Source organism: Lithobates pipiens, unplaced genomic scaffold (genome assembly GCF_037356315.1).
Source record: "Lithobates pipiens isolate NorthernLeopardFrog02 unplaced genomic scaffold, aLitPip1_a1.2 Scaffold_10, whole genome shotgun sequence".
Taxonomy (NCBI): Eukaryota; Metazoa; Chordata; class Amphibia; order Anura; family Ranidae; genus Lithobates; species Lithobates pipiens.
Window position 1 is genome coordinate 78,818,388 of NW_027507686.1, and position 72,089 is coordinate 78,890,476.

The 72,089-nt window shown below is 44.1% G+C and overlaps 1 protein-coding gene across 1 annotated transcript; it reads left to right on the forward strand.

The window, feature by feature from the left end:
- Nucleotides 1–24,700: 24,700 nt before the first annotated feature.
- Nucleotides 24,701–37,116, forward strand: FOSL1 (FOS like 1, AP-1 transcription factor subunit). Its single transcript, XM_077456043.1, has 4 exons — nt 24,701–24,903; nt 33,596–33,790; nt 34,914–35,021; nt 36,162–37,116. The coding sequence occupies exons 1-4, from the start codon at nt 24,748–24,750 to the stop codon at nt 36,600–36,602; spliced, it is 900 nt and encodes a 299-aa protein (XP_077312169.1). The 5' UTR covers nt 24,701–24,747; the 3' UTR covers nt 36,603–37,116.
- The last annotated feature ends 34,973 nt before the right edge of the window (nt 37,117–72,089 follow it).

Here is a 72,089-nt window from a genome sequence, read left to right on the forward strand (position 1 = left end):
TAAAGGGGTGAGGGGCCTTTCTCCTCTGATTATCATTCTGGGGGGCAAGCTTCTATTGACCATCAATGTAAAGGGGTGAGGGGCCTTTCTCCTCTGATTATCATTCTGGGGGGCAAGCTTCTATTGACCATCAATGTAAAGGGGTGAGGGGCCTTTCACCTCTGATTATCATTCTAGGGGGCACACTTCTCTTGACCATCAATGTAAAAGGGTAGGGGGCCTTTCTCCTCTGATCATCATTCTAGGAGGCATACGTCTATTGACCATCAATGTAAAGGAGTGGGGGGTCTTTCTCCTCTGATTATCATTCTAGGGGGCACATTTATATTGACCATCAATGTAAAGGGGTGAGGGGCCTTTCACCTCTGATTATCATTCTAGGGGGCACACTTCTCTTGACCATCAATGTAAAGGAGCGGGGGGCCTTTCTCCTCTGATCATCATTCTGGGGGACACACTTCTATTGACCATCAATGTAAAGGGGTTAGGGACCTTTCTCCTCTGATCATCATTCTAGGGGACTAGGGGGCACACTTCTATTGACCATCAGTGTAAAGGGGTGGGGGCCTTTCTCCTCTGATTATCATTCTAGGGGGCACACTTCTATTGACCATCAATGTAAAGAGGTTGGGGGGCCTTTCTCCTCTGATTATCATTCTAGGGGGCACACTTCTATTGACCATCAATGTAAAGGAGCGGGGGGGGGGGCTTTCTCCTCTGATCATCATTCTAGGGGGCACACTTCTATTGGCCATCAATGTAAAGGGGTGGGGGGCCTTTCTCCTCTGATTATCATTCTAGGGGGCACGGGTCTATTGACCATCAATGTAAAGGGGTGGGGGGCCTTTCTCCTCTGATTATCATTCTAGGGGGCACACTTCTTCTGATCCCCAATGAAAGAGGGGGAGGGGGATGACTCCTCTAACCTTCACTTTGGGGCACACTTCTCTTGAGGAGGAATGTAAAGGGGACCTTTCTCCTCTCTCATTCTAGGGGACACTTTCTACTGATCCCCAATATAAAGGGTGGGGGGTCCACCAATGTGAGGGGGCATCACACTTGTCATTGTCTTCTTCTCTTGTTATTATTATTATGTTTCATTATAGATGGAAGGGGATTGTTAGAAATGATCCTCTATGGGTGTCACATTCACCACATACGCCTTGTATATGACGGTCTGCTCATGCAATGTACTGCCATATGTTCCTATAATAAAGGTTAAGAGGGATTCCCTGATACTTGATATTGATTTGCAGGGGTCCTCCACAATAGTCTGTAGCTCTATTCTGCATTCAAAGCATTACTTGCCATTTCTGGCTCTGACGTCATTTCATGGGAACAGACGTCACTCTAATTCTCTATAATTGTATACATAACGCCACGTGATCTCTCCTCTCCACCCCGAGTTTCTCTTTCAGTCCACAGAGCAGCCGCCGCCGCCCCCTCCCGTACCGGAGAGCCGAATGAGGTGACAGAGAGCTGACTCATCATTTACGGGAAACAAGATAGACGCACGTGACGGTGACACAGCACAAGCAGCTGGGAGCGGCGGGGCTCCGTGTGAGGAAAAGCACGGAGGGGAGGGCGGGGCCTGGGGGGGTGCAGAGTGGGAAAAGGGGCGGGGCCGTTCAGGCAGCGCTCTCCCAGCTCCGGGCAGGGAAGACTTTGCTGGAAGAGGGAAGACTTTCCGGGAAAACACCGACTCTATTGTCGTTCCATAAAGACGGCATTGACCTCGTGCTGCTGGACCGTGCTCGGTTAACTCTTTATACACCGGGCACTAGCGACCCCACTAGATAACATGAGAGGAGTTTACTAAAACTGGGAGAGCTGTGCCCAGTAAGCGGTCATCTTGTATCCTCAGCTGTCCCTGTAATGTATATGTGTGACGGCACAGCAGGGGATACATAGTCTGGGTATGAAAGAGACACAAGGCCATCTAATTCAACCTATAAAAGGAAAAAATATACAATCCAATGTACACAATCCCAGTGAGGCTGGTGCTCAAACATTTTGGGGAGCGCAAACAAACTGAAAAATTCAGAAAAAAACCCCATCAATTGCAGCCTTACTTTACTATCAATCGCAGCCATTGTGCCCATCAATCGCTGCCACTGTGCCATCAATTGTTGCCACTGTGCCATCAATCGCAGCCACTGCCATCAATCGCAGCCACTGTGTCATCAATTACAGCCACTGTGCACATCAATTGTCGCCACTGTGCCCATCAAATGTCGCCACTGCTTTCAATCACAGCCACTGTGCCCATAAATTGCCACCACTGTGCCATCAAATGCAGTCACTGTGCCCCATAAAATGCAGCCAATGTGCCCATCAATTGCAACCATTGTGCCATCAAACGCAGCCACTGTGCCCATCAATTGGCTCCACTGTGCCATCAATCGCAGCCACTGTGCCCATGAATTGCCGCCACTGTGCCTTCAAATGCAGCCACTGTGCCCATCAATTGCCACCACTGTACCATCAAACATAGCCACTGTGCCCCATAAAATACAGCCAATATGCCCCATAAAATGCAGCCACTGTGCCCATCAATTGCCGTCACTGTGCCCATCAATTGCCGCCACTTTCCCTATCAATTGCTCCCACTGCACTCCATCAAATGCAGCCACTGTGCCATATCAAATGCTGCCAGTGTGCCCCCCACCAGCCCACGTCTGCACTTTTTTGTGTTGGTGGGACAGCTTCTCGATGTCTTCTCCCATTCTCTCTTCCTGACATCTGCTATGATTGGACACCTGGCATCCAATCACAGCGCCTGTCGTTTCAGCCAATCAGGTGACGGGGAACAGAGCTGAGCACCTGGCGGAGAGGTGGTTTAGTGTAAGTAAAGTAAATGTTCATTTGCTTCTCTAACACATCTGAGTGACCTGCGAGCGCTCGCAGGTAACCTTTTTTGACGCCTATTAGAGCCTATGGCTCTAATCAGGTGCTTCAAAACCACCCCCCGTCACTGTAATTCAGACGCCCTGCTCCCGAAAATGTGAGTAGGGGGTGGCAGCGGTGGCCATAGATAGATTCATGAATTGCAAGAATCTATCTATTGGTGCTAGAGTGGGGTGGTAGGAGAGAGGGGGCGGCGCCCGTGCACCCTTATGGACACACCGCCACTGTACAATCCTATACCCAAACTTGATCCAGAAGAAAGCCAAGTATGATCCAGTTTGCTCCAGCAGGGGAAAAAATTCCTTCATGATTCCCCCCCAGTAACTGCCACCCCTGCAATAATTCCCACAAACCCATCAGTAGACCCAGGACAAGCATGATGGATGCTGCTTCATTGGAGCATAGGTAACATATCAGGGGTTTTAGACCTCTGATGTGTCATTAGAGAGAACCTGTCACAAAAAATGTTTCACATAGGGGACTTTTTGTCACCGGCTTTTGTCAGAGGGACATCAGGATCTTACACAGAGAGCCTCAGTTGCTTCATCTGTGCCCACCAGTGCCACCTGCCAGTGCAACTTATCAGTACCCACCAGGGCCACCTACCAGTGCCCACTGTGCCAACTACCAGTGCCACCTACCTTTGCTCACCAGTGCCACCTATTAATGCCTACCAGTGCTGCCAATCAATGCCCATCAGTGCCTCGTCGTCAGTGCAAACGATCAGCGCTACCTATCAGTGTCACCTACCAGTGCCATCCATCAGTACCAACCATCAGTGCCACCTATCAGTTCCCATCATTGCCGCCTCATCAGTGCTTATCAGTGCCACCTATCAGTGCCCATTAGTGCTACCTTATCAATGCAGACTATCAGTGCCCATCAGTATCCATTAGTACAGCCTCATCAGTGCACATCAATGAAGGAGAAAAATTACCTGTTTTCAAAATGTTATAACAAACCATGAAATAGTAATTTTCTGTCTTTTTTCTTTCTTTTTTTTAAACAAAAAATAAAAAACCAAGCAGTGATTAAATACCACCAAAAGAAAGCTCTATTTTTGTGAAAATTATAAAAATTTAATTTGGGTACAGTGTTGCATGACCGCGCAATTGTCATTCACAGTGTGACAGCGCTTAAAGCTGAAAATTGGCCTGGGCAGGAAGGGGGATTAAGTGCCCTGTAGGCAAGTGGTTAAGTTTTGACATGTTGGGTCACTATTTAAAAAAGAAAGTGGTATATTATTGCAATTGTGTGCCCTAAAATGAAGTTCAGTATATTTTATATGGAAACTGTGGATTTCCTAAAGTGTTGCTCTAATATCATGTGACCTAAAGAAATTGGAACTTACCCAATTTATTCTCTAGGGTGTTTGCTTTCAGAAAATATACAGTGTTTTGGGGATTTTGCATAATCTTCAGGCCTAAAATGATTTTTTTAAACATGTAAACAAAAAACACAAAAGGGTCTCTAGCAGCGAAAGGGTTAATGCCCAAAGGCCTCACATATACGTCCACGGGTGGCAGAGCTTTCTGTGCTGAGAGCACAGTGACTGAGCTGTCACAGACAACTGATCGGTAGGCAGGGGGATCGACTCCTGATCATGTGACAGACAATCACAGTGGTCATGCAATCAGCGAATCCTTTCTGGTCTCCATGTAAAAACCCTGTTAAAGGGACACCAAGGTTGGGCTTGACGGGGTTAAGTTAAACTTTGAAAATGAAAGCTTGAAGATGAATGGTTGCCAGATTCTTTCTGCTCTGGTATTAGTAAATTCCCCTCATTGTGTATGGAGCAGCAGGGATGGTGCCGTCTTTCCGCGAAATTAGGGGAGTGTTACCACCGGAAGCTGGTCTATGGTGGATGGTGTGACTTGTCTTCATAGTGATGTAGAATTGTTGGATTGTGTGATGATTGCGTACGCAGGGTCTTGTTCTAACACGTGCTGTCATGCGTCGCTTGCCGTGAAGCATCGGTTACCTCCTAGAACCTGACTACACACATGAACCTAAGAAGGGCTGTTGTGTAATCAGATTAGCTATGAAGGGGAACAGAATTGGTTATGCAATCGTTTAGGGCCCTGTTTGTTCACAAGCAATTTAATTGCAGATCCCTGTAACTGAGAATATTTCTGGTCATAAGAGGGTAACTGATAGCCACTGGTGTATCTACTATTGTAAATGGTTATGCTACTGATATGTCTGTGCTCTAGGAGCTTACAATCTGAGGTCCCTATCTAACATACACAATAGCATCAATTAACCTACCAACATATTTTTGGTGTGCAGGAGGAAACCCACACAAACAAGAACATGCAAACTCCATGCAGAGATTGTTCTGACTGGGGTAGAAACCGGGGACCCCAGTGCTGTAAGCTACAAGTGCTAACTGCTAAGCTACTGTGCTGCCCAATATTTAGAGCTCTGGTGCTCTGGTGCCCTGTGGTACTTACTATGTGACACTCAGCTTTAGGTGTAAGATGGTGGCAAGGATATGCAAGTGGGAAGGACGTGTCCCTAATCCAGACCACTACTGAGCTCTAAAACAGAGCAGCACCTGTCCTCCTCCTGGGCTCATTCTCCCACAGTACACAAACTGAATGTAGCTGAAATATTATCCGTGTTGTAAAAGATAAATATTTTTTGTCTGTGCAGGGCCTCTCCAAACTTTTCACTTCGAGGGCAGCATGATATATTTTACAAAAATAAATCAAGTTTATAAATTAATAAATAACATTTAAACGAATGGATAAGCTTTACTTATGATTCAGAGTCCCCTATTACATCAAGGCCACATCAAAGCACCCCTTAAATCAGAGCCCCCCCTTACATCGGGGTCCCCATCAGCGCCCCCCTTACATCAGAGCCCTATCAGCATCCCCCTTACATCAGAGTCCCCTCTTACATCGGGGCCACATTATAGCACCGTTTAAATCAGAGTCCCCCTTTACATCAAGGTTCTATCAGCATCCCCTTTACATCAGGGTCCCATCAGCATCCCCCCTTATGTTAGGGTCCCATCAGTGTCCCCCCTTACATCAGGGCCCTGCCAAATTCCCCTCCTACATCAGGGCCACATCACAGCACCCTTTAAATCAGAGTCCCCGCTTACATCAGGGTCCCATCAGCATCCTCCCTTACATCAGGTTCCCACCAGCATCCGGATGACGTCTGAGTGACGAAACACGTAGGGCGTGGCCAGACGACGTACACCTCTAGCACAAACCCGGAAGCTGAGCGGGACTTTTAAACCTGCCTAAAGCTGTAACACAACCGCAATAGCATTACCTACGTTTGTAAGTAGTTTTAACCTATCTTTTCAAATAAATATGAACTTTTAAAACTTTATCACGCTATGGATATACCTTTCTTTTGACATACACAACGTGGTACACTACACTCACGGAAAAACTAGAGACCCCCAGCATTGTATCTGAAGCAAGCCAGAGAGCGACACAATAGCTGATATTGTGAAGGTCGATCCACCCCGGATGGGGTATTTTTTCCGGTGAGAGCATATTATAGACGTAACCACTGAACACGGGAAATATTATTGGAATCATCACCCCCCCTCCTCTTCCCTCACGCATGGAAGACTCCGCCACTCACTAGAGACTATTCACAATATAAATGTACCGTATATACTCGAGTATAAGCCGAGATTTTCAGCCTCTTTTTTGAGGCTGAAAGTGCCCCCCTCGGCTTATACTCGAGTCATCGCTGTCTGCCTGCTCGATCAGCGTGTCGAGCAGACAGACAGCGGCCATTCTATAATTCAAAAGCCGCGCCTCCGGCTCCGCCTTCGCCTGTGATAGGCGGAACACTGAATTTCCCAGCAGCCTGTGTTCCGCCTATCACGGACATCGTCTCATCCTCGTACTACGGACGAGGATGAGACGATGTCCGTGATAGGCGGAACACAGGCTGCTGGGAAATTGTGTTCCGCCTATCACAGACAGGGAGGCGCGGCATTTGAACAGGGGAATGGGCGCCGACGAAGAGCGGTGATCCTGGGACGGGACCGGACGGAGGCTCGGCTCGGGACGGGACGGGACCGGACGGAGTCTCGGGACGGGACGGGACCGGACGGAGGCTCGGGACGGGACCGGACGGAGGCTCGGGACGGGACGGGACCGGACGGAGGCTCGGGACGGGACGGGACCGGACGGAGGCTCGGGACCGGACGGAGGCTCGGGACACAGGTAGGCTGGACACACAAGGCCACACACACACACACACACACACACACACACACACACACGGATGGACACACACACACACAGGGATGGATGGATGGATGGACACACACACAGGGATGGATGGACACACACACACACAGGGATGGATGGATGGATGGACACACACACAGGGATGGATGGATGGATGGACACACACACACACAGGGATGGATGGACACACACACACACAGGGATGGATGGATGGATGGACACACACACAGGGATGGACAGGCATATCTCACCCTCGGCTTATACACGAGTCAATAGGTTTCCCAGTTTTTTGGGGGTAAATTGGGGGCCTCGGCTTATACTCGGGTCGGCCTATACTCGAGTATATACGGTATATGGTTCACTGTGGATATTAATCTTATTACTGTTTTTGGTCTGCACTGCATTATTGCTTTGGTCTGCACTGCACACGTTTATTTTATTTTATTTACAGTGTACTAGCTATCACGTTAATCTAGTTTGATTATACTCCGCATGACACTGTTTTCAAAATACTTGATAGGCTAAGCACAGTCACTATATTTAAAGGCAAGACCAAGCCATCACTTCTCGTTCTAATTTTTATTTTAATTTTTATTATTTTTTATCTTTCTATTCACATTTTTTTCCCTATTAATTTCTCTACGAATGACAGTATATAGATTGTGGCACATGTAATTTATTTGCACTTGCACTTTATTTATTTAATAATAATAACATATTGGTAGAACTATTTATGGTAATATTTGCTACTTAGTGGTTTTCATTGTTTTTACTATATTCACTTTTTTCATTTAATTGCCAGCACGCTGGAAATTATATACCATAGAATTCTAACGTACAGATTTCCAGCAGGAAAGGGTATAGCGCCAGGTCTATTCCTCTACACCCCCTTTTTAGTATCTTTCTACCTGTCAAGGTGGAAATAAATAGAGGCTGCTCTTACCTAATTTCCCATATTATATATTTTATACATTTTTATACATTTTTTATAATCTATACATTTCCTACAGCATAATCCAATACCTCTTAAATTAAGCGGTCCATAGCGCAATCTAACCCCCCTTCCCACCAGCATCCCCCCTTACATCAGGGTCCCATCAGCATCCCTCCTTACATCAGGGCCCCATCAGAGCACTCCTTCAATCAGAGTCCTCCCTTACATCAGGGCCCCATCAGCATCCCCCCTTACATCAAAATACCATCAGAGTCCCCTCTAACATCAGGGCCACATTATAGCACCCTTTAAATCAGAGTTCCCCCTTACATCAGGGTCCCATCAGCGTCCCCCTTTACATCAGGGTCCCATCAGCATCCCCCTTTACATCAGGGTCCCATCAGCGTCCCCCTTACATCAGAGTCCCATCAGCGTCCCCCTTACATCAGAGTCCCATCAGCGCCCCCCTTACTTTAGGGTCTCATCAGTGTCCCCCCTTACATCAGGGCCCCATCAAAGTACCCTCCTACATCAGGGCCACATCACAGATCCCTTTAAATCAGAGACCCCCCCACCTTACATCAGGGTCCCATTAGCATCTGACTAGAAACCAAACAGCTGGAAAGAAAATGACAAGGATTTTACCATATTTATTCATATGATATCAGCAAATCACAAATATGCAAAGTCATTTCAACTGCCAAGATTGTTGCTGTTTTGCACAGTCAAATCATAGATTCAAGGAATGATAACTCTGACCTGCGAATGTTTTTGATATGTTGACACTGGTAAGTACAAAGGTTTTTATTTTGAGTGATCTGATCACTGATTGGTTAGCGGCCTCCCCACCTTAATCTCATAACAGTGATAGTTAATACAGGGAAATTAAGCCCCCGCGCACAGGATCACTAATATCCATGTTTTTTAGCATGAAGAATCCGCAAACATACCTATGACAGTCCTCTTAGTCCCTGTACACACGGTCAGAGATTTCGACAACCAAATCCGTCGGATTTTGTCCGTCGGATCTTGTCCGAAACTGTTGCATACACATGGTCGGACTAAGTTGTCGAAAAATCCGATCATTCAGAACGTGATGACGTAATTTCGTTACGATGGGACTACGTTCAGGCTAGTAGCCAATAGCTTTGATGTAGGAATTTGATCTGAGCATGCGTGGCACCTGGTCCGATCAAAATTCTCTACACATGATCAGAGTATGTCCGTTAGAACCAGTTGGTCGGGAAATATTTCCAACATGTTGGAAAATTGGGTCCGACGGAATCAGTCCGATGCATACCACACACAGTCGGATTATCCGACAACACGGTCCGACAGGACACATTCCGACGGATTCTCCGACCGTGTGTACAAGGGCTTAGAGGTGTGGTCCCCAGGCGTGGACTTTCATAGGCATGTTTGTGGACTCTTCACACCAATAAAGAAGGACGTCAGTGATCCAGTTTGGTACGTGGTGGCTTCTTTTCCCAGCATTGGTTCTGTGAGCATGGAAGGTTCTTTCAGCCCCCTGCGCCCAGAATCTGAGTGGTGGTAGGGAGGAGAGGCTTAATAACAAACATGTTATACTTACCTGCTCTGTACAATGATATTGCACAGAATAGCCCTGAACCTCCTCTTATGTGGCCCCCCTGCTGGCACTCTCTGTGTGCCCCCATAGGAAGTTGCTTCCTTTGGGGGTGCACCTGCAGGCTTGCTCCCGAGCTGGGCTGTGTGTCTATAAACACACAGCCCGACTCGGCTCTGCTCACAGCATTGTATTGACAGCAGCAGGGACCAATGACAATACATTTCCAGTGGAACATTTTCTTACCGTAAAGTGGTAGTAAACTCTTTTCTACAACTTGTACCTACATTCAAGCCTATAGCAAGGCTTACCTGTAGGTACTATAAATATCTCCTAAATCTGTGACATTACTGGCGCATGCGTTCTGAAGGTCTGGCATACAGTGCCAGACCTTCAGAGCCCATGCCATAAACGGCAGCTCTGACACGCATGCGCAGAAATGACGTCAATGTACCCTCCGGCCACTCATGTAGCTGGAGGACTCGAACCTGGAAGGAAGACTGGGGGAGGATGTCAGCCCTCAGTGACAGCGTGGCGCTAGAAGTCTTTTTCTACCATAAGTCTCATAATGTGCTAGCATGCAGGGCCGTCTGATTGCTACTGTATTAAAATGTAATAATAATAATAATACTAACACATTATGACATTGCCTTGCAGGGGATTTTTTTTTTTGATTCCATTAACTGTGGTTTACCACCTCTTTAATGCAGGGAATGCATTAGGTTAACAAATGTTCTGCCTTTAAAACCGCTTTATTAATCTAATCTAGCAACATATAAAACAATATTTATAGATATTTTCCCTTACCCATCTGCTTCTCATACTTTCAATGAGTATAACTACCCCAGAGTTTCTGGTACTGGTGCTAACATGGCAACAAAAGTATCACTAAAGCCTCATACACACGATCGGACTTTAAACAAAATATCCCATGAATTTCTGTACGAAGGGCATTGGACGTGAACTTAAGCATACACACGATCAGACTGTCTGCCAACTTTCACCAAATCACGTTTTTACTGCTCTTTACCGCCACCTTTGATCAACTTCTGTATTGTTGTCTGATCTTTTGCATTGGTTCTGAGCATGCGTGTTTGTAAAGTCTGATGGTTTTCTGTACACGCGATCAGACTTTGCTCCATCGGACTTATGTTGTCGAAAAGTTTGTCTGTTCGCACAGCCAACATTTGTCCGATGAAAACCGAAAAAGTTTGTCCGATGGAGCGTTCACACGGTTGGATGCTGCCTTAAAACAGCTCATTTGCATGTTTGTTGTCAAAAAGTCTGATCGTGTCTATGGGCCTTTAGACATGTGGTTGTCACTGCTACACCTAGGAAAAAGCAATCTACAATTGGATGCCATTTTAGAGGTGTTTGACAGGCAGCGAGAAGGTGCTGTGTCACCTCCTCACTGTCTGTTTTAACCCTCTAAATGCTGGACCACTGAACCACAACCCTATATATTGCATGTGGTTGTAGGGTCCTGCCTTTGCAACTTAAAGTAGAACTAAAAGCAAAACATTTTTATTTTTATTTTGGGTAGATTAAAGGACAGTTATAACCCTTCCCACTTTTCTTGCCATCTGTGTCCCATTGGGAAGATTTCCCTTCACTTCTTGTCCAATAGCCAAAACATGAAGTAAGAGGAAATCCCTCCAAAGTGAGGGAAACCCTGGTTATCACCAGAACTAGTGTACCCATTGGAATATTTCCCATCTATTCCTATTTTGGGGACAACTCAAAATTTGGGGGGGAGGGGGGGGGTTCGCTTTCAGAAATAACTGTTAACATGACCAATAAAGAGGGTGATTCTCCCTAAAGGGGAGCACAGACAGCAATAAAAACTGACAGGTGTTCCAATCCCTCTCCGCGCTATCCCCCCTTCTTCCTTGGGGGGGGGGGGGGGTAGTAAAAACACAGCTCAACTGCAAGAGTAAATGAGTCCTAAGAGTCTACTTTTTTTCTAATGGTCTCAGTCCTTCCCTGGCTGAACAAACAAGATGTCGATTCGGTGCTAGCAGTCTGCAGAGTTTCAGCCTGCTGAGAGTACCTTCCATTAGGCAGAGTGGCAGCTGCACCAGAGAGGAGTCACCAGTAGTAGTACCATGAGTGTGACATGGGCCTAAGGCTGGCTGGGCAGGCTGAATATACCAAGTTGATTGATCGATCAACTTGGGTATAACCAGTCTGCCAGATTCTATTGCGATTATTGCTAGTGGCTGCTTTAGCCCCTAGCGAGAATCACTGTCTTCTGATTATTGCTAGTGGCTATAGCAGCCGCTAGCGATAATCACCTCATTCTCCCGGTGGGGATGGCTTCCACCGCCCCCTGCAAAATGGGTTTGCAGGAAAGAAATTTGTTCCGTGTATGGCCGGCCTAATTCAGAATCCAGATGGCATTTAATGCAAGCCTATTCAATGCACCTTGGTCCCCAAGAATAATGATCTAATTGTGGTTAACTATATACTGTACATAGCCATTATCAAAGGAGCCCCTGGTACTGAAGGGAGGTTTAGTGCTAGGGCATGATAACCCATACAAATATATATATCAAATCATGCAGGAATTTATGCAACAAAGCTCATGGTAAATACTCATGTAGATGGGCGTTGCTTTCCTGCTTTTGAAATGCATGTCAAACACAGGTCAGTAGATACCACTTGACTTAAAGTGGAAGTCCATGCTAAAACTAAAATCCCTGCATCTATAGACACCCACAATCTAACACTAACCTATCTAACCCTGTAAAGAAAAAATTAGTCTACTGTACATACCTTTTCTGAAGCTCATCCAACCCTTTCTCATGCTGAGCTTTCAGCCACGGCTTCGCTGTGGAGGCGGGTGCAGAGGACACATCCGACAACGGAAGCCCCATAGTAACTATATGGGTGACATCACTCCCCATTCATTTCACAGCTATTGTCGGTCCTGTCCTCTGCAGAGCTTCCACCGCATGCTAATTTTTTCTTTACATGGTTAGATAGGTTAGTGCTAGATCGTGGGTGTCTATAGATACAGGGTTTTTAGTTTTAGCATGGCCTTCCACTTTAAACAATAGTGTCAATAATGGCGCGTACACAACGTCGGACTATCCGGCGGACAAACTGCTGGACTTTGCAGTGGAGGTCCGCCGGACTTTCCGAACGAGCGGATCTGCCCACACATGACCGGACTTTTCCTGGAGGATGCTGGGACTGTGGCATCATAAGGGGGCGGGGTACCCCCGCCCCTTGTCCCTATATAAGTCGCCACACAACGCGTCCCTGTCATTGCGGCCAGAGAGAGCGTTGAGTCAACATCTCAAGGAAGAAGAGAAAGCGGCAGCAGCGACAGAAGACTGGGCCACCGCTAGTAAAAGAGCTGGAAGAAGAAAGCGGAGGCCTGGCAAGAAGAACCGAAGAGGGGGACAAGACCCCCGAAGTCAGAAGAAGGCGACAGAAGACCGGGCCACCGCTAGTAAAAGAGCTATAAAAAGATAGCAGAGGCCCGGCAAGAAGAACCAAAGAGGGGGACAAGACCCCTGAAGTCAGAAGCAGACCCCCAGATGGCGGCGGCGACGACGAAGTAGAAAGCCGGTCTCCTCCGCTAGTAAAAGTGCTAGCAAAAGAGCAGAAGATACCGTGGAGTCCAGCGAGAAGACCCCCCAAGACGGAAGACCACCAGAGCTGTCCAATAAATTATTTTAAAAACATGTGTTGTGTTTTTTTCTTTACACTTTTTTTCACCAGGTGAATGGGTAGGGGTACATGGTTCCTGGATTCCGATAAGCCCCCTGCCCGCAGACCCTGACAACCAATGGCCAGGGTTGTCGGAAAGAGGCCCTTGTCCTCATCAACATGGGGACAAGGTACTTTGGGGTGGGGGGGCTGCAGGGCCCCCCTTCTCCAAAGCACTCCCCCCATGTTGAGGCCATGTGGCCTGGTATGGCTCAGGAGGGCGGCCGCTCGCTCGTCCCCATGCCCTTTCCTGACCGGCCGGGCTGCATGCTCGGATAAGGGTCTGATATGGACTTTGGGGGGGGGGGCCCCCACGCTGTTTTTTCGGCATAGGAGGTGGCGACATTGACTTCCTTTGCTAGTCCCATCTACCTTGAGCCACGTTCAAAATGAATGGACTTTTCTCTGTGTGTAGGCAAGTCCGTTCATTTCAAAAGTCTGGCGGACTAGCACACAGATGGCCGGATCAGTCCGGCGGACAATTTTGAGTCAAAACTTCATTCTAAGTCGGCCGGACTTTTGGAAAGAAAAAGTCAGCCGAAGCCCACACTCGGGCGGATTGTCCGGCGGATAGTCTGATCGTGTGTACGTGGCATAACAAATCAGAGGCTGCTTTTCACCTGCTTTCTTCAAACCCAGCATATCCTATTGAAGTCCCATTGGAACACATGCATTTGATCAGCACTGCATTCAAATGGATAAGGCTATGTTTGATAAGCAGGTCGTCTACATGAACACTGAAATGCTGTAATGGAAATAATGAAACAGTGATTCCAACAGCTGACTACAGAAAACAAATCCACTTTCCTTCGCCTTCCCATTATGTTATCTTGTCCTGATTTACATGACCTTTGCATTGGGAAAGTGATGCTCTGGGACAAAGGTTGATTTCTTACAGAAATACTGACTGTTCACTTAGCAAAGTGAATTTTCACTGAGCTTAGTAAATAAGGTGACATTTTATTCACTTCAACCAATCGTGTGCTAGCAATAATCCTGTGTTGTTTAATCCTTGCACATGATTGGATATTGAAAGTGAATACAAGTTTGCCTTATTTACTTACATTCACTCAGCTGTGAACATTGGCTTTAATAAGTGAACAGCCTTTACTCTTTTAGGGCCCATTTACATTTGTGTGGTGCATTAAAGCAGAACTAAACTCTGGAATATACAGTACTCACCTCCACTTTCAAGAGATGTGCTGGTTACACCCCTAGCCTGTAACTATCATCTTCTCCCCGAGTGTCGGGTTTTCACCCTCTTGACTGACAGTCGTCCTGCATATGTGCATGGGAGTCTGTCATTCCGGCACTGCAAGAGTGTGTGGGGAATGCAGACTGAGCTGCGCATGCGCAGCTCAGTATACATTCAATAGAAAACTGTGAGAAGGCAGGTAGGTGTGTATTATTGCAGAGGAGACTTAGCAAAAAAGATATGCCTGCTGGCAGCTTTTTACAAGTTAGATCCACTTTAAGGATCGGTTCGCAAACAGGAATCACACAGGAACGCTCTGGTGTTCCTGTGCAATTCCTATTCTTCATATGGCTAAAATTGCACTGCCATGCACCAAAAGTAGTGCGTGCAACCAGATCGCGTAGTACGCTTCTGTATTTGCATTTGGGGTGTTGTTAGCATTGCATTGACACCTGCTGCAGATCGCAAGTGCAGTGCGTTTTGAACGCAGTGTGGGAAACGTGCACAAATCATGGGTGTTCTGGTGTGAGCGAGCCCTAATACATGTTATGTTACATACCATTAATAATGCATTGTGTTAAACAGTCCCTTAAAATCAAATGTTGCAAAAGCCGCAAAAACATCCCAAAATTTGGACATGCCCCAAAAGTTTTAAAGCAAAAGGCCCATACACTCTGCGGTTCATTACAGCATGCCGTGGCACATTGTAACACGTGTGTGCTACCTTAGTGCGTTGGGGTGTCAGTCTAAATGAATGGCACAACAATACATGAAACCTACGGTATGTTTAATACAGGCATTCCTGCAAGACAAAAATGTAAATGGACCCCTAATAAATCAATCTCTTAATTCGCAAGACCACTATTCAACACAACTTGTTTACATAAATACTGTGAATCTGATTTGCGGAATGATTTATTTATTTCTCATCAGTTCTACAGTCTGTGGGTTGCTTAGTAAATAAATTCATTTTAAACTCTTAGGCTGGGCTCACACATGTGCGGTGCGAATTGAAGCTCAGGTTTCCCTGCGAAGAGAAAACTCAGTTGTTCAGCATTTCATGTCAGTTTTTGATCAGTATCAGCTCAGGATTGCATCATTATTTTATCCTGTTCACAACAAAACACATCTGCGAATCAGATGCATGCCCATAGAAGATAATGGGCCTGAATTCGCACCTGAGCCGGACCGCACTGCCTAGAAAACGCACACGTTTTTTGTGCAATGCAGAGTACGAATGCACCGCAGATATGTGAACCAGCCTCATTAAAATTAATGTATTTTGAAATGTCCTGCCAATTGGATGTCGTGTAAGCCGCATCTAATTTGCTTAGGTGTGAACGGGGCCTAAAAGAAAAAAAATACATATATCAGTGTACACTATGAAATAAAGGACAACTGAAGCAAACTTTTTTTTTTTTCATGCACACTTTGATAAACAATCAGTTTCTTTTCTGATTGCTCTTTTTAAATAGGAATAATCGATCTGTAGTTGACAACCTGTTCAATCCATATGCTACACACTGAGATTGAGGATTTTGATAAATAGTTAAGATATGATCATAATTTATGATCATAAATTATTGATCACATCCCTGTATCCACAATGTAATCTCATAATCTGAGCGAAAAATGATCGTATTCATGAACAAAGTTCAAAACCAATCGATAATTTTACTGCCCTTGCTGTTCGACTCAGTTTGATCAATCTAAATCAAGTCTAAGTCACTTAGAAGGGTAGTTATGGCTATTTGATTGTTTGCCAATTTAATTCATTTGATCAAAGTGCACATCAATTGGATGATAAAATTGAAGTGTATATTGCCACCATAATGCTAAATTCACATTTGTTCATTCTCTGAAAATGTATCCTTTTCAGAATGCTGCTAAGCAGTTGCTGCCAGGTGTTCAGAAGGGATCTGGCAATTTAGAATGGAACTAAAGCGGCACGACTGTAAGCCATATTTTTGGCTCATGGTTGGGCTCAGGATTGCGGTGCGACTTCATTGACTTGAATGACAGAATTCAAGCTGCATTCACTCTTGAGCGTTGTGTTTTTGACCATCTTTTGGGTATTTCGTCTCATGTTTTTTGTTCTGTTTTTTAGCATTATTATACAGCGTTTTTAATACGTTTTTGAGCTTTGGAGTTTTAGGGAGCCAGTACCTGCTGTCTTCCAAACCAGTGACTCATTCTTGCTGTCAGCTGCAGGGATGAGTACACACTATCAGATGCTGAGTTTTTCCTTCAGATTTACCAAAACCATGTAGTGCAAGGGTCTGCCTGATTACATACACATTGAAAGTCCTGAGGTTTGACCTCATAATATGGTTTTAGTAAATCCGAAGGAAAACCTCAGCAGAAAATCTGATAGTATGTATGGGGCTTAAGAAGCCAGATCCCGCCGGCATCCTAGCAATGACGAGTCGTCCCTGGTGTCAGCGAGGATTTCCCGCTGACAGCTGAATGTAAACAAGAGAGCTGGCTTTGAAAAAAAAAAGTGTGGGGGTCCTTGGATTTTAAGGGGCACCCCACAACCAAAGAAATGGCATGGGGTCTCTTACAAAATCCACACCAGGGTGCCAGCTCATAACAACCAGCACAAAACGCTCCAAAAATGTGCGACAAAATGCTCAAAAACGTGAATCACACATTTTCAAAAGCATTTCTATTCAGAAAAAACACTTCAAAAAGGAACCAATCTGTCCAAATTAAAGAGGAAATAAACCCTGATGGGTTTTACTTGCTCTTTTTTCCCCGCTTTCCCCTGCAGGGTAAAAGCATAATGGGCTAGTATGCATCACATACTAGCCCATTATGTGGCACTTACTTGCAATCAAAGCCCACATTGACCCCACTGGTGGCCGAATCCATATTCGCCCCTCTTCCTTCAGGGGCCATAGACTACGGCTCTGTGACTGGTCGGAGTCGCGTGACGTAACTCCCGCGCATGCGCATGGGAGCCGCCGGTCAGGGCACATGCTAGTGAAGAAACAGCACAGCACAGCAAACAGCACCGTTTCTTCAAAGCGCATGCACCGATGACGTCAGCGCAAGTGTATATGGTAAATATCAACTAAACCGTGCAGGTTTAGGAAATATTTACAGTACCTCCTGTTAAGCCCCTATTATAGGCTTACATGTAGGTCCAAGTAGTGTAACCAGGTATACAACCACTTTAAGCTACAAGAGTAGATCAAAAAAAACTTTTTGAGCTTGAAGCATTTGGATGCAGGTGACTTGATGTGGAAATGTGAACCATCTGCATAGAGAATAATAGATTTTTTCTCCTTGAGCATTTTGGAGTTTTCAAGCTACAAAACATGGAATGAGGCCTCAACAAGTTGTACCGCCTGTCAAGGTTTTGCATATACCACAGATTTCATCTGGTCCTTAAAATAAATAATAACCATATGCACCTCTGATTGCTCCACCACATCACAGGTGACGCAGATAACCACACCCAGTTCCCACTAGGAGTCAGATCCCAGTTGGGCTGCCAGAGGGGAGATTGGAACGTGCCTGTCCGTCAAAATGTAGATAGCAACAGTAATCTGAGAACAGAACATGCAGATTAATCAGAATAGTAAGATGATGGAATAGCAGTTGCGACGTGGGATGATGGTACACCACATTTTGGGCAACAAGATGAAATCTGTGGTATATGCAAAACCTTTACGGAGCAATCATGCAAAACATGTTGGTTCTGCTTATCAACGCATCAGATTATGATTGTCAAGTATTGTCTCATGGTCCATCAAATACGCTATGAATATGTATTTTTATATGTTTTTGATACGATTAATAAATTTATATCTTTTTTTTTAAAATCTGTGTCTTATGTGCCTACCCTATCAATAGACCTTGTCTCAATTAAAATCCCATTATTCTTTAAAGAGACTTGTCTCTTTTCTCCCCCCTCTCTTTTAGTATTACCAGGGATCTGAGACAGTGTCTATTCTGGAAATTTTCAATCATTAATATTTATAAGTTATGATCACCACATATTACCAAGGATCCCCATTGGATGGTATTGACTTTACGAAATAGTCTTTTCAGGAAACTAATTTGATGAGAGTTAGGGGCGTATAAGTTCACAATGGTGAAGGGTTTGTTGTTTAGTTCGCCAAGTAGTATAAGGTATCAACCAGCAGGGTCTGCATGGGTTTCTTTCAAAGGCTACCAAATCTTTAATGGCAATAAGCACTCCCTTCTGTTTTGTGGGAGCAGAGGCTAAGAAGATATGGGGGAATCGCTTGTGGCAAAACGTGGGCGTGTTGTCAACTAAAAAATTAGTTTCTTGAATACAGAGGACATCTGCTTGGAGTTTGAGTGGTTCCTTCCAAACAGACGCTCAGGCTGGATGGTTTAGGCTATTAACATTAAAAGAGACAATATTAAGCGCCATGAGTGTACAGTTAGGTTAGATATTGACAGTACCTTAGGCATGTGCTGATGTCTCTTGCAGGAGACCTCCATGCAGGTGTTGATAGTGGTGCATCTTCTTTTCTGGTCGTGTTGAGATCTTGAGTGTGCAGATCAGACCGGAGGTGAAAAGGGTGAAAGAGGGGAGGGGAAGAGAAACAAATAAAACCAAAAAAACCAAGAGAGTTCAGTAAAAAAGTAGATTCAAGCATGAACCTGAGGGCAGAACATCTGCCCATAACTTCGGAGGGAAAAACTTTGCACTGAGAGCTCCATAGTGCATCAGGAACTTTGTCGTGACTGAGTGTCACCCAAGTTTAGAATTGATTAATTAAGAGTTACACTTCTTAGGTTTTTTTCTTTTTCGACACCATTTGCCACTCTCGCTGAAGATGGACAGGTGCTGGGGGGAGGATCCCTCAGCCGATTGAGCAGGTAAAATATCCAGGGAACGTAGAAGTGCGAGACCTTCTTCCAGAGAGGTGACTACAGTGGTGGTATCTTCGTGTGTGATAGTCAGCTTCACAGGGTATTCCCAACGGTATGGGATGTTGTGATTGCATAGGGCTTTAGTCACAGGAAGGAGGGATTTGCCTTTCTGCATCGTGAATTGAGAGAGGTCTGCAAAGAGTTGGATATGCGCATATTCCTCTGGAGGGTGCTGGTGTTTACAAAAGGCAGACATAAATTGCTCTTTAGTTTGGTAAAAATGCACTCTCATCAAAACTTCACAAGGTATATTGTCAGGGAGATGCGGTCTGTTTGCATCTCAGATTCAGGTAAGGGGGGCAGGAAAACTTTCATCAGGTCCTGGGCGTATTTCTGGAGTTGTGCAGGGAGAACAACCTCAGGGACCCCCCTTATTTTTATATTGTTCCTCCTTGATCTGTCTTCGAGGTCTGCTACTTTAGCTTTCGGCCATGCGATTTCATCCGCATGATCGCTATGAACATCAATAAGAGTATTATGCAAGGCCGCAAACTCCCCCTAATTTTGACTTCGATGTAATCTACTCTCCTGCCCAGATCACCCACTTCCGTTTTAAAGTTGTTAATACACTTTAACATGTCAGCATGCATAGAAGTGCAGAGTGAGACAAGCATGTCCTTCAACATGGTATCTGACAAAGGTTTATCCGTGGTGGGGAACATCGTAAAGGGATTGATCAATTCCCTAGTATCCTCCAGGGAGTCCTGACATGTGCTTACCTGTATGTTGTCCACAGCCATTCGTGGCTTGGATTTGGCAGGGCTTCGGGAGAGTGGTGTGGAGGCATCCGGGGAGCGATGAACAATGGCATCATGTGTTTCAGGGCTTGACGCTGCGGAGTGAGAGACACTTGAGGAGGAAGGAGAGAGAGCTCCGGCGCCGGCGCCCTCTTGTCTTGGATCGTGGCCGCCTGTCTGAAGAAATCATCAAGTTTCTTCGGTACAGCTGCATCTTTCCATTTTCGGGTCATCTTGTGAGCGAGGCAGGAGCTTTAGATGGTCTGTGGTGGTCGTTTGGGTTAGCGGTGTCGCTTCTGTGTTGCTCGGTTCCCGTTGCTGGAGCGGAGCTGTGTTAGCGAGCTTCAATTCAGCAGCGCGGTAGCCACGCCACCCCTCATTTTTATAGGATGAATACTGTATTAATTAAAGGAAAGTTGGATGCTACAATAACAAAAAATTTTTTACAACATGTCCCTTCAGAAATTTTTGTCTGAACTGTTGGGAATAACTCTCTAAAGCTGTGTACCAGTGCCGGAACTTTAGGGGTTGCTGCAGTCGTACTTGCCATTGGGCCCTGCCAGTCTGCCACTGTGGGGGGCCCCAAGACCCGGCCTCTCCCCCTGCACCCCTGGCTGTCCATTTGACATGCGGGGGGAGGAGGTAGGCGGCGATCGGCAGCTCTATGATGACCACGACCCCTGGGGCTTGTAGTTCTCTCTCTGACTGTGTCCACTGGAGAGGGGATGGGCCTCTGACCTAGGCATGTATCAGCTTTACTCCTCAGTGAGTCGCTCTGCTTCTACACTGTTCATGATACATGCCCGGGTCAGAGGCCCCTCCCCTCTCCAGTGGATACAGTCAGAGAACTACAAGCCCAAGGGAGATCCCGCCACCCATGGACATCGTAGAGCTGCCGATCGCCGCCTCCCACATCCCTCCAGGTGGATACAGAGATGTACTAGGGGTCCAAGGTTCACAGCGGAGACCAGGGGAACCTCTGGAAGGGGGGTGACTGTCTGGAGACCCTGATGTAAGGGGGGCGCTCTGGGAACCCTGATACAAGGGGACCCTCTGGGGACCCTGATGCAAGGGGGACCTCTGGGGACCCTGATGCAAGGCGGCTCTCTGGGGACCCTAAAGTAAGAGGGGCCTCTGGGGACCCTGAAGTAAGGGGGGCCCTCTGATGACCCTGATGTAAGGGGGGCTCTCTGGGGACCCTGATGTAAGGAGGAGCCCTCTGGGGACCCTGATGTAAGGAGGAGCCCTCTGGGGACCCTGATGTAAGGGGAGGCTCTCTGGGGACCCTGATGTAAGGAGGGGCCCTCTGGGGACCCTGATGTAAGTGGAGGCTCTCTGAGGACCCTGATGTAAGGGGAAGCTCTCTGGAGAGCCTGATGTAAGGGGGTGCTGTCTGAGGACCCTGATGTAAGGAGGGGCTCTCTGAGGACCCTGATGTATGGGGGGGGGCTCTCTGGGGACCCTGGTGTAAGTAGGGAAGCTCTCTGAGGATCCTGATGTTAGGGGAGGCTTTCTGGGGACCCTAATATAAAGGGGGGACTCTCTTTTTTTTTATCGTGTAACACCGGTTTGGTGCGAAAATGTGCCATATTTGCCAATGCGTGGGGATGCCATTAAGAATTAATGTCACCCTCTGTGCATCTGATAAAGTTCAGAGCACTTCTCCGAGGGTCAGAAATGCGTGTTCTCCCCTGCAGATAAGGCATTAGGGGTTTGTTCCCACCAGCTGCTACATTGCAGCGCAGCGGTTGGTGCGTGGTGTGATCCGGCTGATGCACTGAGCTTGGCGGATCGCACTGTTTCTTTCTATCTTTTTTTTTTTTTGTCACACAGACATCTTATAGAGTTCAGTTGCCAGCCATGCAATGCGAGGCAGTGTATTGTCTCGCATTGTGCTGCACTGGGAAAAAGTGGTGCATACAGTACTTTTTCTCCGCACACTGTTCCCGCTCACCATTGCAACGCAGTGGTGTAAAGCGGACACACAGGAGACATAGCAAGATAAGGCCACCCAATGCAGTCCCACCGCATCTAGTGTGAATCTATCCTAAGTCTCATTCACACTTTACACATTGTGAACTGGTGTTCCCACTTGCAATTTTGTGTGGCTGATTTTCATGAGATTCCGTGTGTCATACATTGAAGTGAATGGGTTGGCCTATGTGCATTGGTCACCCAAAAGATGCTCCTGTGTGTGTGTTTGCTGCAATTGACAGTCGTAGGACGATTGCACTGCGTTTGGGGTGTCATTTAGAATTAATGTGTTTTGCAGTGATTGCTATTTGATTGCTATTTGCAATTTGGAATCATGGCCAGAATTGCGCTGATTCTGCATGTGATTCCAAATCGCCAAGTGTGAATGGGGCCTTAAAGTGGTTGTAAACCCTTAAAAACCACAGGTAAGCCTATAATAAGGCTTACCTGTAGCTACCCAGGATATCTCCTAAACCTGCATGGTTAAGGAGATATCCCCTGTAATTGCATGTGCCGATGTCATCAACACATGTGCACTGAAGCAAACTGAAGCAAAGGCACGTACGTGCCGTTTGCTTCAGTGAGTGTGCCGTTACTGGCGGTTCCCGCGCAATACCCAGAAGTAACCCCCGGGAGCAGGAGTGATGTCGCTGGCCAGTGCTGTGTACGATCTCAGGTGAGTTTTACATAATGAGCTAGTATGCTATGCATATACTGGGTATACAACCACTTTAAACCTTGTAAACACAATGAGAATATCAGACGAATGATCATCCATTCTTTTTTTTTTTTTTTTGCATGCTGGTCTCATATTATTATTATTATTATTATTATTTAGGATTTATATAACGCCAACAGTTTACACAGCACTTAACAACTTGAGGGTAGACAGTACAAATACAATACACTTTAATACAGTAGGAATCAGAGGGCCCTGCTTGTTAGAGCAAACAATCTAAGAGGGAAGGTCAAGCGATATAAGGGGTAATAACTGTGGGGGAGGTGCTGATGGAGAAAATAAATGTATAGTTGTTAGGTGGGGGCCAGATAGGCTTCTCTAAAGAGATGAGTTTTCATGGATCATCTGAAATTGGATAAAGAAAGTCGGACAGATTGGGATAGAGCAGGGATATGCAATTAGCGGACCTCCAGCTGTTGCAAAACTACAAGTCCCATCATGCCTCTGCCTCTGGGTATCATGCTTGTGGCTCTCAGAGCCTTGCTATGCCTCATGGGACTTGTAGTTTTGCAACAGCTGGAGGTCCGCTAATTGCATATCCCTGGTGTAGAGCATTCCAGAGGATGGGAGAGGCTCTGAAGAAGTCCTGGAAGCGAGTATGGGATGAGGTGAAAAGGGAACTAGAGGGCAGGAGGTCTTGGGAGGAGCAAAGAGAACAATTTGGTTGGTATTTTAAGACCAGGTTAGTGGCATATCGAAAATGAAGAGATTACTGAAATTAGAAAAATTCTGTAGGACAGAATATAACTTCAAAAGTGATCTAATGTATTATCTTGTAATACATTCTGTCGTTTTTGAACATGCGTGGTCTTGGTCTTCTGATTTTTTTATTTTTTTAGATAAATACTGTACTGATTAAACTAAAATTGTAATGTTCTGTTATCCTATGAGAAAAAATTTTGTGTTTGTCTTTTCAGATAATTTTGCATGAACTGTCACGATCGGCTCTCAAAAAGCTATGTACTAATGATCAGATTATTGGAAGATCGCGGAGAAAGCGGTATTTTATGTCCGAATCTCTCACTTCTCTGTACAAACCAAAATAAAAATGTTTTGCCTTTAGTTACATGTTAACCTTAAACAAAGCCAAGAATAGAAACAATAATAAAAGTAACAGTAATCGATGTAAGAATAATAAATGTAACAGTAATCGATGTAAGAATAATAAATGTAACAGTAATCGATGTAACAAAATAAACAAGCACCATCCCTGAACAGTGGAATGACTGAATGTTCTATACCAGAACTGTATCAGTATTCTGTATAGGACGGAGACATGTTTCCCATAAACCGACCGGTTAGAAATAATAAAGAGGATAAATAGGCTGATTGATAAGTAAACAAGCATCATTTCCCCGAAGTCGGTGTGTCTCGGTGTCTCCTGTATCAGGTCACCTCGACTTTCCGTTCCACACTGGAAAGAGCAGAGTTAAAAAAAAACACTCAGCCATAGACACAGGGCTTTCCTTTCGGAGGAAGTACACTAACCATATAAGGGCATCTGCGTCACCCTGATGGTAAACCCGGATCGTACCAACTAGGACACCAGTAAAAGGGTGGATTGCTTTATTCTTCCTTTGCTTTTAACAAAAATAAAAGAAAACTTCCAGACCAATAAAACTTCAAACTGGATCGATTCTTATAGTAATGGGCGCTGTCATAAACAGGGGCTTGTCGCTGCCGTAATACACAAGTGTGAAAGTTTTCGGGGTGAAAGGCTCCCCTATCGGTTTGGATTTCCAGGTTCCCATTGATAAAATGAAGCGGCGCTGATGTCTGAGTCAGTGTGATCAGGAGAAGGCTGGGTGTGTGGACCATGTACAGGGATTTCTCCGGGACTTACCCTCAGCAGGACTTAGGGTGCAGCAGCGGCAGTCACAGCCCGGACTCCGGGAGCTCACACTACGGGGCTGCCAGTATGGGGCACAGCATGAGAGCCACACCTCCACAGGACCACCACCACCAGCAGCAGGTGATTTCTACCTTCATGGATACAATATATACAATATTATATACACTTATATTCTAGTTCACACATCTCTGTGTGTTTGGTTTAGAGCAATTTAGATGATTATAGTAAATGATGGTGATGATTCTAAGCTGTCACCACTATAATTAACTGACCGTATTTATTATATGTACATATACTTTTTTATACTTTTATATGATACTATGTATGTGTATGCGTGTGTGTATATATATATATATATATATATATATATATATATATATATATATATATACATATATATATATATATATATATATATAGGCTATATATTATATTTAGTTTATACTCTATATATTATAGTTTATATATGATTTATAGTTGATTGTCTGGATATTATAGTTTAAAAATATATATATATAATTTCTGGTCTATACATTATAGTTTATATATTATATATATATAGTCTATGTTGTAGTCTACATATTATAGCTTATATATTAAGGTCTATAGTCTATATCATATAGTTTATATATTATATATAGTCTATGTATTATAGTTTATATACTATATGTAGTCTATAGTCTAAATATTATTGTTTATATATAGTCTATATATTATGTTTTATAGTCTATTTACTTCATATACTATATATAGTTCACAGTTTAATAGTTTTTATTGCACTGACGAGGAATGACTTGCACTTAAAGGATCACTCCACCCAAGTTTTTGGCAGATTCCTAAAACTACATTCATCCATTCAGTTTGTTCTCCCGGTTATATTACTTAGTCCAGCCCCCTTTTCTTGTGACCCATTTCGGAGTCTCAGTCCTCATCCAGCAGAAGGGTATAGCTCTGCCTTTCCAAACTTTTTTTTTACATGGAGGAACCCTTGAACTAACTTTCCTGGGATCAGGGAGCCCCTGCTAATAATTGTTATATCTAAAGCTCACAGTACATTAGTGGTCACCAGGGAGAAACCTCCTTACATTGGTGGCCATTGAGAAGAATCCCACCTTACAGATAGATAAAAAGATAATTGGTGTCAGTGGTTACTTATTTGAGCAGCAAAAATGACTCAAAGAACCCCTAGCAAACTCTGAAGGAACCCTGGTTGAGAAACCCTGATCAAGCTTCTCTTGTTATGTACTCCTATGGATACAATTAACAAAAAGGAAGCAGGGGAAGGGAGATCCCCTTGTGGTGCCTGCATCCAGTGGGAGACCCAGAGGAAGATTTCGGGTGATATAATTTATAGGAATATAACTAAAATTGGGATAGCTTTTTGGGGTGCGCTTCTATTAAAGTAAACTTCCACCATTCCCTTAAAGTGGACTTTCACCGTCTCATATCAAAATCACATTTTTTTATTTTTTATTCTCTCACCCAATTTTTGGATTCTTACTTGGGCAAGAATTAAGTTTCTCTGGCAAAGCATCTTGGGATATCCACACAGCCCAGGAGGTCACAGGTTATTCTACTGCACACGTGCTGTGTCATCTAAAGGCCAACTTCCCTCTGCCCATCATCAGGAGGCCAGCTGCAAGAACCCGGAAAAGACAGCTTGCCCTCTGATGACATCACAGAAGGAGAAGGCGTTGTGAGAATCAGTGTGCAGCGACATGTCAGATATCTATAGAATACCTCTGGATCGCTGGGCATGTGAGCATGTTTTTTGTGGATTACTCAGCAAAAAAAGTTAAGGGGGGGTGGGCTAAAGTTGACCTCTATTAATGCCTAGAGTCAAATAATTTATAAATCTGTTGGTGTTGGGGTGGCCTTGCTAATAAAAAAGTGCATGTACGCTTATAACTGTGTAGTGCTAAAGGAAGTGTCATTAACAATGCACACTCCAATCGCCTTAACACTTTTATCCATTTACATATGTGGTTAGCCACTTAATGATGATTGGTAAGGGATTTTAAATTTATATATACAGTGGAATTCCACTCATGTCCTTTTAAATGATAGCGGAAGCCCACAGAAAAAATCCCATTGGGTCAGATTCATCTAGACAGAAATAAATAGAGACTTTCTTAACTATGAAAAGCATTCGTATCAATATGTTTGTCACAAATGTCAGTTGTGGCTCAAAATTGAATACTTTGGTGCAACGACCCAAACTATACATATGGTTTTCCAGACAGGATTAACTTCACAGAGTGTCACACTCAGCCAACAGTTACAAAACCTAAAGTTCTTAACTCCAATTTCAAAGTATTTAATACAAGTAAGATAATTGCTGATTTCAATTTATCAGAGTTCAGAAGACTTTTAGCAATCTTCATATATAAGATGATATTTCAGTTTTGTGTAGATACTGCTAGGTAGGGGCAGACTGACAACTCATGGGGCCCCCGGGCAATAGGAGATTATGGGGCCACACAGTATACACAAACACACACACAAAGTATACAATCACACAGTATACACAGACATGTTTCTATTGGCTAAGAAGGTACTGGAGAGGTGGGGCAGCTATAATCTCAGGATTTTTAGACCAAAAGGATGTCAGTAAGGGACATTTCAGAGACAGATATAAAAAAAAGCACAGATTTTTACATACTGTCCCTGGTTTTACTGAGGCTGGCAACCCTGTTGGGGCCCTCTAGTGGCCTGGGGCCCTAGGGCAGTGCCTGAGTGCCCGAATGGTTAGTCCGTCCCTGCTGCTAGGCTGAGTAAAGCCCCATACACACTATCAGATTGTCTGCTGATTTCTTTCTTCAGATTTACCAAAACCATATAATATGAGGTCAAACCTTAGGAGTTTCAATTTGTATGCAAGCAGGCAGGCCCTTGCACTACATGGTTTTGGTAAATCTGAAGACAAAAATCAGCAGACAATCTGATCGTGTGTATGGGGCTTTACCCCTGGCGTCATACATCACTTAAAAATACATTGAAGTGATTGCACTGAATTTATAACTGCGATGACCCAATGTAGCAATTATACTGGGATTCTTTTCCAGTAATGGGTCCCCTTTGTTGGTTTAGTCTTATAATGTCTCAGTAAGAGGGCAGTGTGAGAACCTTTGCCAGGTGATCACATGGCTGGAATTTCCAAGTGATTACATTAGGAATTGGATATTTATTGAATGAAATTAATTGTGCGTGGTCTGACCCAGCTTCATTGTGAAGCTGACAATAATATACCATCTGATTGTTTAATCTACTTTAGCTCTGCTATCAGGGACTACCTGATTTCATACAAATTGAATGAATATTTTAGTTTTGTCTTCATATTACATAGTACATAAATAATGACTGCTTCCGTTAAACCCTTTATACATTTGCTAGTAGACGGAACAGATTTTCTTTAAGGAAGTCTTCCCTCCTCATACTATGTGTGTAATAGTTTGCATTTTTCTAATTTAGTGGCATTATACCCCCTGTCTTCTAAGGTACATTTATAAATGCCCTAGTGTTCAAGGAATTAAAACAGTTCCAAGAAGATGCTACCCCATCTCCATAATTTATGGTTAATTCTAATTTGATAACCTGTAAGTGTCGGTTCACATTGAGGCAGCACGACTTGCAGCATGACTGCCTCAGGCGACCTGGACATGACCACTGCAGCGACTTGCAAAACAACTTCTCTATAGAAGTCAATGCAAGTCGCCTCAAGTCGCCCTCAAAGTCGTACAGGAACCTTTTTCTAAGTCGGAGTGACTTGTGTCGCTCCAATTAGAATGGTTCCATTGTACAGAACCGACCCCAATGGTATTTTTTTATCATTGGACAATTTTGGGTAGCATAATTAGTCACATATAATGGGATTGTACAATTGTAATGCTTGAGATGTATGGTATCTATTCACTCATCCCAACCCATATTTAATATTTTGCTAAAAACTGGGTATTATATTTTGTTTATGTGTACTATAACTCATTTTAGTGGGGTTTTTCTAAATCTGTGCATTTAATAAACAGTTTTGCAAGTATCTGCAACATAAAAAAAAATGCAACTTCCACCATTTTATTCTACAGGGCTTCTGCTTTCATTAAATATAGATTTGTTTGGGGGTTAAAAAACATTTTTCAGCAACAAATGGAGATTTTAACATGTGGGTGAAAAATTATAAAATTGCGGCATTAGAAAAGTGGTTAAAGACTTCATTATGTTGACCCTGATTGGTAGAGTAAGGTTGCACAAAGGTTTTATTTCACACATTCTAATAAATCGGCCTCATAGTATTTACCTTTACCCATAAATATATGCAGCGGCAGCCCGTCCATAAGGGGCGCAGGGGTGCTGCCCCCCATCCATGCATCCTCCCCCCTAATCTACATGCGGGGCACCGGACTCATGGATTCCAATTTTTTTTTTCTAAGCATGTGATTAGAGCCAGAGGCTCTAATAGGCTTCAAAAAAGGGTGGGCTCAGGGCACAGAGCACTGCACCCCGAGCACACCCACTTGTGTGATAATAGTGAATGAATATTCGCTATTGCCACGCTAATTCTCCTCCCCGTTAATCAGAAAGCGGGTCCTGAGACCCATCACCCATTTGGCTGAAAGGACAGGGGATCCTATTGGACCCCCAGGAAAAGGAGGAGATGCACGGCGGATGATGATGCAGAGGAGGAGAAGTCATGGAAGCCACCACCTGTAGGAGCACTGCCTACCAGCTACCTAGATGGGGTAAGTGCGGAGCTGGATGATCTACCAATCAACCTAGTGGGGGATATTCGGGTGACCCGACTGACCAATGGGAGGGGGGTGTCGGGGGGTGCCACCCAACCCCCCCCCCCCAAAAAAAAGCTCACCATAGAGTTCCAGCGGCCATAGGATGGCACTCATTTGGTGGTGCTGGTCTTTAAATGCCTTTCAGGTTCTTTTATTTATTAAAGTAGAAAATATACTGTATATTACATAAATAATTTTGTTTGTAAACTGCTTGTAAAATGTTCTCTGGACACCATTAAAACCAGAATGATGCTGTCCAGTGTATCCTTTTCATAAAATATTAAAAGAGAAGTGCAGGTTAAAAAAATGAAGAAAAATCCTACTTACCTCAGTTTTAGAGGCGGCGGTGGACAGATGCAGCGTCAGACTGATGCTGCATCTGTCCCCGCCTCCTTTGAGCCCAGGTTCACACTGATGCGGGTTAGAAATCATGCAAATTCAGCTGACCTCACACGATTTCAAACAGTGCAATGCAGTCTGACTTCGAGGACGATTTGACAGACATCTGTGCAGGTTCATGCACAGATATCTATTCAAATTGCCCCCCGAAGTCACCAAAAGTAGTACAGGAACTGCTGTTGGGAATTGGTGCGGCGCTGCAAAGCCCCAATTCGGATGGCGCCATTTCTGGCAATAGCCGCCGATTTGGCATGCAGTTTGACATAAATCGCATGCCAAATCTGCCCAATGTGAACGTGGGCTAAGACTGAGAACCGAGCAATCAAAGATCACTTATCACTCAGTTCTTGACCTTCGGTGACCAAAGAGCAGTGTCTGTCAGTCACTGGCTCTCTGCTCTGCCCTTTCCAGTGCTCACTGGAGCACCTGGCTGTGGAGGGGACGGGAGTGGCTAGCTCAGGCTCCCAGAGGTGAGCTGAGAGGCTGAGCCAGCTGCTGGTCCGGAAAAAGGATGGATCCCGACATTATTGTCAGGATCCCTGCAGAGCCTAGACCGTCTTTGTGAAGTCAGCGGACAGCTGTTGGCTGAATCTGGGTCACAGGAGTGCAGAACTAAGTGCCCTTCTGTGACCCACAGGAGAAATATTGCCAAAAAAACTGTGGCCATAATTCTCCTTTAAGGTTGAATTCTGTTTTTTTTTTATTGTTGATTGGAATATGGTCTGTAATAAATTTGGTGGATCCATACCTGATTCTATAGAAAGTTGAACACTATTACTTTCATGTATATGTGTAATGTTTTTATGACTAGGGTCTTCCTCCCAGCCCAAGGTGATAGATACTGTTCATGACTCATTGCGGGCGTCATAAACATTTTGTACAGAATGTCCTAAATACATTATGTGCATACATATACGACTCACAAAATAAGAATTTTACAATGCGATCAGAAGACGTGTTCTTGATTTTCAGTATGTTTTAGTAATTTTCCATATGTCTTCTGTTGCTGATCCTAGGTGTCATCCCAAGTATCCATACACAGGATAGCCATATAGTACTCAATCAGATTAATACACATACTCTGGTGCATTAATAAGCCTGCCTCCATACTCAGGCATGTTCTGGCAATCAGGCAACTCTCCTATTTACTATGGGTTACTGTACAATCATGATTTTTTTTAATAACCATTCCCAAACGTATTGAAGATCGGCAACATAGGCAGAGGACTGATGCATCAGACTGCCCCTTGTTTCTCTATCTTATCAAATCTTTTTTTAAAGTAAGACCAGCATAAGGGAATGAACCTAAAACGGAATGTAGGTTAATAATTGTAATATTTTTCTTAGCAAGAATCTTTCCTTTATCTATATAAAGAGCAGCATTTTTTAACAAGGGTGCCCAGGGGGTACCTTCAGGTTTCATCAGGGGGGGCTTGGAATAATGCCTATAAATTGCCCAACAATTATATTCAAGCCAGTGGGTGGATCAGGTCAGCTTGTTAGTTACACAAAGCCACAGGTTTTCATTGTGCACCATTACAACATTTTAGCCTCAGGTGTCCTAACAACCAGTGACGTCATTGGTGTGTAGGGGAGACGTTGGGTCCCTGCACAGCATCCTTGTTTGCCGCCCCATCAGTACTGGGGTCACATTAGCCAAGTGAGGGAGAGAAACTGAAAAAGAAGAGAAACACTAGAATATTAGTCAGTACCAGTGTGCAAAGGTGTGTTTGCTCTGGAAGAATAAATCACCTCCAACATTGGGTGTCCTACGTGTGTGAATGCTGCTGCATTATGTAAAAACATACGTTTTTAAAATTTTAGAATGGGTTGCCTCAATATTGTGTAGAATTCTATAGGGTGCCTTGACTGAAAAAAGGTTGGGTCTTAAATGCAATATAAATCCTCAGGTGTCTGCACATATTTTAAACAGCACCTTGGGCACCCTAACCTCCAACCCAGAGGAACTCTACTTTGTAAATGTTGACTGCAACCAAGAAAGTTGATGGCTGGTCTTCACTCTCCAGTCTTCTGTAACTCTTTATGGGCCCTTGAAAGTGATGTGTGATCTCAATATTCACTCAGCTCCATGCTATGAGTAGAAAGGCAGCCATAGTCTTTCCCTGCAAAAGTCAAGATTTGCTTGTTAGAATGCCCCGGTTTTAGAGGCTTCCAGGGCCTGTAATATGCTATTCAAGGGTATCTATAGGCACCTAAGTATGGCATTGTATTTAGACTGATATATTACAATGAAAGGAAAAGTTTACTTTAACAATGTCTTTATATAACTGAAAAATTCACCCAGAACATTCTATACCTATTTATAGTTATGACATTTTTCTGTTTGAGATTTGTATTACATAAGGAGCCATTCACATCATTGTAGATTCATTTTAGGGTCGTTTTTTTCTTAGCAACCTGGAAAATATGTTTTCATTGGAAATAATGAATAGCAAGCTCTCTGCTTATAGTGAAGATTCAGATTTTTTTTTTTACACTGTTTAATGTAAAACCTTGATGATATTAGGTGCTTATGGGCACTGGCTATAGACAATTTGAAGTAGGAATAGTAAGCTGCTCACTATGTAGACATAGCACAGCATCCCACGTGTGTATGTGTATATATATATATATATATATATATATATATATATATATATATATATATATATATATATATATATATATATATATATATATATATAAATATGCGAAGGCTCCACACCATTAAAATGGGCAGTGCCCATGTCCAAAGAAATGCTCTTTGCCACAAGTAGGAATAGTAGTAGGAATATGTTGTGAAGGTTCCAAAAGAGCTGACACGCTTCAGGGATCTATGTTTCATTCATCAGGGCTAATTAAAGACACATTTAGTAGTAATCATAAAATATAAATCCATAATATGTATTCATAAAAATATATACATCAATATACATCAGTGTAGAGACACAGGCCCTCATTAATGATTTATTGACCAGAAATCAAAATATAGATGACCATTTTCCTTTAAATATGTGATTACAACTTATACTGTAAAATAGTTCACTGATTTTGGGGTCACTTCAGTTATCTAGTTATGTGAAAAGAAAATTCTTGCTTGCATCTGCACATGATTGGCTATGAAAAGCAGTCAGGAATTAGCTTTTTACATGACTGGAACATTAAAGTGAATATTCTCACAGTTTATTGTGTGAAGATGCTCAACTCCTTTAGTAAGTCAGCCCATTTATTAACATAAATCATTCCATAACATGAACAAGGAGTAATATGGGTGTTGCCATTGCTGATCTTCTGAAAATTCTAGTTTCCTGGCTGGCTTCAGTACTCTTAGAGTGACCTGGAATGAGCATATACAAAATAAAGTTAGAATGTCTTGTCTGCATACTTGCAAATGGACAAGGACTTAAAAAGTATAAAAGTCCCTTGATCAGCTTGGCAGCGATGCAGCTACCATTTTCATAAGGAGATGGTTAGTAGTGGTATCTTCCATGTTTCTTTAACAATGCCACAGGTTGCCAATAGCGGCAACATACTAAGAATTCTGTTCACACTACCAAAGCTGTGTTGATGCATTTGGTCTATGTGTGTATACAGTATATAATATGCTAATATATTTTCTTTCTCATTTACAGAAATACACAACTCACACATCTTCCAGTCCTTTCATCCCAACATTAAATGCAATAACCTCAAGTCAAGATCTCAACTGGATGGTCCAGCCTAGTGTTCGATCATTAGCCTTACCGCCATACCCTAGCCCTCGTCATGGTGTCATTAGAAGCATGAGCGGAGTCTTGAATATGGCAAGAAGACGTGGTGGTGAACATGTAAGTATTCTCTTGTCTGTTACATTTTATTTGCATTAGCAAAGCTTACAGTGGTCTTAATGAAAATAGCACTGCTATAATGAACAACCAGATATGTATTCTAGTAAAAATTGTAATCAACTTGGGGGAGGTTGATTTTTTTTTTTCTAATATTACCTTATTGACTGGTGTTGCTCCTGTATCAACTCCATGGTAATATGTTCTTGTGACATCTTTGACACCTGCCAAATGAGGGTATAGCTGTACCAAAACAAGTAATAACTACTAATACTACATGCTGTCAGTACTTGCCAGTTATGCCATTCCAAGTAAGAGGCCAAGTCTTTATTCATATATACTTACAAATGAGAATTATTTTGCAAAAAACATTTATTTTTTAATATTGTAATATTCCTTACCTTTATACCCTTTTACTGCAATACTGTAATGGGCCCTACCTTCTTATATACAGCACTTTATAGAACCTCTCTTACATTTATCTAGTGTAGTAAATGGGTACATTTTAGCTAGTCCTGTGTTAAATGACAGCCCATTCTTTTGAAATGTTCACCATTTTGCTGAATTGAAAAGGTGTTTTCATTGTCAAAGTTGATGGTATTTTTGTCTATGGGCGAGCCCTTGAAGAGTTAAAAAATGGTGTGTGTGTGTGCCTGCAGTAAGAAGCATTGCACATGTCGCGGAAACAGTTGACGGGCGACTCATAGTCGAAGTAGGGGGTGAGTCATGGGGGAAAAAAAGCTGGGATGTGAGTGTCAAACCACAGATTGGAGCGGGATAAACATTAATGACTGAGTCATTGGGTCACACACACTGCCAATCCTTCCATTCATAAAGAAAATACACTTCATTCATCCCTTAATACTCTGTGACCTATGTACATAGTAAAAGCACAGGGTAAGCAGTGGCACTGCCAGCTTCTGACACCACTACACTTCAATATAGTGCGACAGCTGTAATATAGGTATTTAAGCTGAGCAATCTTCTTATTGCAACACAACAGGATATCTTTATACATGCATGAATCAGATGTTACTCAGACAATTAGCTATCTACTTTTTGTTGATTTTTCCCAATTACTTTTAGGTGTGCATGCTTTACTCACGTGCATTGTTTTTTAATTCAGGTATCACCCGAAGAAGAGGAGAGGAGAAGAGTGCGAAGAGAGAGGAACAAGGTTGCAGCTGCCAAGTGCAGAAACCGTCGTAAAGAGCTAACTGACTATCTTCAAGCGGTAAGTGAGGAGAGCCTGACTGGGGGAATGCGATGTGATCAGCAGTGTGTTTCATGCTTTTCCCTTTAGCCATCTTTTAGGAACTGTAGATACGCATACCTTTAAAACAATGATTGGTAATTGCTATGCTTGCAGGACATCAATCCAATTACCCCATACTACGATGGCATTTTACATTTTTACTTATAAAATGCAGAGCTGTGTGGTACCTCTGATGTGAAATTATAACATGGATGTGTTTAATTTTATGAAAGAAAGGTACCTCTGATGGCCTGTGATGTGTTCTCTGCATATCATGGCAGAAAACACTCCCAGTTAGAGCCTGGTTACATCCCCTGTTAAAGTATTATGATGGGTTTCCTCCTCCGGACACTTTTCCACCTTTTCAAATATATAGGGCTTTGATTGCTTTGGGTGCTCAAAGCAAATAGCACATTTGTAAAGCACACATCAGTGCTTTAGAAATGCTCTTGTATAGCCACAGTTATGCCATAACACTGCTTTATAAATTGACCCGTTCATTTTATGTATGGTCCCTGGCTTACGTGTGAGAAAGTGGAGTTGTGCCATTCTAAGTACAGTCTATGAGTTAGGGGTGTAGGAGCAATGGTTTTCCACTTGCTCTCTTCTAGACCTAATCACAGGTGAAATTACAGTCCTGCTAGACTTGGCATCACGGTGGTTTTCCTATATGAATATGACAAATACTGTTTTTAAAGTCCAAATTAAGTCTCCCAGCTTTATTTCACGATCCTGTACCACTGTACATTATAATTGATTTTTCTAATGCATTTACGAATACATTAAACATAACTTTTTCTCTGATTGGAAATGCAATTTTTGTCATATTTACTCCAGTGCCCTATGCTGGCACATATAAGTAATTATCATAGTCTTGGATACACAGAAAAGGATGTTTTAATTTGGAGTTTTGACCTTGAAGTGCAAAATAGTTTATGTAATTGTCATACTCCCCAACACAAGCATCCTCATGTACATTTGTATTAAAGGGGAGAGTGATTCTGACCAGGTCCTGTAGATTGCACTATATAGATATATATAAAATATGAGAGAAAATAATGTGTATTTAAATTGGAATTGTAGGAAATTAAACTCAACACATTTTTTCACCATTTTCAGGAAACAGACAAGCTTGAAGAAGAAAAGTCATCTCTACAAAAGGATATAGCAGAGCTGCAGAAACAGAAAGATAAGCTTGAACTGATTCTTGAAGCCCACCAGCCAATCTGCAAAGTGGCCCACTCTCAACAAAATAGCCAGCAAGGGGGCTCTCCTAAATTTGTTAAAGAAGAGCCACACGAAGAACCAGCACGAGGTTCCAAAGTCAAACTTCCAAGAATAGAGATTAGCGACACACTTCTTGAACCAGAGGCTCTTCACACTCCTACCTTGATGAAGACACCATCAATTACACCCTTTACACCAAGCTTGATGTTCACTTATCCTGGACCTCAGGAATCTTGTTCCACAGCTCATCGCAAGCTCAGCACTAGCAGTAGCAATAGCAGCGGGGATCAAAGTCCAGGGTCCCTTAGCTCGCCGACTTTATTGACTCTTTAAAATGATCTTGGAGAAAGGAGGGTGCCATCAGGAGTATTACATTATGTCTAAACTGATTTCAGGTAGACTTATGCCAGTCTTAAAATTGTTGTAGATCCCCTATATAGGATCAGATTCACCTCGACAGTAAAGCATGCTATCACTTTTCCCAACAATTGTTTATTATGAATATATTTGTTTCATTATAATTTGTTAGATGCGTGGCTTTCTTTATAAGGTCACAAGTTTAGTCAAAAATAGAGCTATATAAGAGCACAGGGTCACAGTCAAAGGCAGAGCCAACATAAAACTGCATGTCCACTGTGGTATGGTCAATAGAAAAGTTAGCGGCAGAGCCGAAATTATACTATGTTATTGCGTAGTAAGCATTTGGAAAAAAAGTAACGGCAGAGCCGGTCTACTTTGTATTTATTAAAGTATATTTTTGTATGATTATTGTTTGGGGTAGTGTATACATTTTGATAATGAAATAGTAATAAAGCACATCCCAAATAAATTCATTTTTTATTTCATATTTTTGACTTACTGTACAATTTGTTGGTGGTAAATTCTCAAATCAGCATGTGTTAGGGGATAAAATAAACAACACATATCAGAAAAAAATGCATATTTTAGTAAAATAATGCACGGTTTGCATGGGTTTTTGGGGCAATCAAAGACAGGAAACAGAAAAACTCCACAAAAAATATTTGTTTATTAGGGAACCTAGTAGTTTTGCACTTCATCCTTTACTTTCTCCTTGTCCTAGTACTTAAACATACAGATTGAGTACTGCTGGATCTCAGGAAATCATTAGCGTTTAATGTGATTTTGTAATCAAATATTATGGTATGTTGACTCTTGGGTGAGGCCACTTTACTCCTGGACTAACCAGGATATGACACTTAAGGCAGACATGCAGTAACTGTAGAGTAAAGAGAATACCAAACTATAGTTCAGGGTTCAAATTGGGAAGTCCATTTATTAATCATTACCGTCCTTTTAGGAGCCACAGAAAATCCTTTTTCTTCAGGGCTGTAGGTTCTTTAGGTGGAACAAAGTTTCAAAACAGTTGCTAGTATGTAGGCCTTTAATGCAGAAGTGGGAATCTCCTCTGCAGTAAAGGCTCATTTTCTACTGGCCAGCAGTGTTGTTGTAATTGATCTCCCTTGGGTGCCAGGATGAATTAATTCATGTGAATGAGTTACACCATTCATAAATCAAGCCAACCAATTAAGATTGCTGAAAATGCTGAACCCCAAAAAAGACCAGACAACTATATCAGTGGTGGCAATAAGGGAAATCCTGGACATGACATCGCTAGAGGAGGCACTTCAGAAAGAAAAATGTATCATAATCTGAAAGTATGCTGTGCATTCTCACATATTATGGAAAAAGCCCACCCAACTCAATGCAGACTTTAGTTTTTAATAAGAGAATATAATTCAGACTACAGTGTATGGATGGAAGATATAACCAGCTGCTGAAGTGATGCTCATAATTCAGATCTATCCAAGAACTGCTGTTCAAATTATGTGCTCTTTAATAACCTGCAGCCCAGATTAAGGGGAATTTTTGGGACCCCAAAAGTGTTGGCTGTTTTTTTTGGAATGGTAACAATCGGCACACATACTTTCTTCCTTGAGCCCTAAACTATAGTTTAGTGCTTTTTTCTCTGCGAGTAGCACATTAAACTTGTTGGGGCAGGGAAGGTAATGCATAATACAGACAGTGGCGATACTCAACTCATTTAGAAGGGTTTGTTTCTAATAGAGTCTTACTCTTAAGGCCCATACACACGATCAGACTTTTTGACAACAAACATGCAAATTAGCTGTTTTGGAGCAACATCCGACCGTGTGTACGCTCCATCGGACAAACTTTTTTGATTTTCATCGGACTTTTGTTGGCTGTGCGAACGGACAAACTTTCTGGCAACAAAAGTCCGATGGAGCAAAGTCTGATCGTGTGTACAGAAAACCGTAGGACTTTTGTACAAAGTACAAACAGGCATGCTCAGAACCAATGCAAAAGATCAGACAACAATACAGAAGTTGACCAAAGGTGGCGGTAAAGAGCAGAAAAAACACATAATTTGGTGAAAGTTGGCTGAAAAAGTCCTGCTGTGTGTATGCAATACAAGTTCAGGGCCGACGCCCTTTGTACAAAAATCCAAGGGAAAGTTTGTACAAAGTCCTATCGTGTGTATGAGGCTTTACACTAAAAAATCTTTGACCAGTATCCAACAAAAACTCTGAGTATTAGGAACATAGTCAATATCTTAAGCAAAACCTATTGATGTGCTATTCTTTCAGGCTTATTTAACCAAAGTACAAAGGCAATGATATTCTATGGTAACTATATCCAATATTTTCTCATCTGAACGGTAGCTGTGAGTTACTGCACTTTGCATAAAAGTCAGTGCACCTTGCACTACCTTATAAATGGATTTGAATATGTAGCTGCAAGCTACATTTCCACCTGCCAGTGTCCAGGATTAGTGTAAAATTGATGACAAAGGGGTAAGCCAATCCCCCTAATTCGCTTGCTTAAAGCAGGATGATTATTTGGATTCACCTAAATAGCACCAGGAAGTGAACTTGTCTACCAGTGCCGACCAATTAGAAGACTTTATTGCACAGTTCACATCCAATGAAGACAATGTGTGAGCTGAACTGGAAGCATGCAACAATGTTATCTTCCCTCTGTACTACTAATCTCCCCATCCCAATATAATTACCAAGGGCAGTCATGTTTGAAGTCATGGCTGGTATGAAGTGTGTTATTTGCAGAACTGACAGGAGAAAATAAAGGGGGGAGGGGGGGGGCTGAAAAAATAAAACTATCATGGCCATTAAATCTAAGAAATGCTAAGCTACAATATACCTGTATATATTTTATTTTGGTTTTTGGGTTTGGATGTGCTTGAAAGTGGAATCCCTTGATCTCTTAAGGTTTGTGATGGGTCTTCAGGGGAGGAGGGAACACCATGTAAATGATCAATAAGGGAGGAGAGAAACAATGCACAGCTGGGGGGAATATATGAGTACAGTTTTAGTCTGGCAGACAAACATCTTTATGGGAGTAGGCATTATAACTTATATCTTGATTTTAGCAACATAAAATCCTTCTGACAGTATTTTCTGTGTTTTCCTTACATTTTCTTCTTTAACATCGTAATTAATGTATGCAACATTAGGAAAATAAAATAGATATAATTGCGGGATGTGACAGGTCACACTTCTGCCCATCCTGTTCCCCAGCGCCCATAGATAGAACCTCACCACTTACATGCAGGTGCCAGTCCGTTGTCCTACTGTGCCTGCTTATGGATTCTTCTCCTCTGCTGACCATCCTGCATGGACACCCCCCCCCCCACACCCCCAACAAGGCTGTGCTAAACACTGTGATGTACTCAAGCTGGTACCGCTGGACACAATTCTCCATGTTACCTGTTGCTGCTTGTCCCTTGCTGTGCCCAGATCTCTGCCCCGTGACCCCGGACTCAATCCTTACTCTATCCTAATGATGCTTACCCCTTGCTGTGCCTGGACCTTTCCCCTGTTATCCAACCTAATCATTACTGTACCAAATTGGCTGTCCCTTGCTGTACCTGGATTGATACCCTATGGACTGTCTGTTTTGTTAAACTCCTCTGTTTTCCAAAGCCTTCACTAAAGAACCCCTTGGTCAAGGGTCCTAAGCTACTCTTGATCTCTGCATGTTCTGCTGTGCCCACACTTCCATTACAAGGGATACAATAAAGTGGAGTTCCACAGTTTTGTAAGTTTATTAAAGTTTACAAAAAGTGTACCCGTTGACTTTTAATAAACACTCACCTGTCCCACAGTCCAGCAATGCGGACGCCCGAAGCCTTGCTCCTTTCCCCCTGCTCTCCGTTGCGCCGTCATTACTACTGCGGGCACCCAGCTGTCACAGCTCTCCTAGTGACCAGGCAATCTTATGGGACCTGTAACAAGTCCCAGAATATTGCAGAGAGGGAGGGGCAACCTAGGGGGAGAAGAGGAGTCGCCTAGATGACGAGACGGCGGAAGAACAAAGTGGAACAGGAAGTACCTGTGAAAACCATGTACCCATCCCCCTCCCCCAAAAATGACATGCCAAATGTAATGTGGAATGTAGGGGAGCGGAGAGTGCTTAAAGCGGAAGGTCCACTTTTGGGTTAAACCCTGCTTTAATGATCAAAGAGCTTTTAACAGAAAAATAAGCCCAAAAAAAAAAAACACATGTTTGTAAAAAGCCATCAACTGAAATGTATTTCATAAAGGAACTTAAAGTGTTTATATAGCCAAAATTTTTTTTCTCTATCGTCTATTTAGGGATACAGCTTCATAGCAAGTAACCTAGGGTTTTTATGCTACCTACAGGAGAAATGGGCACTAGGCACATAGAAAACTGAAGGCTGGCCCATTTAGGGATGTAATCCCTCCCATCTCTGGCACCTGTTCAGCATCCTCACAAGAGTGAATGTGTTTTCTTCAGCTGTGCTGTTTTTCCCACTATCAACAGCTACTGGTAGATACTAAAATCCTGGAAATCTCTACAGTAGCCAACAAGCGCAGGCTTTTCCAGTTTATTAAGCACACTGGTGTACTCTCTGCAATGGTCCTGCAGTTGTTGATGGCAACCCCTCCTGTCCTGTTTGCACAGGTCGGGCCAGTATGTCTGGGGATTCCTTGTGGAGTTATTTGGCCCAAAGCCACTTTTGAGAGTCCCTAGAGCGCTAAGATTAAGCACAAGTAAGGGTCAAATGGGCCTCATGGCCTCATGCTTTTGTTTTTTTGTTTTTTAAAACGTCCGTGGGTGTTTTGCATTGGCGTCAGTGCGCATTTAGCCACGCTGGCTTTCAGCCGCCTTTCTCTGACTCTATTCAAAATCAATGGTTCCCTATGGGAGCCCATTGTTTTGAATAGAAGCCGCACCAGAAGTTGGATCAAGATGACCCGACTTGTGTGCTGAGAATCTTGAAGGGGAACCCCGACATTTTGCGTGAGACTCCCCCCAAGATCCATAACAGACCCTTATCCGAGCATGCATCCTGGCAGGTCAGGAAGGGGGGGGGGGGGAGCGAGCCACCCCCCGACCATACCAGGTCACATGCCCTCAACTACGGGGGTTGGTGCTATGGGGCAGAGGTGGCCCCTGCGCCCCCCCCAACCCAAAAGCACCTTGTCCTCATCAACATGATGAGGCCTCTTGGCCTCTTCCCGACAACCCTTGCCTGGTGGTTGTCGGGGTCTCCAGGCAAGCGGGTTCCCCTTCAAGATTCTCAGCACACAAGTCACACTGCAAGTTGGATCATCTGGATCTGACTTCTTTTGCGACTTCCATTCAAATCAATGGGCTCCCATAGGGAATCATTGATTTTTAATAGAGACAGTGAAACGCTGGATGAGACTGTATACAGCCTCGCTAAATCGCGTTTAAAAACTGGCGTTTTTACAGCTCTAGCGCTGGAGCCTCAGAACACACTGGTTCTGGGTTTTTTTGGAGCTTAAAAACGCCTATGCCACTTGCAGCTCAAAAACTCCATGCTGGGCATGAGGCTATAGGCTAACATGGAGAGGCGTTTTTAAGCTGCAAAAAACGCTCATAAAAGCAGCTGTAAAAACATCCGTGGACATGTAGCCTTAAAGTGAGGATCCTTGGTTGAGTGTCTGTGCTGTACTGAACAATAAAGTTGGTTTTAAAGTGGTGAATTTTGCTGAATTGCGCTGCTGTTGAAGAGTTTACTTCCCTTTTTATCTGGGGAAAAGTTTGTCCTCAGGACAATGAGCAATGGGAAATTTCTCTAATGAAACCCTAGACAGCAGTAAAACATGACAAGGGTGCTAAGCCTTCCCCTCTATATTCAAAACGAAAGAAAACAAAGTTTTGTCTATAAATACATTTTTAGGCTAGATTCACACCTGGGTGGTTTAAATCGTGGGCAGAATCACAGTGATTCTGCCCACATTTTCAAAACGCTCTGCTAAAATGACAAATCACACAATGTGAATTTTAGATGCTTTCATTTAAAGGTACCTTAATTGTAGTTCTGCCACGATTGTCAAGGGATAAATTGCGCTGAAGCTTGTAGCGCTGAGCTTCTTTGGGGGGGACAAGCCGTGCATGATGGAGTTTGCCACACAATTTATCATGTGACAATCGTGGCAGAACCGCACTACTTTTATTGGGTGCAATTTGTCATTTTAGCAGAGCACTTTGAAATCGCGGGGAGTATCATGGTGATTCTGCCCACGATTCAAAATGCCCAGGTGTGAATGCAGCCTAAAAGTGCTCTGATACTACAAGTGGAGACAGCCAATCAAAACTGAGAATCCTTTTCTGTATCCTGTCCGTCTTAACCGCCCCCTATATTTTTAAAAATAGTATAGTAAATTTTGGAAACATTTTTAGGCAACAACACTTAAAAATGCTAAATATACACTAGCATTGAGTTAAGGGCATTCATGGATATTTTAGAGCTTTTGTATCATTAATGAGAGTCGAAGAAACATATTAAGCATGTTTCAAAGCATTTTGAAGCTTATTATGGTCTTTTGCCTTATTAAGATGCTTGTAACAAGAGTTTATAGATATATAATAAGCATTTTATTGGAGCTGAAAACACTGTGCTAGAAAATTGCTGCATGCAGAGGATTTTTATGAACACAATCAGGTATAACACACTAGTGTGACCACTCACAATTGAAAACAATGCAATGCCTTGTGTATGCAGTGCCCTCCCCAATCAGGCTAAATTTAGTTTTTGGCTTCACTGTAGTGAGTGGAGCAGTGATCTATAGGTTTTAAGTGAACAGAATCAATCAGCACAATCAAAGTAAATAAACACTAAAACAGTGATTTCACCCACCGTATGAAACAGCTTATTCCAATAGAATATAGTGTAGCACAACTCCCTTAAAAATAAATGTCTCACTCAAAACAATCAATATCAAATTATAAGAGCCGTTCACACTGAGGCAGCACGACTTGCAGCGCGACTGCCTCAGGCGACCGGGATCCGACTTTAGCGGCGGCTTGTGAAATGACTTCTGTATAGAAGTCAATGCAAGTCGCCCCAAAAGTCGTACAGGAACCTTTTTCTAAGTCGGAGCGACTTGAGTCGCTCCGATTAGAACGGCTCCATTGCATAGAGAGGGACGCGACTTGTCAGGCGGCTAAGTCGCCTGACGGGTCGCCCCTGTGTGAACCGACCCTAACGAATATAAAGTGCAGAAAATAAATTTTAAACCACAAAAGTCTAATTTTCAATAAAACACCCAGTGTCTATAATAAAATAGTGTCAATGTTAGTGAAAATAAAACAAAAAAACAAAAACAAAAACTCAAGTGTCTTCAATATAAATTGATATTTCGATGCTCATCCTTCAGAAAGTGAAAAACCTGCTCACCCCCAAGGGAACAAGGAACATGCATACAATGAATATTGCCCAAAGCTTCAATCAACAGAGGCCAGCTCTTCAATCCTCCTCTTCTTGCTCTGGATGGATTCTTCTAACTCCACGAACAGCTCACACAACCATAGCCAGGTTATAATATATATATATAATGATATATATATAATACATATAATGATCATCAGCCGATTCAGCACCCAGACACGAAAACGGCATGATGTCATGGGCTCGGCTCCTCCCGTGACGTGTTGCGCCTGTGATTGGGCTTCTTCAGTAGGCCTGAAACTATATTCATTATTAGTGATGGCTGAACGGTTCGCCCGGCGGTCGTTTCGCGGCGAATTTCGGCTATTCGCCGTCCGCCCGATCGGCGGACTATTGCCGCCGTTCGCCCGGCGGACTTCCGTGTTTACTATGTAAAAGAACTTTGACCTATGATGACACATCCATCATGGGGTACAGGACAGCCAATTGAGACATTACAGCACATGGACATTCCCCCTAACTTATAAATAGACCCGATCCGGCGGCCATTTTACATTCTTTCGTATGTCACTATAGGGAGAGGTTGCTGTGTGGAGCAGGGAGAGACTTCAGTGACCCAAATCGCTAGCTATTAGGTCCACAAAAGTTCTTTTAAGGACTGGTATCATGGTATAGGTGTTAGGTGTTGTTCAGGATATAGGTTTGAGGCACTGCTATGCTAGTGATTGTTGCAACAGCCTGTCTTTTGTCAGTGTAGAGAAAGGGACAGGACGCTGTGTGCAGCAGGGACAGTCAGTTTAATCATTAGCTGTTACTATTAGGTCCACAAAAGTCCTTTTCAGGACTGGTATGGTAAAGTAGTACAGGATATAGTTTTGAGTGCTATTCAAGTTATTGTTCCAGCAGCCTGTGTTTTGTCAGTTTAAATAGGGACAGGCAGGAAGCTGTGTGTGGCAGTGAGGGACAGTCAGTTTAATCAGTAGCTGTTACTATTAGGTCCACAAAGGTTCTTTTCAGGACTGGTATGGTAATAGGCTTGTACACGTATAATATTCTTTCTTCCAAATATAGAAAGAATATTATACTTGACTGCTGCCCTTCTGCTGCAGTAGTCCTTTATGAGTATAGGGACTGAGGTACAGTTTGCTAATCATTCACAACCTACTAGTTCCACAAAGGTCCTTATAAGGACTGGTAAGGTATAGGGTACTACAGTACATAGGGTTGAGTGAGGTACAGTCTGCTATTCCTTAAGGACTGGTATAGGTCCACAATATATAGCGTTGAGGTGCACTACTGCTGACTGCTGTCCTATACTGCAGCAGTCCTTTATCAGTATAGGGACTGAGGTACAGTCTGCTAATCATTCACAACCTACTAGTTCCACAAAGGTCCTTATAAGGACTGGTAAGGTATAGGGTACTACAGTACATAGGGTTGAGTGAGGTACAGTCTGCTATTCCTTAAGGACTGTTACAGGTCCACAATATATAGGGTTGAGGTGCACTACTGCTGCCCTTCTGCTGCAGTAGTCCTTTATCAGTATAGGGACTGAGGTAGTCTTCTAATCATTCACAACCTACTAGTTCCACAAAGGTCCTTATAAGGACTGGTAAGGTATAGGGTACTACAGTACATAGGGTTGAGTGAGGTACAGTCTGCTAATCCTTAAGGACTGGTATAGGTCCACAATATATAGCGTTGAGGTGCTCTACTGCTGACTGCTGCCCTATTCTGCAGCAGTCCTTTATCAGTATAGGGACTGAGAGTTTTGTCACAGGGTCATTTAAAAAATGACAGGCAGAGGAAGAGGCAGGCCCTTCCGCAGGGGTGGTAGGGGTAGGGCAGGAGCAACAGGCTTGAGCCAAAGTGGGAAGTTGCAGAAGGTGCGTTCGATTACTTTAAAGGACGCACCAGACTTGGTTGAGTGGCTCACTCAGCCTTATTCTTCTGCACCCTCCTCATCCTCTCGATCTGCACCTTCTTCTTCATTCTCTGCTATGTGCACCCCCAAAGACACTACCACCAACAACACCACCACCACATACCTTCCGCTTGAGTCACAGGAATTATTTTCCGATCCATATCAAGACATTTCTGATGCGCAGCCACTCTTGGCATTGGATCAGGAAGAAGAGGTAGCAAGAACCGCCACTCAGCAGTCTGATGACAGTACCCAGATCAGCCCAAGGAGGAGGTTGGTCCCCGATGTTGCTGCCTACTCCAAGATCTCTACTTATAGCGGTGGGGAAGGTGACGTTGATGATGACGTGTCTAGTGATGTCACGTGGGTGCCCACAAGAGAGGAAGAGGAGGGGAGTTAAGAGGGAGATATGGACCAGCAGATAGGGAGGAGAAGCAGGAATAACTTACATTGCACAGGAGGGACAAAGCAGACTGCTAATGTATCAGGAGCGAGTCATCGACCATGTAGGTCACATCTAGCGCTCCCAGGGAGCCGGCACATGGCTCCGCAGTGTGGGCTTTTTTTAACGTGTCCGCTGCTGACAATAGCGTTGCCATCTGCAATCTTTGCAGTCAACGCATTAGTAGCGGTAAGCCCAACACTCTAGGGACGACCGCCTTAAGAAGGCACATGAGCAGCCATCACCGAGCCCAGTGGGAGCAACGGAACACACAAAGCCACACTCCAGGCTCTCACCATCCAGCCTCGTCTTCTACTTCTCCTCTCTCCTCACAATTGTCCTCCACTCCACCTTCCATCACGCCAAGTTCATGTTTTTCTGCAAAAAGGCAGGCTTCCGTGGGCCTAATGTTCGAGCGTAAAAAAATGATGACGCTGGATAACCCTCTTGCCCAACGGTTGACGGCTGGCTTGTCAGAACTGATAGCCCGCCAACTACTGCCATATAAACTGGTGGACTCGGAGGCCTTTCGAAAATTTGTGGCCATTGGAACACCACAATGGAAGGTCCCAGGAAGGAAGTATTTCTCAGAGAAGGGCATCCCAGAGCTATATGGCCATGTTCAGCGGCAAGTGAATGTATCTCTGGCACACAGTGTCGGTGCCAAGATACATCTGACCACAGACACGTGGTCTAGCAAACATGGGCAGGGAAGGTATATCACTTTTACTGCCCACTGGGTGAACCTTCTGACGGCCGTCAAGCATGTAACCCGTGGCACTGGTGTAGATTTGGTTTTACCGCCACGGATTGCATGCAGGCCTGGCTCTTCTTCTCCTCCTACTCCATCCTCCTCCCTCTCCTCCTCGACTGACTCCTCCTTTTCCGCTGCTAGCATCTCTTCCGCTGCGCCGCCCAAGCTCCCCAGAACCTATTCGACATGCCAGGTGAGACGTTGCCATGCCGTGCTGCGTCTGTTGTGCCTGGAAGCCAAGAGCCACACTGGCCCGGCACTCCTTTCAGCTTTGCGTTCACAGGCAGATCAGTGGCTAACACCGCTCAATTTGACAGTTGGTAAAGTGGTGTGTGACAACGGTGCCAATCTGCTTAGCGCATTGAAACAGGGCAAAATTACGCACGTGTCATGCATGGCACACGTCTTAAACTTGGTCGTGCAGCGATTCGGTGTCAAATACCCTGGGGTCCAGGACATCTTGCGGCAGGCAAGGAAAATCTTGGCCCATTTCAGAAGATCTTACACGGTCATGGCTCACCTTGCTGACATTCAGCGGCGACACAATCTGCCGGGCAGACGTCTTATTTGTGATTGCCCGACGCGATGGAACTCAACCTTCTATATGCTTGATAGGCTGCTCCAGCAGAAACGTGCAGTTAACGTCTACCTGTATGAACTCTGCGGCAGAAAAGGTTCTGGGGAGCTGGGTATTTTTTCACCGCGCCAGTGGCTGCTCATGCGCGACGCATGCAGACTTCTGCGCCCATGTGAGGAGATCACCAAACTGATCAGTCGCAGCCATGGCGCCATCAGTGACATGGTACCTTATGCCTTCTTTATGGAACGTGCATTGCGTCGTGTCATTGATCAAGCTGTGGAGGAGCAGGAGCGGGAAGATGAGGAAGTCGCAATGCTGGATGAATTCCCAGGGGGGCTACTCTATCTGAGACAAGTCAACAACAGGAGTCTGAACAGGAGTCAGAGGAGGATGGTGTCGGGGCGGATGAGGAGGAGCAAGAAGAGCATGCTTTAAACCTTTCTGGGATCCCTGTTGTTGTGCGTGGATGGGGAGAGGAGAATGAAGAGGATGACATTATCCTGGATGATGAGCAGGAGCCAGGCCACCACACCGCTTCCAGTTTAGTGCAAATGGGGGCCTTCATGCTCCAGTGTTTTAATAGGGACCCCCGTATAAAAAGCATAAGGGTCAAGGACCAGTACTGGGTGGCAACGTACTTAGACCCCCGGTACAAACACAAAATGGCGGAAATGTTACCGCCGTCACAGATGGCTGTCAGAATGGAGCACTTCCAGGCCTTGCTTCGAGAAATGCTGCATTCTGCTTTTCCGTGCGCTGGCAGAGGAGCAATTCCCACTCCCAGAGAAGGAGTTGCGGGTACCAATCCAACAGCGCCTGCAAGAAGAGGCCGGTTTGAAGATGTGTTGGTGACTTCGGATATGAGGTCATTCTTTCAGCCGACCCATCGACAGGTGTCATCTGGATCCAGCATCAGGGAACGCCCAGACCGCCAGGTGTCCGACTACATCGGGTTAACGGCCGATGTGGACGCTCTGAGGAGTGATGAACCCCTGGACTACTGGGTGGGCAGGCTTGACCTCTGGCCAGAGCTTGCCCAATTTGCAATCGAACTGTTTTGTTGATAAGCGTACTCGCCTAGCTCACGACAGTGTTAACTACCTCACATTTCTAAAAATGAATGAGGCATGGATCTCGGAGGAATTCAACACATGTGACCAGTAGACCATGTATATGTCTATAAACGATTTTTTTAATCGAGCGCACAGACCTTCTTTCTTCATTTGGCTCACTTCCTTGTCCAAAAAAAGCACACCGTACTATATGCCCGTACCCTCCTGTTTGAAGAGGTTGAGCGGTGTCATATTTCTACTGGGGCTGCTTATTATGAGGGGCTCCCACCATCCCTGTGCTGTGCTGACTTCCTCCTGGGGCTGCTTATTATGAGGGGCTCCCACCATCCCTGTGCTGTGCTGACTTCCTCCTGGGGCTGTACCTCTGCTGTGCATATTTTGAGGGGCTCCCACCATCCCTGTGCTATGCTCATTATGAGGGGCTCCCACCATCCCTGTGCTGACTTCCTCCTGGGGCTGCTTATTATGAGGGGCTCCCACTATCCCTGTGCTATGCTGACATCCTTCTGGGGCTGCTTATTATGAGGGGCTCCCACCATCCCTGTGCTGTGCTGACTTCCTCCTGGGGCTGTACCTCTGCTGTGCATATTATGAGGGGCTCCCACCATCCCTGTGCTATGCTCATTATGAGGGGCTCCCACCATCCCTGTGCTATGTTGACTTCCTCCTGGGGCTGCTTATGGTGCAGGTGTCAGTGGTGTATATCACGGTGCTGGTGTCAGTGCTGTATATCACGGTGCTGGTGTCAGTGCTTTATGTCACGCTGCTGATGTCAGTGCTCTCTATCATGGTGTTGGTGTCAGATCACTCTATCACGGTGCAAGTGTCATTGCTGTATGTCACGCTGCTGATGTCAGTGCTCTCTATCACGGTGCTGGTGTCAGTGCTGTATATCACAGTGCTGGTGTCAGTGCTTTATGTCACGCTGCTGATGTCAGTGCTCTCTATCACGGTGCTGGTGTCAGATCACTCTATCACGGTGCAGGTGTCATTGATGTATGTCACGCTGCTGATGTCAGTGCTGTATATCACGGTGCTGGTGTCAGTGCTGTATATCACGGTGCTGGTGTCAGTGCTTTATGTCACGCTGCTGATGTCAGTGCTCTCTATCACGGTGCTGGTGTCAGATCACTCTATCACGGTGCAGGTGTCATTGCTGTATGTCACGCTGCTGATGTCAGTGCTGTATATCACGGTGCTGGTGTCAGTGCTGTATATCACGGTGCTGGTTTCAGTGCTTTATGTCACGCTGCTGATGTCAGTGCTCTCTATCACGGTGCTGGTGTAGATCACTCTATCACGGTGCAGATGTCATTGCTGTATGTCACGCTGCTGATGTCAGTGCTGTATATCACGGTGCTGGTGTCAGTGCTGTATATCATGGTGCTGGTGTCAGTGCTTTATGTCACGCTGCTGATGTCAGTGCTCTCTATCATGGTGCTGGTGTCAGATCACTCTATCACGGTGCAGGTGTCATTGCTGTATGTCACGCTGCTGATGTCAGTGCTCTCTATCACGGTGCTGGTGTCAGTGCTGTATATCACAGTGCTGGTGTCAGTGCTTTATGTCACGCTGCTGATGTCAGTGCTCTCTATCACGGTGCTGGTGTCAGATCACTCTATCATGGTGCAGGTATCATTGATGTATGTCACGCTGCTGATGTCAGTGCTGTATATCACGGTGCTGGTGTCAGTGCTGTATATCACGGTGCTGGTGTCAGTGCTTTATGTCACGCTGCTGATGTCAGTGCTCTCTATCACGGTGCTGGTGTCAGATCACTCTATCACGGTGCAGGTGTCATTGCTGTATGTCACGCTGCTGATGTCAGTGCTGTATATCACGGTGCTGGTGTCAGTGCTGTATATCACGGTGCTGGTTTCAGTGCTTTATGTCACACTGCTGATGTCAGTGCTCTCTATCACGGTGCTGGTGTAGATCACTCTATCACGGTGCAGATGTCATTGCTGTATGTCACGCTGCTGATGTCAGTGCTGTATATCACGGTGCTGGTGTCAGTGCTGTATATCACGGTGCTGGTGTCAGTGCTTTATGTCACGCTGCTGATGTCAGTGCTCTCTATCACGGTGCTGGTGTCAGATCACTCTATCACGGTGCAGGTGTCATTGCTGTATGTCACGCTGCTGATGTCAGTGCTATATATCACGGTGCTGGTGTCAGTGCTTTATGTCACGCTGCTGATGTCAGTGCTCTCTATCACGGTGCTGGTGTCAGATCACTCTATCACGGTGTAGGTGTCATTGCTGTATGTCACGCTGCTGATGTCAGTGCTCTCTATCACGGTGCTGGTGTCAGATGACTTTATCACGGTGCAGGTGTCATTGCTGTATGTCACACTGCTGGTGATCATCTCCTGCACCCTCTTCTTTGCCTACCCTGACCTTCCCTCTCCTCCATTGCCTTCATGCGCTCCACAGTCCTGAATTGTCACAACAATTTCACATATAAAAAAAGAATGCTTGTAGTTGTCGATCCCTGATTCACCTCATACATGTGTTATGTCATTGGCCATGTGGTGGGACTATGTTTGCACAGCTAGTAATTATTTTGTGGCTGCAAATTTGACCTGTAGGTTTGCAAAGTTCGCCTCCCATTGAAGTCAATGGGGCCCGCCGCGAACGTTACGGTTCGCGAACTATCGGCCGCGTTCGCTATTCATTATAATTTGATAGTGATTATTTTGAGTGAGACATGTATTTTTAAGGGAGTTGCACTACACTATATTCTATTGGATTGATCTATAGGTTTTGTCTGTTCAGGGTTTGCAAAGCTGGGTGTTTGATTCCTCTCACTTGCTTCTGAAAGTTTACAGAATATAGGGCAGCGAGATTCAAATGACCAATTTCTCGTGCCCCATAAATGTTTGGGAGGCCTTGAGAGTGTTCCTTTCTCTCCAATGAGCTTTTCAGTTCTCTCTGGGTTGCTGCCCCTGTAGGCAGCTGTACTAAGCCAACAATTGCAGTCTGGGTCTCAGGAGGAATTAGGCTGAGGGTCTGGAGAAGATTGCAGTAGAGGATCTTTGCTACAGTCTGAGCTTCAGCAGAAGTTGGGCTGAGGGCCTGGGGAAGACTGCTTAGGCTTCATGTACACTACAGCTCCTAAAGCTTTTGACTTTTCTTTGCCAAAGTTCCTAAAGTTCACTCCATAAAAGCTTATGTGTCAATGTACACATAAGCTTTTACCAGAGTTCAGGAGCTGCTGTGATTAGGGGAGCTTCAACCTCCCTTAACCTTCCCCTCTTGAACATGGAAAAATCGCATTCAATATATGAAAGTTTTGACTGCCAGAAAACTTAAACCGCCGCAAGACCACAGCACGATTTTGCAGCTATTTTACCACATTTTGTGTTTTCCCGCAGTCAGCCATCAAAGTAGGCTGTTTGTGCATGAAGCCTAAATTATTTTTGCAGGAAGGCACTGTCTGAAGTGCTGGTCTGGAGAAGGATCTTTTAGCTCACTCAATGTGGATCTCCTGGCTGGCAGAAGCTAACTGGTGGTCAGCTTCTGGGACACTGTGAGTAAGACCTGCTGTTGGACTTTAATGTGTGACTGCAATGATAAGAATTTAGTGTGAAGATTGTCCTCCCATTGATTGCTAATTCCATTTTGGAGTATCCTGTGACCCTAAAAACATCTCTTGTTAACGTTCTTCAGCAATAAATAGTAAAAAGACATCCTCTAGACAGAGTTATTATTGTCGGTGTGTGACTGGTGGCCTCTATAGTAGCAAGGAAGAACTGGACATACTCTCAGAAGCCCCTGTAGGGGTAAGTGCTACATGTACAAGCCAGATTTTCAAATAGCTGCAAAATGCTTGGAAATATAAGTAGTAGGAACAGGTCCTAAACCACAGCTTTTCTGTCTCTGCTTCTTGTAGCCAGTTACAGCTTGTTTCCATGCAGAATGTGCATATTACAACAAACAAATGGGATTAGTAAAGAAACTGATCAATACTACAAATAGAAACCTGAACTCTCTCTATGCTGTAAATTAGCCACATCCTGGAGAACTCTATCTCAGATAACAAGTAATCTCTAAAGAAGTTTGGTCAAGTTAAAAAAAAAAAGAGGATGAAAATGTGAGGCTGTCATTATAACAAATAGATGCCAAAAGTGACTAAATAGATGCCAAAAGTGGTTGTAAAGTGGCAGATGAATGTACAATGAACGTTAATGACTCACAAAACTGGAGATATTCCAGCACTGGGAATAAGTACAAAGTACAAAATTTGTAAAGCTGCCTCCCCAACCACTCACATCAAAATGAGACATAGTAATCAGTTAGAATGAATGCTATATGGCTCCCTAGATCTATTAGTGTCTTCCAATATTGCTGAGACATATTCATGTGCTGTCATTTAGGATGTCTGAACTTAGTTTCAACCTGCAACTTAAAGTAGGCCTAGCACTAAGGAGAATGTTTCATGCAAAATGGGTTTTATCCCCCTCTTAGGCCACATTTACACAGGTCGCAAGGGAGTGGTAAAAACAGGTGGTTGAGGAGTGGGTTGATAGCCCGACCTAAACATGCAGCCAGAGGGGCTGGATGCTTTGCTTTGAGGCCGTGGCAAATAAATTTCTGCATGTGGAGTTTGACACGCGGCACTGTCTGTCAAACATGCCCACTGAAGTCAAGGTGACCACACTGCAAACACTTGGCTCAGGGTTGATCCATGGTAAATCACATACCTCACAAATATTTGAGGTGGAAACAAGGAACCCCTATTTGCAAAAGTATGTAGGCATAAGACACACTTCCTGCCACGCCCCCTCAAAGGAGACTTAAACCACTTCAATACCAGGCACTTTCCCCTCTTTCTGCCCATGACAATTTTCAGCTTTCAGTGTTGTCACACTTTGAATGACAATTGCGCGGTCATGCAACACTGTACTCAAACTACATTTTTAACATTTTCTTCCCACAGATAGAGCTTTCTTTTGGTGGTATTTGATCACCACTGGGATTTTTATTTTTTGCTAAACAAACTATAGACCGAAATTTTTGAAAAAAGTTTTTCTTTGTTTCTGTTATAAAGTTTTGTTTCCTCCTTCCCTGTGGGCACTGATGAGGCTGCATTGATGGGCATGGATAAGGCGGCACTGATGGGCACTGATGAGTTGGCACTGATAAGTCGGCCCTGATGGGCACTGATGAGGAGGCACTAATATGCAGCACTGATGGGCACCAAAAGGCGGCTCTGATATGCAGCACTGATATGTAGCACTGAGGGGCAGGGCTGCCATCAGAAATTTTGGGGCCCCTTACAGAGCTTCAGGCATGGGCCCCCTGGAGCAGAGAATCAGGGGGGGGGGGCGGAAAAGTAAAACTGTCATCTCACCTTCATGGGCCCCCTGCAGCGAGTTGAGAACCGAGGGGGGGGGGTGCTGCCTGTACCCCCCTGATGGAGGCCCTGGCAGTCTATGACAGGGTCAGTGAATAGGGGGCAGTCTATAACGGGGGGTCAGTGAATAGGGGGCAGTCTATGATGGGGGTCAGTGAATGGGGGGCAGTCTATGATGGGGGGCAGTGAATAGGGGGCAGTCTATGACAGGGGGGTTGATCAGTGAATAGGGGGCAGTCTATGACGGGGGTCAGTGAATGGGGGGGTAGTCTATGACAGGGGGCAGTGAATAGGGGGCAGTCAATGACAGGGGGGTTGATCAGTGAATAGGGGGCAGTCTATGACGGGGCAGTGAATGGGGGCAGTCTATGACGGGGGGTTGGTCAGTGAATAGGGGGCAGTCTATGACAGGGGGGGTTGGTCAGTGAAAAGGGGGCAGTCTATGACGGGAGGGGGTCAGTGAATAGGGGACAGTCTATAACGGAGGGGGGCAGTCTATGACGGAGGGGGTTAGTGAATAGGGGGCAGTCTATGCCAGGGGGATGAATGGATGGGAAGTAGTGTATGTCATGGGGAGTGTCTATGAGCTGCACATCTATATACTGGCTTTGCCCATGATGTCTGCCATACATTGGCACATCCATTCCCTGGGAGCTGTCACACAGCCATGAGAAGGGTATGTGGCCACTTACTGCTCTGTCCTCTTCTGACAGGAAGTTGGGTCCATCATCCAGGCCTTCCTGCTACAAAGAGAGAACAAAACACACACTGTTACCCTCCTCGCAGAGCCCCCTGGGCCCCACAGCCAGCACTATGCCCTTCACAGGCTCCAATCCATTCCCCCGCCCTCCCCTTCGCCTCTCACCATAATGGCTGAGTCGGCCACTGGCAGGCTGGGGAATGGACTCCACCGAGGATCAGGTGGAGGAGAGATCGCCACGGGGACACATGATAGGAGGAGGGGGCCCGGCTGAATGACAGCTGGACCTAACTGTAAGTCTGCTGGTGGGTTATCTTATCATGTGACCATTTTCTCTCCTCTCTCTCTCCAGCCGTGACATGAGAGCGGGGGGAGGAACTGACTAAATTAAAGTGTTTTCTCTTCTCTCAGCCACGACCTGAGAACAGGGGGCAGCCGGGCCCCTGGGAACATTCAGGCCCCTTACAGGTATAATGCCTGTACCCCCCTGATGGCGGCCCTGCTGAGGGGCACTGATAGGTGGCACTGACAGGCACTGATAGGTAGCACTGATGGACACTAATAGGCAGCATTGATGGGCACTAATTGGCAGTCACTGATGGGCAATGACAGGTGGCACTGATGGGCACTGGAAGAAAAAAAGAGGAGGAGAGAGGAAAGGGGGGGGGGGGGGGGAGAGAGAGGGGGAAAAAAGGAAAAAGAAAAGGAAAGGGGATGGGAAAAGGGGAAAAGAGAGAGGGATGAGTAAGGTGATCTAAAGTAGAGACAATTTTAACGTCAATGTGACATACACCTGTGAATGTACTTTTAGTAGTACCCTATTTTGTAATATACACTCCTTACGTAAAAAGAAAAATTGAATTAAATGTGACATCTTATCAGTGAATATTCGTGCGGAGCTATACCAAGTATGGAAACACAATTTTGACATTACAGAAGTTCCCATACAGATTATTACCATATAAAGTGCATAACATGTGATAGTCCAAAAGCTAATAAAAAAAATGGGGAAGTGGCAAGTATAAATAATATCTGTGCAATCACTGCAAGCAATGTGCAAACGTCACAATAAATGTAATATACAAAGTATCCATGCAATCCATATAAATAGATGTGCAAAACTGCAGATGACCAGAGGTATCACAGGTAAAGTGCTGGTGTTCTTAAATCGTGCGGACAATGATGACAGAGATGGTTCTCTTTTCCTTCACTCCATTCAATAAGTGGATGGGTGTCCCCTTACCTTATTTCTGTAAGGTTACAGCGTGGACATGGGTTTTGTAGCCTCCCTGGCGGTATTCCCGGGTCTGGCTCGGGGTAAGATTTAAATACCATAAGCGGTATTCCCGAGCCAGACTCAGGACCGCATCCCTGGATCCATGGATGGGGTTACTTACCTTGTCCCCTGGATCCAGCGATGTCCCCTCGCTGTGATCAGCGAGCCATCCTCCACTCTGTCACATCGCCGAGCTCCGTTCCCTACGAGCGTTGCAACGCATGGGGACGGAGTTCGGCGCCAAATTCAAAAAGTAAAAAAACACAGTATAGATACAGTATACTGTAATCTTACAGATTACAGTACTGTATAAAATAATTACACATTCCCTTTGTCCCTAGTGGTTTGTCCAGTGTCCTGCATGCAGTTTTATATTATAAATACTGTTGTTTATGCCTGGAGATTGTCCATAGCAACCAAAAAATGTCCGTTTACATCGCAGAATTGAGCAATAGTAATATGTGGGGAAATTCATCATCAAACACTAAAAGTAATGACAGCGACAATTCTGCAACTCAGCACATTTCAGTGTTTTTGATTTGATTACATTATTGAATAATTTTTATTATTTTTATATTATTATTTGTTATAATTATTTATAGTTATTATATATATATATATATATATATATATATATATATATATATATATATATATATATATATACAGTATATATATTTTATATATATATATATTATAAATTATGATTTCATATTTCAAATTTTATCATACCTAGGATGTCTATTAGACTCTTGTTTGGGCAGATTTAAGTGAATTATTTCTAAGAATTACTAAGAATTACAGGCCTACAATATAAATCGCCAAATTTCCATGCAAAATAATGGTACCGCTTTCAGCACCTAAAATCTGAAATAATCATACCGCCAGGGAGGTTAAAAGCCTGTCTGTGTCCCCAAGGACAGTTTCACTAGATGCACTTGGGGCGTATATGTGGTTTCTTTATTGCCATCAAATTTCCCTGATGAAGTCACGTGACTGTGACGAACACGCGTCGGAAATAACGAGATACCGGAAGTGACGTACGAGCTCGCCGCTCGTTTCTGTTTCTCTGCCTAGTTATTTGCTTTTAAATGTGAGTACCTTCTTTTTATGCAATTTAACTGGTTGCCGACCGCCGGCCGTCAAATGACGGCCAGGCGGCGCACCTATTGTGGCGGGAGGACGTCGTATGATGTCCTCCCGTTTAAACAGGGAATGCGCGCGATCGCGCGCGCGCATCCCTGTTTCTTCGGTGGTGGCGTGTCACGGAGACACCGCTCGCCACCGAAGGGGGTGAACAGCCATTCGTTATGGCTGTTTACCACGTGATCGGCCGTGATGAAGTCACGGCCGATCACAGATGGTCACACCCCGAACGTGCACGGCGCATGCGCGCGATCGCGAGCGCGCTGCGCGTGTACGTCGGTGGCGGCGTGTTCCCCCAGGCCATCAGTGTACACCAATGATTGCCCCCCCCCAATAAAGAGGACCTGTCACCACCCCTCATAGTACCTGTCAATCACAGTCCATCAGAGTACCTGTCCCAGCCCATCTGAGTACCCGAGTACCTGTCCCACCCCATCAGAGTACCTGAGTACCTGTCCCAGCCCATCAGAGTACCCGAGTACCTGTCCCAGCCCATCAGAGTACCCGAGTACCTGTCAGTTCATCAGAGTACCCGAGTACCTGTCCCAGCCCATCAAAGTACCCGAGTACCTGTCCCAGCCCATCGGAGTACCTGAGTACCTGTCCCGGCCCATCTGAGTACCCGAGTACCTGTCCCGGCCCATCTGAGTATCCGAGTACCTGTCCCGGCCCATCTGAGTACCCGAGTACCTGTCCCGGCCCATCTGAGTACCCGAGTACCGGTCCTGGCCCATCTGAGTACCCGAGTACCTGTCCCGGCCCATCTGAGTACCCGAGTACCTGTCCCGGCAGATCAGAGTACCCGAGTACCTGTCGCGGCACATCAGGGTACCCGAGTACCTGTCACGGCACATCAGGGTACCCGAGTACCTGTCACGGCACATCAGGGTACCCGAGTACCTGTCACGGCACATCAGGGTACCCGAGTACCTGTCACAGCCCATCTGAGTACCTGAGTACCTGTCACAGTCCATCTGAGTACCCGAGTACCTGTCACAGTCCATATGAGTACCTGTCACCGCCCTTCAGAGTACCCAAATACCAGTCACCAAACCATCAGAGTACCTGTCACCAGGCCATCAGAGTACCTGAGTACTTGTCACCAGGCCATCAGAGTACCTGAGTACTTGTCACCAGGCCATCAGAGTACCCGAGTACCTGTCACCGTCCATCAGAGTACCCGAGTACCTGTCACAGTCCATTAGAGTACCCGAGTACCTGTCACAATCCATTAGAGTACCGAGTACCTGTCACAGTCCATTAGAGTACCGAGTACCTGTCACAGTCCATCAGGGTACCCGAGTACCTGTCACAGTCCATCAGGGTACCCGAGTACCTGTCACAGTCCATCAGGGTACCCGAGTACCTGTCACAGTCCATCTGAGTACCCGAGTACCTGTCACAGTCCATCTGAGTACCCGAGTACCTGTCAAAGTCCATATGAGTACCTGTCACCGCCCTTCAGAGTACCCAAATACCAGTCACCAAACCATCAGAGTACCTATCACCAGGCCATCAGAGTACCTGAGTACTTGTCACCAGGCCATCAGAGTACCCGAGTACCTGTCACCAGGCCATCAGAGTACCCGAGTACCTGTCACCAGGCCATCAGAGTACCCGAGTACCTGTCACCAGGCCATCAGAGTACCCGAGTACCTGTCACCAGGCCATCAGAGTACCCGAGTACCTGTCACCAGGCCATCAGAGTACCCGAGTACCTGTCACCAGGCCATCAGAGTACCCGAGTACCTATTTGCAGCCCATGTCTCATAGAATATACGTTGGGGTGTTTGCTTTCCAAAATGGGGTCATTTTGTGGGTAATTTCACTGTCCTGGTGGTCCAGGACCTTCAAAAGTGTGATGGGTAGGAATGAAATGAGATGTGTCATTTATGCTCCTAGAACGCCTGAACGTACTACTTCAATGTTCGGCCTCTCTATGTGGCCAGGCTGTGTAAAAGTCCTACACATGTGGTATCGCCATACTCGGGAGGAGTAGCAGAATGTATTTTGGGGTGTAATTTTTGCTATATACATGCTATGTTTTAGAAATATCTTATAAATTGACAATTTTGTGTAAAAAAAAAATGCGTTTTAATTTTTTTACACATATTCCAAAAACTTCTGGAAAAAAATGAACCGTTCAAAAGACTCGTTATGCCTCACAGATTATACGTTGGGGTGTTTGCTTTCCAAAATGGTGTCATTTTATGGGAAATTCCATTGTCCTGGTACTCCAGGGCCTTCAAAAGTGTAATAGGTGGTTGAGAAACGAGATGCGTAATTTTTGCTCGTAGAACGTCTGAAGGTACTACATCAATGTTAGTGCTCTGTATGTGGCCAGGCTGTGTAAAAGTCTCACACATGTGGTATCGCCATACTCGGGAGGAGTATCAGAATGTATTTTGGGGTGTAATTTTTGCTATATACATGCTATGTGTTAGAAATATCTTATAAATTGACAATTTTGTGTAAAAAAAAATGTGTTTTAATTTTTTTCCACATATTCCAAAAACTTCTGGAAAAAAATTAACCATTCAAAAGACTCATTATGCCTCACAGATTATATGTTGGGGTGTCTGCTTTCCAAAATGGGGTCATTTTATGGGAAATTCCATTGTCCTGGTACTCCAGGGACTTCAAAAGTGTAATAGGTGGTTGAGAAATGAGATGCGTCATTTTTGCTCGTAGAACGTCTGAAGGTACTACATCAATGTTGGTGCTCTGTATGTGGCCAGGCTGTGTAAAAGTCTCACACATGTGGTATCGCCGTACTCGGGATAAGTAGCAGAATGTATTTTGGGGTGTAATTTGTTGTATGCATATGCTGTGTGTGAGAAATAACCTGATAATATGACAATTTAGTAAAAAAAAAAAAAAAAAAAAAAAAATCTTCATTTTGCAAAGAATTGTGGGAAAAAATGACAACTTAAAAAAACTCACCATGCTACTTACTTAATACCTTGGAATGTCTACTTAGTAAAAAGGGGTAATTTGGGGGGTATTTGTACTTTCCTGACTTGTTAGTGTCTCAAGAAATGAGGTACACCTGATGTACTGAAGGCCTCATCAGAAGTGATCGATTTTCAGTGATTGGCACCATAGTTTGTAGACTCTATAACTTTCACAAAGACCAAATAATATACACTAATGTGGGTTATTTTTACCAAAGATATGTAGCAGTATAAATTTTAGCCAAAATGTATGAAGAAAAATTAATGATTAGCAAAAATTTATGACAGAAACCAAGAAAAATGCATTTTTTTCACAAAATTTACGTTTTATTTTATTTATAGCACAAAAAATAAAAAACCCACTAGTGATTAAATACCACTAAAAGAAAGCTCTATTTGTGTGGAAAAAAGGACGCAAGTTTCATATGAATACAGTGTTGGATGACTGAGTAATTGTCATTCAAACTGTGAGAGCGCTGAAAGCTGAAAATTGGTCTGGTCAGGAAGGGGGTGTAACTGCACTGTATTGAGGTGGTTAATAAATCAGTCAGTGTTAAACATACTGCACTATCAAGCATCCTTCTTGCTGTTTGTGAGGTACATCCATTGCATTTGGTGGGAATAAAGAAACCACATATACGCCCCAAGTGCATATAGTGAAACCGTCCTGGGGACACCCCGCTTGGGGACACAGACAGGCTTTTAAAAAACCCATGTCCACGCTGTAACCTTACAGCAGTAAGGTAAGGGGACACCCATCCACTTATTGAATGGAGTGAAGGAAAAGAGAACCATCTCTGTCATCATTGTCCGCACGATTTAAGAGCACCAGCACTTTACCTGTGATACCTCTGGTCATCTGCAGTTTTGCACATCTATTTATATGGATTGCACGGACACTTTGTATATTACATTTATTGTGAAGTTTGCACATTGCTTGCAGTGATTGCACGGATATTATTTGTACTTGGCACTTGCACTTTTTTTATTAGCTTTTGGACTATCACATGTTATGCGCTTTATATGGTAATAATCTGTACGGGAACTTTTGTAATCTCAAAATTGTGTTTCCATACTTGGTATAGCTCCGCATGAATATTCACTGATAAGATGTCACATTTAATAACATTTTTCTTTTTACGTAAGGAGTGTATATTACAAAATAGAGTACTTCTATAAGTACATTCACAGGTGTATGTCACATTGACCTTAAAATTGTCTCTACTTTAGATCACCTTACTCATCCCTCTCTCTTTTCCCCTTTTCCCATCCCCTTTCCTTTTCTTTTTCCTTTTTTCCTCTCCCATGCCCCTTTCGTCTCTCCTCCTCTTTTTTTCATACTTCTCTCTCTCTTTTACATTGCGCAGCACTACTACATACAACTAATATTTCTGAATTTTTGGGTTTGATTCCCTAGTGCATGCAGCAGTATTTCATTCTATTTATCTAATTGGCTGGCGCAGAGTTACTTTACCTGGCTACTGATGGGCACTGGCAGGCGGCACTGATGGGCACTAATAGAGGGCACCGATAGGCAGCACTGATGATGAGGTACTGACAGCCTTTACTTATGGGCACTGATTGGCATCTGTGAAGGGCACTGATTGGAACTTTGATGGGCACTTATTGGCACTTTGGTGGACACTAACTGGCAGCTGATAGGCATGTGATGGGCACCTCTGATGGGGCCTGAGCTGATACCCCCCCCCCCCCCGACAGAATGGCTGTTGATCAGCTCTCCCTGCCAGCGCGAACCAAGGAAAGCCATTTACCCGCATTTCCTGGTTACATGCTGTGATCAGCTATGTTTGTTCACAGCTGATCACATGGTAAAGAGCCTCTGTCAGAGGCTCTTTACCTTGATCGGAGTTGCGGTGTGTCACATCGACACACCACCCCACCGATCATCCTTCTGCATGCCCCAGCGGACACTCGATTGCGGCTTATCCTGCTGGACGTCATATGATGCCCATTCAGGATAGCAGAACCACCGCTATAGGCCGGGCAAGAAGTGGTTAGAGAGGAACTACAGTCTGCTCACATAATTTGTAATAAAAACATCTTTCTGAAGCTTCCCTCCAACCTGCACATTATTTTATAAATACTGTGATTCTTTACTTGCCAAATATGCTGCAGAAATCTCCCTCCACTCATTATGGCTGCATCCATTTTAACTGTGAGCAGCTGAAGCTGCTGCCTGTTCACTTCTTGGATTTACACAGTCACACCTCCAGCTCTGCAGCTCTCATTAGCCCTCTTATGACTCACCCCCCTCCTTTCCTGGCAAACTCTGACAAGAGTGAGAGAGAGAGCTGTGCATGATGTCATAAGCCTAGGCTAATGACCAGACAAGAAACAGGAAGTGGGCTGGATAAGATATTTACTGACAGACAAAAAGTGTTTTAATATCCAAAGTTAAAACAACAAGAGCAGAGGATTTAATAGATGGAAAGATGAAAAAATGGCCGAAGGTCTGCTTTAACGGAAAAAAAGATTAGTTAAACACACAAGTGCTTTTTTTAACAACAACTATTCCTTTATACTGGCTTTTGAAACTTACAAATGCAGCAATTTTTAATTTGGATGAAAGGTTTAGCACTGGGAAACCCTTTTTGAAAGATGAAAAGTGCATTTTATATACAACTATAAAGATCCAACCAAAATGAGGGATAAATGGGGAGGAAAGAGGGACAGAGGGACTTTGTTCCAAATCAGGGACAGTTGGGAGGTATGTAATTACATGTAAAATCCCCCTACAGTAAAAGAAATACAGCCAAAACAAAGGTGTTCAGGAGGAGAATTGCCTCCTGAATGCCTTGGAGCCACCGCTCTACCACCCTCTGAATGGTGATCCACCTCAGATCGCAACTTTGTCAGCTTTTCTTCTCCAGAAGACTGGCACGAGCCTTTGAAAAGTGTACATTTACTAACCTAACAATTTGATAAAGCTGAGTCCACTTTAATACCGTTCACATCATTTATTATTCAAAGTGATTTCCGCTTCACCTTATTTACTAAGCTAAGGTGTCCGTTTATGAAGCAGTGAAAAATATTCACTGCTATATTCCCTGACATTCACAGAGTGCCAGTTTATGAAGCAGTGTAAATTGCTTCTCCTTTTGTGAAGTGAAGTGATCTACAAATGCTTCAAACAGTGGAGAACACCCCCTGATACTGGAATCTCGTGAAACATAGTGAGATTACAGTACCAGGAATTCACTGAAACACTGGAGGTGTCCATTTATTAACCACTTGCCGACCGCCTAACGCCGATCTACGTCATCAGAATGGCACGGGCAGGCATAAGCACGTAGATGTACGTGTTTTGCCTCCCGCGGGTCGGGGGCCCGATCGGGCCCCCGCCCGGTGCCTGCGGCGGTCGGTTTTCGTTCGGGAGCGATCCCGGACGAGGGGACGGCCATTCATTCATGGCCACCCCCTCGCGATCGCTCCCGACGAATGGAAATCCCCGGTGACATCACTTCCTCTCCTGTAATGTAAACACAGGAGAGGAAGTGATGTATTCTCTCCTCCGTGTCGGTATTTTTCGTTCCGACACGGAGGAGAGCGGATCAGTGAGTTGCACCAACACATCCCACACACAGTAGAACATGCCAGGCACACTCACACCCCCCCTTTACCCCCCGATCACCCCCCCAATTACCCCTGCCCCCCAGTCACAGTGACACCAATGTCATTTTTTTTTTTTTTTTTTTTTTTTTTGCATTGGTGTCATTTGTGACTGTAATAACTGTTAGGGCAGTTAGGGTTAGCCCCCTTTAGTTCTAATGTACCCCCCTAACCCCCCCAATAAAGGTTTAACCCCATGATCACCCCCCGTCGCCAGTGTCACTAAGGCTGGGTTCACATTGCAGCGGTTTATGAGAACGAATGTGATTCGCACCGCACTGCAGTGCAAATCACATCCGATCTCTGTGCGATTCGAGTTCAGCCATTCGCCGCACCCGCCGCACCCGCCACACCCGCCGCACCCGCCGCAAATTCGCACGGGACCCTTTTTTTGGCCCGCAGCAGAATCGGATCGCATGGGTGTTCACACCATGCGATCCGAGTTTGCAGATCGCACTGCGATATGCGAACTGATCTGGGGGTGTCAGTAACATTTCACTGACACTCCCAGCAGTTCGCATAGGGCAGTGTGAACTGCCGCCGGGAGGCATGCGATGCGGGAACCCGCCGCGGATTCGCGGCGTTTCCGCATCGCTCCAGTGTGAACCCAGCCTAATAAGCGATCATTTTTCTGATCGCCGTATTAGTGTCACAGGTGACGCTAGTTAGGCAGGTAGGTATTTAGGTTCGCCGCAGCTTTTTATAGCGCTAGGGACCCCCATATACTACCGCATAAAGCCCCCTGATTGCCCCCTAGTTAACCCTTTCACCAGTGATCACCATATAACTGTTACAGGTGACGCTGGTTGGTTAGTTATTTTTTTATAGTTTCAGGGCACCCGCCATTTATTACCTAATAAAGGTTTAACCCCCTGATCACCCGGCAGGTGTCATTTGTGACTAATAACTGTTAGGGCAGTTAGGGTTAGCCCCCTTTAGTTCTAAGGTACCCCCCTAACCCCCCCAATAAAGGTTTAACCCCGTGATCACCCCCCGTCGCCAGTGTCACTAAGGCTGGGTTCACATTGCAGCGGTTTATGAGAACGGATGTGATTCGCACCGCACTGCAGTGCAAATCACATCCGATCTCTGTGCGATTCGAGTTCAGCTATACAGATAGTATGGCTGAATTCGTGTCGCACCCGCCGCACCCGCCGCAAACTCGCACGGGACCCTTTTTTTGGTCCGCAGCAGAATCGGATCGCATGGGTGTTCACACCATGCGATCCAAGTTTGCAGATCGCACTGCGATATGCGAACTGATCTGGGGGTGTCATTAACATTTCACTGACACTCCCAGCAGTTCGCATAGGGCAGTGTGAACTGCCGCCGGGAGGCATGCGATGCGGGAACCCGCCGCGCATTCGTGGCGTTCCCGCATCGCTCCAGTGTGAACCCAGCCTAATAAGCGATCGTTTTTCTGATCGCTGTATTAGTGTCACAGGTGACGCTAGTTAGGCAGGTAGGTATTTAGGTTCGCCGCAGCTTTTTATAGCGCCAGGGACCCCCATATACTACCGCATAAAGCCCCCTGATTGCCCCCTAGTTAACCCTTTCACCAGTGATCACCATATAACTGTTACAGGTGACGCTGGTTGGTTAGTTATTTTTTTATAGTTTCAGGGCACCCGCCATTTATTACCTAGTCTCACTAGTGTACCCCTAAATTTAGGGGTGTCTACTTTCTAAAATGGGGTCATTTGGGGGGGGGGGTTTGTGCCATCTTGGCATTTTATGGCCTTCAAAACTGTAACGCCCTTAGAAAGCCTGAAGGCGGTGCTTGGTTTTTGGGGCCCCGTACGCGGCTAGGCTCCCAAAAAGTCCCACATATGTGGTATCCCCGTACTCAGGAGAAGCAGCAGAATTTATTTTGGGGTGTCATTTCACATATGCCCATGGCATGCGTGAGCAATATATCATTTAGTGACAACTTTGTGAAAAAAAAAAAAAGTTTGTAATTTTCCCGCAACTTGTGGCAAAATATAAAATATTCCATGGACTCAACATGCCTCTCAGCAAATAGCTTGGGGTGTCTACTTTCTAAAATGGGGTCATTTGTGGGGGTTTTGTGCCATCTTGGCATTTTATGGCCTTCAAAACTGTAATAGGTAGTGAGAAGTGAACTCAAAAAATTACGCCCTTAGAAAGCCTGAAGGCGGTGCTTGGTTTTCGGGGCCCCGTACGCGGCTAGGCTCCCAAAAAGTCCCACATATGTGGTATCCCCGTACTCAGGAGAAGCAGCAGAATTTATTTTGGGGTGTCATTTCACATATGCCCATGGCATGCATGAGCAATATATCATTTAGTGACAACTTTGTGAAAAAAAAAAAAAAAAAAAAAAGTTTGTAATTTTCCCGCAACTTGTGGCAAAATATAAAATATTCCATGGACTCAACATGCCTCTCAGCAAATAGCTTGGGGTGTCTACTTTCTAAAATGGGGTCATTTGTGGGGGTTTTGTGCCATCTTGGCATTTTATGGCCTTCAAAACTGTAATAGGTAGTGAGGCGTGAAATCAAAAATTTACGCCCTTAGAAAGCCTGAAGGCGGTGCTTGGTTTTCGGGGCCCTGTACGCGGCTAGGCTCCCAAAAAGTCCCACATATGTGGTATCCCCGTACTCAGGAGAAGCAGCAGAATTTATTTTGGGGTGTCATTTCACATACGCCCATAGCATGTGTGAGCAATATATCATTTAGTGACAACTTTGTGTAAAAAAAAAAAAAAAATTTTTTTTTTGTCATTATTCAATCGCTTGAGGCAAAAAAATAAAATATTCAATGGGCTCAACATGCCTCTTATCAATTTCCTTAGGGGGTCTACTTTCCAAAATGGGGTCATTTGGGGGGGTTTTGTACTGCCCTGTCATTTTAGCACCTCAAGAAATGAGATAGGCAGTCGTAAACTAAAAGCTGCGTAAATTCCAGAAAACGTACCTTAGTTTGTAGATGTGACAACTTTTGCGCAAACCAATAAATATACAATTATTGACTTTTTTTTTACCAAAGACATGTGGCTGAATACATTTTGTCCTAAATGTATGACTAAAATTGAGTTTATTGGATTTTTCTAATAACAAAAAGTAGAAAATATCATTTTTTTTCAAAATTTGCGGTCTTTTTACGTTTATATCGCAAAAAATAAAAATCGCAGAGGCAATCAAATACCATCAAAAGAAAGCTCTATTTGTGGGAAGAAAAGGACGCAAATTTTGTTTGGGTACAACATTGCATGACCGCGCAATTACCAGTTAAAGCAGCGCAGTGCCAAAGTGTAAAAAGACCTCTGGTCATTTACCAGCAAAATGGTCCGGTCTGAAAGTGGTTAAGCAGTGATAAATCATCACTGCTCAGTACACGGACAGACAGTCCCCCTACATAATAAATATATATATATATATGTATACACACACACACATTACGTATATATATATATATATATATATATATATATATATATATATATATATATATATATATATACAGTATCTGTATATATACACACACATTATATATACAGTATCTCACGAAAGTAAGTACACCCCTCAGATTTTTGGAAATATTTTATTATACATGTGACAACACTGAAGAAATTACACTTTGCTACAATGTAAAGTAGTGAGTGTACAGCTTGTATAACAGTGTACATTTTCTGTCTCCTCAAAATAACTCAACACACAGCCATTAATGTCTAAAGCGATGGCAACAAAAGTGAGAACACCCCTAAGTGAAAATGTCCAAATTGGGCCCAATTAGCTATTTTGCCTCCCCAGTGTCATGTGACTCGTCAGTGTTTCAAGGTCTCAGGTGTGAATGGGGAGCAGGTTTGTTAAATTTGGTGTTATCGCTCTCACTATCTCATACTGGTCACTGAAAGTTCAACATGGCACCTCATGGCAAAGAACTCTCTGAGCATCTGAAAAAAAGAATTGTTGCTCTACATAAAGATTGCCTAGGCTATAAGAAGATTGACAAGACCCTGAAACTGAGCTGCAGCATGGTGGCCAAGACCATACAGAGGTTTAACAGGACAGGTACCACTCAGAACAGGCCTCGCCGTGGTTGACCAAAGAAGTTGAGTGCACATGCTCAGTGTCATATCTAGAGGTTGTCTTTGGGAAATAGACGTGTGAGTGCTGCCAGCCTTGCTTCAGAGGTTGAAGGGGTGGGGGGGTCGGCCTGTCAGTGCTCAGACCATACACCACACACTGCATCAGATTGGTCTGCTTGGCTGTCGTCCCAGAAGGAAGCCTCTTCTAAAGATGATGCACAAGAGCCCACAAATAGTTTGCTGAAGTCAAGCAGACTAAGTACATGGATTACTGGAACCATGTCCTGTGGTCTGATGAGACCAAGATAGCCTTATTCGGTTCAAATGGTGTCAAGTGTGTATGGCTGCAACCAGGTGAGGAGTACAAAGACAAGTGTGTCTTGCCTACAGACAAGCATGGTGGTGGGAGTGTCATGGTCTGGGGCTGCATTAGTGCTGCCGCCACTGGGGAGCTACAGTTTATTGAGGGAACCATGAATGCCAACATGTACTGTGACATACTGAAGCAGAGCATGATCCCCTCCCTTCAGAGACTGGCCCGCAGGGTAGTATTCCAACATGATATCGACCCCAAACACACCTCCAAGATGGCCACTGCCTTGCTAAAGAAGCTGAGGGTAAAGGTGATGGACTGGCCAAGCATGTCTCTAGACCTAAACCCTATTGAGCATCTGTGGGGCATCCTAACATCCACCAGCTCCGTGATGTCGTCATGGAGGAGTAGAAGGAGACTTTAGTGATATGGTAGACTAACAAACTGTAATACCACAGGGCTAATTAGATGAAAGTTGGGGATATAAATGGACCTTTCTGGACTGAGAAATATCTTGAGGGGAGCGCGTTCACCTCCTCCATCTCCTCCTTATCCCCCCCTTTCTCCACCTAAATTATAACCCCCCCCCCTTTTTTCTCTCTCTTTTATCTCTTCTCTTTTCTTCTTCTTTTAAGGGATTTTCTTTTTTCTTTCAGTATATTAAGTTTGAGAAAATTTGAGGCAAGAAGCATAGGGACACATATGGTAATAAGTTACAACATGACGTAATAGACACCTAAGCATTGAGAAATAATGTAGGTAGATTAGGTGTCTGCTAGGAATGGTAGGTATGGCCATCATGTAATATATAGTGATACTCTGAAATGTTATAAAAAAATAAATAAAAAAAAAGGGAAGGAGACTTTAGTGGCAACCTGTGAAGCTCTGGTGAACTCCATGCCCAAGAGCAGTGATTCTCAACTAGGGTTCCTCCAGAAGTTGCTAGGGTTTCCTTCAGCATTTGGAAATTTCTGCCTCTCAGATAAGTTCCCACTCACACCATTGATCTTTTTAGCTATCTGTAAGGAGGTAATTCTTCCCAATGACCACAAGTGTAAGAACCATTCTTCCCACTGACCATCACACTAATGTATCATGAGTTGTAGATTTCTAATTTTTAGCAAGGGTTCCCCAAGACCAAAGAACTATTTCAAGGGTTCCTCTGTGTTGAGAAGGTTATGAAAGGCTGCCCAAGAGGGTTAAGGCAGTGCTGGAAAATAATGGTAGCCACACAAAATATGGACACTTTTGGGTCCAATTTGGACATTTTCACTTAGGGGTCTATTCACTTTTATTGTCAGCGGTTTAGACAATAATGACTGTGTGTTGTGTTGAGTTATTTTTAGGGGACAGCAAATTATCTTTTTCTCAGTAGTCATATGTTCAGTCATGTGACATCCTGGGTTCTCTTCCGATATCGGTGGTGGAAGGTCTTCTATACTGCAGAGTGGCACCACATTATAACGTCAAGGCCCTCCTTTTATTTTCTGTATTGTTCTGTAAACCCAGGTGACAGCTGCATTTTTATGTCCAAAAAGCCTGAGAAAGCTTTTTTTTTTTAAGTAGAAAGAAAATGAAATTGCTGCTTAATGTGACCTCTCAGTAATATGACAAGTCTTCATAAATATGTCTTGACATGTCACAATACATACACAGCAACACTAAGGCTGAGTTGATGTCATCAGTCTGCTTCAGGCCATAAAAAGCATTTTCTCAGTAATCAGACTATAACTCTATAACTTTGTGGCTAGTAACTAAGGCAAGGTTCACACCATACAGGTGTAACAGAGCATGCACATGTCTGCACATTCCCCTATATCGCATGTAGGGCAGCCCATTTATTTTAATGGTTATTCAAATGGTGCTGCGGCACAATGCGATTTGATGTGTGCAAACACATGCATAACAATTATTGACATTAATGTGTGTCTGCTAAAAGGCAGCGTGTTTCTGTGTGTCAGGAAACAATTTTGCATGTGTTCCTGACATGCACAATGTGTGAACATAGCCTAACTGTAACAGACATTTGTTAAAGTGACCAGTGTGGTTGATTTGCTAAACTAATATAGACTGTTCACTCCGTGAAAATGAAGTTCTGCTCAAAGCAAGCTTTAAGAGTCACATATAAAGAATGCCTCAGGATTATTGAGATAACATAAGATTTTGAGAAACAATATACAGTATATGATTTTTACAAATGTAAATCATGAAATCTTTTATTTATTTTCATTTATTGTTTTTAATTGTCCTTGCTTTCAAATATATACCGAATGACTGCATTATATGTAAACCAATTATTTTTAACATTACATAAAATAAAATATCAAAACATATTGTATACAGCTAACTTGATTCCGAAACTGTAATTCTTGCTTCATAAAACTTCCATCCGAAAAATTCAGAAAAATCAATTCAATTCATAAAAAAATAGCTCTGTGACCTGATACTTGCTAAAATACAAAATGCTGCACAATATACATTTTTTCCTTTTTTAACCATTTTCAGCCTTGACCATTTTGCTGGCTTAAGACCAGACCACTTTTTTGCGATTCAGCACTGCGTCGCTTTAACTGACAATTGCGCAGTCGTGCAACGTGGCTCCTAAACAAAATTGATATCCTTTTTTTCCCACAAATAGAGCTTCCTTTTGGTGGTATTTGATCACCCCTGTGGCTTTTATTTTTTGCACTATAAACAAAAATGGAGCGACAATTTTGAAAAAAACACATTATTTTTTACATTTTGTTTTAATAAATATCCCCCAAAAATATATATAAAATTTTTTTTTTCCCTCAGTTTAGGCCGATACATATTCTTCTACATATTTTTGGTAAACAAAATCGCAATAAGCGATTATTGATTAGTTTGCGCAAAAGTTCTAGCGTTTACAAAATAGGGGATAGTTTTATGGCATTTTTATTAATATTTTTTTTTATACTAGTAATGGAGGCGATCAGCGAATTTTATTGTGACTGCGACATTATGGCGGACACATCGGACATTTTTGACACATTTTTGGGACCATTGTCATTTATACAGCAATCAGTGCTATACAAATGCAATGATTCCTGTGTAAATGACACTGGCAGCGAAGGGGTTAACCAGGGGGTGGCAGTTTAGGGGTTACGTGTTCCTAGGGGCGTGTTACTAACTGTGGGGGGCTGGGCTTTGTGTTAGTGAATTTTGCATGTTCGCGATTCGCCAAACCGGAGGACTTATGGCGCTGTTCGCGCGGCGGACATATGCATTTACATTGTGAAAGAACTTTGACCCATGATGACACATCCATCATGGGGTACAGGACAGCCAATTGAAACATTTTAGCACATGGACAATTGGACATTCCCCCTACCTTATAAATAGACCTGATCTGGCGGCCATTTTAAATTCTGTCTTTTGTCAGTGTAGGGAGAGGTTGCTGTGTGAAGCAGGGACAGACTGTAGTGACACAAATCACTAGCTATTATGTCCACAAAAGTCCTTTTAAGGATTGGTATAGGTGTACAGTATATAGGGTTCTGGTGCACTGCTACTGACTGCTGTGCTGCTGATTGCTGAGTGCACTGCTGACCGATTCTGCAGCTGTCTTTTGTCAGTGTAGGGACAGGACACTGTGTGGAGCAGGGACAGTAAGTTTAATCACTAGCTATTACTATTAGGTCCACAAAGGTCCTTTTAAGGACTGGTATAGGTGTACAGTATATAGGGTTGTACACGTATAATATACTTTCTTTCAAATATAGAAAGCCTATTATACTTGACTGCTGACCGATTCTGCAGCTGTCTTTTATCAGTGTAGGGACTGAGGGACAGTCTGCAAATCACTAGCTACTGTCAGGGACAGACAGGCACATCTGCTTGCGTGCATACGCACGCACGCTTCGTCTCGAACTGAGCTTCAG

Coding starts and splice junctions, on each gene's coding strand:
- FOSL1 (XM_077456043.1), top strand. CDS start 24,748: ATGTACAGGGATTTCTCCGGGACTTACCCTCAGCAGGACTTAGGGTGC. Junction 33,791..34,913: donor GAAGACGTGGTGGTGAACAT/GTAAGTATTCTC, acceptor TTTTTAATTCAG/GTATCACCCGAAGAAGAGGA. Junction 35,022..36,161: donor TAACTGACTATCTTCAAGCG/GTAAGTGAGGAG, acceptor CACCATTTTCAG/GAAACAGACAAGCTTGAAGA.